This window comes from Patiria miniata, unplaced genomic scaffold, assembly GCF_015706575.1.
Source record: "Patiria miniata isolate m_02_andy unplaced genomic scaffold, ASM1570657v1 HiC_scaffold_2, whole genome shotgun sequence".
Lineage (NCBI taxonomy): Eukaryota > Metazoa > Echinodermata > Asteroidea > Valvatida > Asterinidae > Patiria > Patiria miniata.
In genome coordinates, this window is record NW_024037058.1 from 15,696,098 (window position 1) to 15,768,186 (window position 72,089).

At 41.5% G+C, this 72,089-nt stretch overlaps 3 protein-coding genes across 4 annotated transcripts; all 3 read left to right on the forward strand.

Moving 5' to 3' along the window:
* The first annotated feature begins 711 nt into the window (after positions 1–711).
* LOC119726669 lies at positions 712–44,476 on the forward strand. Of its 2 annotated transcripts, XM_038198443.1 has the most exons (28): positions 712–1,083; positions 6,304–6,534; positions 8,053–8,304; positions 9,518–9,745; positions 11,415–11,660; positions 12,784–13,005; positions 14,508–14,753; positions 16,196–16,453; positions 17,074–17,238; positions 17,900–18,054; positions 19,280–19,402; positions 20,725–21,091; positions 23,068–23,254; positions 23,992–24,065; positions 25,137–25,781; positions 26,001–26,294; positions 26,723–26,835; positions 27,857–28,133; positions 28,313–28,420; positions 28,815–28,939; positions 30,523–30,669; positions 32,928–33,297; positions 35,797–35,996; positions 36,521–36,688; positions 38,331–38,440; positions 38,928–39,190; positions 39,584–39,650; positions 40,819–44,476. In XM_038198443.1, exons 1-28 carry the CDS (start codon positions 960–962, stop codon positions 41,318–41,320), a joined length of 6,267 nt encoding a protein of 2,088 aa, XP_038054371.1. In that variant the 5' UTR covers positions 712–959; the 3' UTR covers positions 41,321–44,476. The 2 variants fall into 2 exon arrangements, with proteins under 2 accessions (XP_038054371.1, XP_038054372.1); XM_038198444.1 differs by lacking the exons at positions 8,053–8,304; positions 9,518–9,745.
* Positions 44,477–45,875: 1,399 nt separating this feature from the next.
* On the forward strand, positions 45,876–47,135 carry LOC119726407 (gastrin/cholecystokinin type B receptor-like). Its single transcript, XM_038198061.1, has one exon. The coding sequence runs from the start codon at positions 45,876–45,878 to the stop codon at positions 47,133–47,135; it is 1,260 nt and encodes a 419-aa protein (XP_038053989.1).
* Positions 47,136–68,745: 21,610 nt separating this feature from the next.
* On the forward strand, positions 68,746–69,999 carry LOC119726408 (gastrin/cholecystokinin type B receptor-like). Its single transcript, XM_038198062.1, has one exon. It carries the CDS (start codon positions 68,746–68,748, stop codon positions 69,997–69,999), a length of 1,254 nt encoding a protein of 417 aa, XP_038053990.1.
* The last annotated feature ends 2,090 nt before the right edge of the window (positions 70,000–72,089 follow it).

The following is a 72,089-nucleotide window of genomic DNA, read 5'->3' on the forward strand; positions in this document are numbered from 1 at the left end:
CACACACCCAGCTCGTGTTTACTAATGAGGACCTGCCCATTTCCTATTTCCTTCTTTTGTTTACTTTTGTTTGTACTAACTTTTTCTTGACAGCTCCCATAAGGTTTGTACACGAAATTCTCCCGAGGACCAGTGCCCAGGTTCTTGCGCCCATTGAAATCGCACACACCCCAGTGTCCCAAGTTCTAATGAATGGATAACCAACCCACCTGCACGCGTGCATATCCGCATGTTAGGCCAAAAAAAAAGTCGGTCTCTGGTCAGACCAAAATTCCGGAATTGATGCGGCGACACGGTTTTGTTCTTCTTTTGGGTTTTTTTTCTTTCCAAGCTTGGATTGTACCATGGAGGAATAAGACAAGGTGAGTACTATTTTTTGCTTTTTGTGTCTTCATATACATTGGTGTCCTCCATAATTTGCCTTGGTGCCCTCTATTATTTGCTTTGGTGCAATTTCCCGATTCCTTGGTACAAAAAATTGAGGAGGTGCGGCAATAGAGGGCGCTGTTGTAGCCAACGCGGACAATTTGAGAAAAAAAGTTGACGAGCATGATTAAAATTGACGCGCGGCTGACCAGAGACGGACTGTTTTTTTTTTGGGGGGGGGGCTTAGGCTGAAAGCAGTGGTATTTGTTGCAGGATACCATGAATCCGCGAACAGTATCCGGAACTTTTTGCCAGTGCTATCTAACAATTCAGATCCTGGAAAACAGCAACCACCAACGATGGCCATTTTGTGGCATGGGTATTTGTTTACAGGAAATCCTAGTGACCTATCTGCCACCTTGACTGGTGTAATGATGAAAATCACAGGAAGTTGCACTCCGAGGGGAGAAAAGAATTATGTGACTGATCTGCATATTTTTCTTCAAGGATGACAATGGTACTATGAAGTCTTCACTTTAGTAAAAATTTGGTTTCGACGGGGTATATTATATAGTTACCAACGCTGCAGCAAGATGCATGCTCGTGCGTTGTTCTGTATTGCTTTCATTGCTGTGATGAGGCTGGGGTACGCTGCAGTCACGGCCCCGCCGCGGCCGCCGACTCAAACTCCATCGACGACAGTCCACACTACACCAGGCAAGTATAATGTATTTTTTTCTATCCAGGTTGCGATTCAAAAATAATCTTGCGAACGGCTATACAATATTTTTTTGACAATGGTTGAAACACTTTAGGTTTTTTTTTGGGGGGGGGGGGTGGGGTACTGGTTCCGATCTCATCCATGGCGACGATGATGTTGATGGGCCTTTTTCACTAATAAATTCATAATTATGCACGCATGCGCATAAATGGGCTTGGCGGCCAAAAGCAAAGGTAGTCCATTGAAAATGTACAGGGCTACAAACAGTCGGCATATCGGGTCAATTTCTCTCAATTATTGTGTCCAAAACATGACTTGTCGCTTGTTTACAATTCTTAATCACGGGCTGGTTTATAGCCACGGTGAAGCCCGCCGCGCGCGATTCAGCACCGCGAAATGGCCCGAAACTTGGTGGACGGGTACCCCGAAGCCCACTGTTATTTTGTTTCCACTGATGCGGAAAGAAAAAGGAACCCTCCTGATTTCCGTCGCCTTATTGCCGCACGGGAAGGCAATATTTAAAGTCTTTATTCTGTGCCCCAATAAACTACACACTTAGTAATGCCTTTGGCGATTTAATGGGGTTTTAATTCTAAGTAAAAGGCGGCAATTCCTGGACAAATTGAGAGAAAATGACCAGAATATTTTGGACCCCTGTTTCGTTTTTGCCCTTCATAGACGTATTTTTTTCTTACAAAACTTAAAACTGTTGTCCCGAGTGATGGGGGGGGGGGGATCACAGACTGCTCTGGTGGGACCCTAACCCATGACCCCATGCTTATAGCGTGGCAAACGTCTTAACTCTACCACCGAGCTTGCTAGGGTGGCTGGTTCGAATCTGATACAGCAGCGGGTATACTGCATATCCGCAACCAAAATGCATGTTCAGAAGATGGAATTCCATCTGATGAATACCCTGGAATATCCGGGGAGGGGAGGGGGTTGGTCGCCAAAGGACCCTTATAGTTTGACGGTGAAGGCAGTACTTAATGTGGAATATTCTTCTAATTGTTTGTATCTGAAAACTGTTTTTCATGCGAAATGAAGTATAACCGTCACGCGTCTTCAATTATTAACCGAAAATGTTCCATCCACGTTAGTAAGTGGTTGCATGCTTACAGCATACAGCATGGGCCAACATGATCCGCTGCGGAAACCTTCCATCTATGCTGAACCGTGGATGGAAGGTTTCCGCAGCGGATGTTTGACCTACAAATTTGAACTTGCTCACGTTATATAGTGATATTGTTTATTGCTAAATGGTTTAAGTTATATAGTAGGAGCCATTTTTCTCACATTAATTAGATCATATTGTAACACATAAGATTTTGTTTCATAGGTGGTGGTTGTGTACCAGTCTTTCTAGAGTCTTGGTTACATGGAGGTATAGAATGATAATGTCTCCTATAGTAGCGCGTACACTGTAGCCGGAGCGGAAGACGGAGAAGAAACTTTCAATGAAAGGAATAAAACTCGTGACAAAGATTATAGGGTCAGGTGTGTTTATTGAGAGCACCGACTAACACCGCTTGACAGAGAGAGAGAGAGAGAGAGAGAGAGGGGGAGACAGTGAAAGGAGCTTTTGAAAGGAGAAAGTGGAAGGTTGGAAAGTGGGGACTGAGGGGGAGAGGGGCTCATTAAATACAGGAATGGAACATAATGGATTGTGTGTAACTGTAAGTGAATTAAACCAAGGACGGTAAATGCTAGGAATCTAGGATGTGGTTTTACACTCAGGTCTACGACCGAGCCCAGTGTGACCACACAACTGGAGACAGGGTGTCTCTGTGGACCACAAAGTAATTTAAAATAATCTTAAAGATATCAACGGGTTATAAGTGGGGATAATGTAATTAAACTTAATTGCGATTCTAAATCTGGACTTACAATATTAAAACCCGTATCGTGTAGGCCCGCTAAATTTGCCTTAATTACTTTTTACCGGTACGAGTACGAGTACTTTTCCACTATAGTGCGCGAGTACGAGTATGATTTCCATGGGTACACATATTCCCCTGTTCTTTTCACACATAAATGAAAAAAAAAAAAACGAGAAAGGCTTCACAAAGGTGAACCTTTATCAAACCCAAACAAAATTGGACAACCTAATTAGATTTAATTAAACCATAGAGTATAACTATAACTGGAACAATTGGGAGCCATCAGCAGGGCTTACTGTTGGAACCTATAAGTTTGAAATAAAGTAAGCACTGGGGACGAGGTTAAGGTCAGGTAACCTCCGGTAATACATTGTATTACAATTTACGTCACGTGACTAAAACGGTAAAAAGAAGTCGGGAACTAGCTTGAACTGATAAAAGCTTCCCTAATTCCCGACTCCCTATAATCGTTCGAAATGTGTGCTTACAAACGAGATCCAGTATCATTATCATAATCGTTGCATCGCGCTCGGTAACGGAATCGCACTCGGGATACGGTGATGATTGTATGTGCGCTGGGCATGCAGACCACATCGCGTCGTTCAAACATTTAATAACACGAGTCGGAAATTTAACGTGTTCACGATCGCGGGGGGGTTCACTTTTCATCCGGATCGTATTATTATTAAGTAAACTTCAGCAGTTCCAAGGTGACCGTTGTAGCCGATATACGAATTTCGGCTAAATTTGGCAGAATTGTTCGTAAAAATCAAGTTTGACAGAAAATTTGACAGAATGGATTTTCTTGGCAGATTTCTGACAGAATTCTACAAGAATGGCTATTTTCAGCAGAAATACATATCAAATTTGAAAAAAGGTACATTTGTTTAAAAAAGCTTCAGTCTTTCCAAACAAACACTTGCATAATGGACAGCTAGGTTTGCTTAGCTTCACTTAGAGCCGGCAAAAAAATTCGTCGTGGCACAATTTTACCGCGTTTTATGCAATTTCATGACATATGTGACTATGAATTGTTTATAATGTAATTTGAACCTTAATTAAGACAATACTACAACATCTGCATGTGATTTTAAGTGTTTATAGTGTATTTCGAGTGATTCTGGGGAATTTGGCAGTTTTTTTAAAGCGCATTTAGCAGTATTTGGGCATTAACTTACGGTCACCCTGAGCATGCAGTGCAGTACAACCATCTTTTTGTCTACTTGTACCGGCCTCAGGTAGCGCATCTAGTAATTTGTAGGCCATTTCGAGGGTGAAATCTGGATGTTTTGTTGGGCAATGTTAAGTTTTTGGTCAAAATTGTGTTGCTCGGCATATTACGATTAGCTTGGACCCCACTATCGCGAGACCATGTCTGAATGTAGTTAAAAAGGCGATAAGTTGGGTTCAAGTTACTCAGACTAAAGGTTTTCACCGGGTGCTGGTCAGCCCGCCTGGCGCGCCAGCTGCGCGTTAGACATCTTTGAGGAGTCCTCATATTGTGTGCAAGTTTCGGACTAAACTCATTAGATTGGGAAACCAGATGTGTGGTGTAGCTGTCAAGCGCAATTTGAGCCCCCCCCCCCACGCAAGTTTAAACTTGCGCACGCAAGTTTAAACTTGCGCGAGGCATTTTAATTTGCGTGAGCACGTTACAACTTGCGCAAAGACGATCACAATTTGAGAACCTTGCGGGCGGGATTTTCATTGATGAAGAAAAATAAATGTTCGAAACACAAGTAGGCCTACATGGAGAAATAAATTAAAAAATAATGGAATAAATTAATAATCGAAGAAATAAATAAAAAGTGGAATTCATTTAGCTTCAATGAAAAGAATACATGTAATTGAGATTTAGCAGTGCTTATCAAAGAAGTTTTTTAGGGGGCGGGGGCGGGGAAGGGACCAGGCAAGCAATCAACAAGCACGGTGATCTAGGATAAGCACGGTGAACAAAAAATGGAGACAAACTTCGAGGTTTTTTGCCTTGCATATGTAAAACTATCGTTTCGGTTTGCGGTAACACCATGTGGTAATAACTACTGCTTAGAAGATATTTGTTCTGAAAAGAACTTGTCCTGCTTATTATCAATTTTGCTAAGTAGTTTTTTTTGCTCTGATAAGAACAGTCCTGCTGTAAGTTCTAAACGAGCTTGTCTTTGGTCTCAACGTTTCGACTAGCCTGCTCTAGTCATCGTCAGGAGACTGCTCGTCTCTCGTCTCCTGACGATGACTAGAGCAGGCTAGTCGAAACGTTGAGACCAAAGACGGTTCGTTTAGAACTTACAGCAGGACTGTTCTTATCAGAACAAAAAAAAATACTTAGCAAAGTTGATATTAAGCAGGACAAGTTCTTTTCAGAACTAATATCTTCTAAGCAGTAGTTATTACCACATGGTAATAACGATACCGATACCCCACCATGCAAAGCCTCAAATCTTATATATGTAAAACTAATTAGCGTTTTATTTATATTCTTAAATGTAAATAAATAATAATTTCCTAGGGGTAACCCGTTGTTTATGTAAAAGAATATCATCCCTTCAAAAATGCATGATATGAAAAAAAATTAACGAACTCATTATTAATTTAATTAATTAATTTAATGTATTACTTAAAACAATTATTTTACTTGCAAGCTCAATTCATATTAATGTTTATGCGCTTTAACTTAAAAACGCTATGCATATAAAATGGTAATTATTTTAGAAAGTAAACACATTTATTAATGATTTAATTAATTAATTTGATTTATTAATGTTATTAATTAATTCGAATTAATGAATATATATATGTTGTTAAACAAAAATCCTAATGAGCCATAAACAATAATACACATCATGAAAGTGCATAAATAATTTGTTCACCCTTATCTTTGAACCCACACAGTCAACCTCGTTAGCATAATACCGTAAATAAAATGTTTCAAAAAAAGGCATTAAGGCATTGTCTCACGAAGCACTGTGGTGCTATTAATTGGAGAAAAATCTGCTTTTAAAAATAATGCTACATATCTGCATGTGTTTACCAGGGAAAAAAAATAGTTTGGCGGCTTTGCATGCATGGGAAAAACCTATGTAGCTGAAGCGCGCAAGTTTAAATTTGCGTGCGCAATTTGTTGCAAGGAAATTAATGCCCGCACAAGTTTAAACTTGCGCGGAGGACTCAAATTGCGCTTGACATAACCAAAGAGCAACTGAGGAGGAACAGTTCCTGTAACGTACAGCGCAGCAATACAGATGCCACAAGTGGGGCTGACGCGCCCATAGGCGATAGGCCTACAAAAGTACAAGACAATTTTGTTGATAATTATCCGTTTCACATTTGTTTATACAGAGCTGCAGACAGTGGCTTGCCCAGATGATATACTGGCGCACTCATCCACTGGGGATCCAGTGGTGCTGGACTGGCCACCGCCAAATGCACCGAGTGGTCTGGACACTGTGACCGGCACACACAACCCAGGGGATAGCTTCAGGGTAGGATCGACAATAGTTCTTTACGTCTTCAGCGATAGCTTGGGATCCCGTCAGGAAAGCTGCACCTTCAACGTGACAGTATTAATCGGTAAGTAGCAGAGATTTGACAGTCCCGAGGACAATGAAGACTATGTTTTGGGTCAGAAGTAGCCCCATAAATGTGGCCTATTTACTGGACTGCCTCCGTAAACATAGGCCACACATCCACATGTACAAAAATCGTGTCGACGGAGCCAAATTTTGATTTTCACATTTAGGCTTAGTTTGTAGGTTTTTTTTGCTTTAGAAGCATACTCACCCTCTTTACAGGCTAATCAGAAAGTGCTGCCTTTTTCAGATGTCTAATTTTTGTGAAATTTCATGTTGAAATTTTGATACGCAAACGTGTAAAAATGAATCTGGAAATTTCACGAAAAATATACATCTGAAAAAGGCAGCACTTTCTGATTAGCCTATAAAGAGGGTGAGTATGCTTCTAAAGCAAAAAAAACCTACAAACTAAGCCTAAATATGAAAATCAAAATTTGGCTCCGTCGACACGATTTTTGTACATGTGGATGTGTGGCCTATGTTTACGGAGGCAGTCCAGTAAATAGGCCACATTTATGGGGCTAGGTCAGAAGTAGATATCTTGGCAGTTATGTAGCTAGTGAATGGGACCTGAAGGAAAACTAAAAGTTTTAGGTTGTTGGACTTGCCAAACAGGTAATTAGCGACATTTAAAACCGACAAGAGTGTATGTGTGAATGCAGAAAGAATGAAGGCTATGCAAATCCCACCTCTTTTATTTGTTTGTGTACAAAGTCTATGTCGAGTTAGCTGGAGTTACCCAGCCCTGAGTTTTATCATTGGGTTGTCTATTAGGATATAGACAACCCAATGATAAAACTCAGGGCTGGGTAACTCCAGCTACCTTTAGACAAAGATGAAGATGAAAAAAAGATCATGGGATCTCTGGGAAGCACCATGAATGTACAAATTCCAGAAAACCATATTGATTGGCGCCTGATATGTCACCAACTGTAAAACTTTATGCTTACGAAAATCATAATTTCTATTCAAACATATTGTTCAAAATAACAAAATAAAATTCTGTAAAATTAACAGAAATCTGCGATTGTATAGTGTAGGTCCCTTGTTTAGTTTCGATCAGATTAAATGGGAAAGGGTGTTTTTTATTATTCAAAAATGACCTTTTCAAACCAAAGCAGATTTCTCTCAATTCTAATGCAGCCCTAAATGAAAGGGGGGGGGGGGATTGTATGTCTGAGGGGCAAGGCAGCAACCCATAAGCTGTGTCAGTTGGCATGGCAATAAAATGTACCTTCTAGCATGTCTAGTCACCTTAGCAAACAAGAGATCAATAATTACACAACGTTAAAATGTTTAAAGTTGCCGATTCAAATTCTGAAACTTACCGCATAGAAGTACAAGTACTTGATCACATCTTTCGATGCTTAATTATTACATTTTTTTAAGGACCTCCAAATCAACTTTCCCTTCAGTCAAACACAAACATTTAAATTAAAATTTTATATACAACCTGTGGTCATTTACCAAATTAAATTTGGAATTTCATGGTCATACGTATTTTTTTGTTCTTCAGGTGATGCCCCTCCAGTGATCACGTGCCCAACTAATGTAACTGCCTTAGCCGATGCTGGTACGCAACAGACACCAGTTACTTGGGACGACGTCCCTGCCTCGCAGGCTGAGGTCCGCTTGTGGAATCGAAACTATAACCCTGGTGACATGTTTCCCCTGGGAGTCACCGTGGTCATCTACCAGTGGCAAAGACATTCTGAAATTGCAGGAGAATTTTTCACTTGTTCTTTTACTGTAACAGTTGAGACACAAGGTAATAATAACAGTTTCCCAAAATATATTTTTGGTTACTTTAATTGTTTTAAATTCTAGCCTATTTTGTATTGAAGTATACTTTATTTTTCTTTCTCCTTCATGGCTTTGTAGTATCTTATTTAAAGAAAGTCCCGAGAACCATTTGCTTGATAATGACTGATGCACGTGCAACGGTTGACTTTCCTAAAAATAGCAACAACGAATAATTTATCTTTCAGATGGGCATGCAACTGCCATGAGCTGCTTTCCCCTTTGCGTTACCTCTATTCCATACATGCAGTTAGGCCAAAAAAAAATGTCTCTGGTTTCTCGTCTGCTTTTTTAATTCGCCGACGCTCATGGCTATGGCTGTTCACGTCGGCGAATTAAAAAGTGTTTTTTTTTTTCAATGTAAGATGATGTCTCTAAACCGCCAAACTCGCTGGTTTGACTGGAATCCTGCTGCTGCACACTTTTAACGTGTTTTTAGATGGGGTTGCGATCGCGTAGGCCTATAAGCTTTATGTGGCTTCTCTGGGCTCCCATATATTTTGCACTATATTTAGTTGGGCACCATTTGCAGACAATGTTGTAATTTTGTACTTGTGCATCTGGAAGCTAGACTGAGGTAGCGGTCGTGTATCTGGAACCTGTAAACGCTTTTTAATAATGCATGATGTCGATGTCGCTTTATGGTCTGACGCTGCTGTTTTCTCTGATTTTTGTCTTGACTATCCAAATTTCCCGAAGAGTGTTCATGTTGGTCGAGATTGTAAGTGGGTGCAGAATTCTCAAGCCTTATGGCCTTACTGAGGTCACCTCAAGCTCCACTTTGAAGGGTATTTTTGTGAGTTTTAAGAGGATCGAAGCGTCATCTGCAACATCAGCAGACATTTGGAGAAGAAAAAAGTAGCTTGGGGGGAAAAAAACAAACACATTTCCGCACCACTTTTGGTGCAAGTTATTCAAATATTTTTGGGTTCTTTTTGTAACGTCAGTTACCAATACAAAACTTATTGCTAAACCAACAGAACTTTATTTAGTTGGCACTTTTTGTAGTTTACACACTTAATTTCAAGCAATCTTGCTGTCATGTCTGTTAGGAAATGCCTCGACTTAATAGAATAACATCAAAAAGTTGACGGAAGACCCCTTCTACATGTATCTACATAAACATAATTTCAGTTACCGTGGAATTGTCAATAATTGTTTTTTTTTCCCGCTCTGTACAGAGCTGCAGACAGTGGCTTGCCCAGACAATATACTGGCGCACTCAGACACAGGGGATCCAGTGACGCTGTTCTGGACACCGCCAACTGCACCGAGCGATCTGGACCGTGTGATCAGCACACACAACCCAGGGGATAGCTTCGTGGTAGGACAGACAACAGTTCAGTACACCTTCAGCAAAAGGGAAAGCCGTCATGAAAGCTGCACCTTCAACGTGACAGTATTAATCGGTAAGTAGGAGAGATTCGACAGTCCCCTGGATAATGAAGAATATATTTTGGGTCAGGAATATAAATCTTGGCGATTGTGTAGTGGGCCCTGGTGAAAATCCACTTTTAGGTTGTGAGACATGTTGGACTTGATAGGTTAGCACGATGAAGACAACAACACCATGGCCATCTCCAGGACGCACCGTGAATGCACAAAACCGTATTGATTTGCAAATTAGTCAGTTGACTGCATCTAGCCGTACAGTACTATCGCAAGCTCTGTGGTACGGCCAGACAACCTATGCTCCCCTCAACGCTAAAACTCTGATGTAGCGATTTTGCTACTGATTATTATCTTCTCATCCAGGACAGAAGTTTCCAAAGTTAAGGTTCCTAGTCGTACAAGAGAAACTCATACCTTTTCAAAACAAAATGTTCTTTTCACCAAAAAATCTTCATCCATCTGGCCAAAAGACGATGATCAGTCATCAGCTCCTATATATCATCCCGAAAATGTTCCTCCATGCGATTTCAAAATGGCGGCCGCGTTGTACTTGTAATGTTACATTTATGCGGGCACGCTTGGGCAAGATTATGAATATGCATTATTTAGTTCATAACCTTGTGTTTGTATGGCCAGCCACGCTGTGTGCCCAACAAACCTCACAAACTGCAATGCATATTCATAATCTTGCCCAAGCGCACCCGCATATACATTACAACGTGGCTGCCATTTGTGAAATTGCATGGAGGAACATTTTAGGGATGATATTCGTGGGAGCTGATGACTGATCGTCGTGTTTTGGCCAGATGGATGAATATTTTTGGATAAAATAACGTTTGTTCAAAAAGGTTAGAGTTTCTCAATGACTAGGAACCTTAAGTGTGGAAATTTCTGTCCATCGATTAAAAGATAATCTCGATCAAAATTTGTAGCAAAATCGCTACATCAGAGTTTAGCGTTTAGGGAAGCATCGGTTGTCTCTTATACAATGTAGCTACATGGTTGTCATGGCCATACCACAGAGCTTGCAATAGTACTGTACGACCAGATGCAGTCGGGCTAATTTGCATGACATGGCACCAACCGTAACATACGTAAGAAAATTGTCTTTTCTACTCCAAGATACCGTTCAAAGTAACAAAAATATATAGTGTCATTAGAATTAAGAGAAGAAGTCTGTTTTGTTTCGATCATGATTTTGTTTTTATCACTTAAAAGTTATCTTGTCAACCTTTTCAGCAGACTTCTCGAAATTCTAGTGACACCCTTTTTGTAATTTTGAACAGTTTCTCGGAGTAGAAATTACAATTTTCGTACTTGGTTTATGGTTGGTGCCGTGCGATTCAGCCTGGTATATTGCTGAAATCTTTGGGAATGTAACCACATTACAACAATTCCCATTTTAGGAATGAAGTTGTTTCTCAATTGCTGATCTGGTGATATTTGTTCTAACTTGTTGATATCTTCTCTATCGGGGGGGGGGGGGGGGGGGGTGTCTATGTCTGAGGGGCAAGGCAACAACCCATTTGGGGGAAAGAAAGCTAAATGTATCAGTTGACATGGCAAATAAATTGACCTTTTTCCAGTCAACTTGAGCAAACAAAAGAACAGTAACCACTATATGGGCCTACCATTATTTATTTACTAAATTCAAATTGGAATTTCGTACTTTAATTATTTCATCAGGTGATGCCCCTCCAGTGATCACGTGCCCAAATGACGTAACTGCCTTAGCCGATGCTGGTACGCTACGGAAATCAGTCACTTGGCCTGATGTCCCTGAGCAACAGGCCGAGTTCCGCTTGTCGTATCAAAACTATCAACCTGGGGATGTGTTTGTCCTCGGAGTCACTGTGGTCGCCTACCAGTGGCAAAGACAATCTCAAGAAGAATATTTCACTTGTTCTTTTACAGTAACAGTTGACACGCGAGGTAATAATAGTTTCCCAAAATATATTTTTTCGTACTTTAAATGTTTAACATTCAATTGTACTTTTTATTAGAGTAAATTTGACTGTTCTTTTCGTATTCATCATGGCTCTGTGTGATTTTTTTTTTTTTGAAAGGGAAGTAGAGACCGAGAACCATTTGGTTGACAACTGATGCATGTGCAACGGTTGACTTTTTTTTCAACCAGGGCAAGCAACTTCCATGAGCTGATTTCCCCTTGGGGGTTCATATTTCATGCCAAAAGCGTTCTGGGTCATTCCACCGGGTTGGGGCACAGTGCATGTTATATCCAAATATGTGATCCGCTCTGCAAAAAGGAGTCTGTAGTGGCAAAACTCGCGTTTTGAGATACGTACATTAATTTTACCCCAACCCTGCGGAATCCAGCAGGATCCAACTATATCATATACCCGATGGGGCCTGTTGGATTGAGCAGTAAACCCCTGGTGTACATTCCTCAGCAATGCAAAATGTTGGATTCAGCAGGCAACTGAACCGCATACATGTAATAAAGGCGAGTTGGGCTCCGTTGGATTCAGCGGACGACTGAAAATAAGGCACAGTGGATTGAGCAGGAAGTTAAAACTCCAGTTGGACTCTGTTGGATTTTAGCAGGGTAGTCCTGAGGATAGGGGGTTAGGAAATAATGAAATGGGCATGAAAAGTACTGTTAAATATTGCCAAGTTGGGCACTTTTCTTCTGTTTTTGGCCACATTTACATGTCTATTCAACCCATCTTGGTTTTCAACACCCTGTACAGAGTTTGTCGTGATGTTGTGACGGACTCTAACTACAACTCTGCTTCATCACCTCAGTCTTCCACTATGTATCTAATGCCAGAAATAAAGATATTCTGACAAAAAAAAGTTACTTCTCACCAACTTGAACCATGTATAACTTGGAGTGTGGAAGTCAAAAGGGAAGACTTATATGTGGTCTTTGTGGTGAAATTAATGGAGAGGGACACCTCTGTCAACCCTTGCCCGTGGAAGCTCTCTCGCCTTGTGTCCCACTCCCCTCCCCCACTACCCCCCCCCCCCCCAAAAAAAAATGAGGCCCAAGCCAGTTCTGATTCTATCATTCTGTTTTCAAATTAACAAATAGTAAAGTGCCCTGAGGACGTCGTGGCGTACACAGCTCAGGAAGCCACGACTGTGACATGGACACCACCATCGGCACCAGAGTCAACCGGAGACGTCAGCACTACTAGTACGCTCAGCCCTGGGGACGTCTTTCCAATCGGCCCAACAGTGGTGCGCTATGATTTTGTTGGTCAATCATTAGGAATTCCACAAACGTGTAACTTCACAGTTGAGGTCATATTTGGTAAGTTAGAATTGATAAAATCCTTTGTGATTTGTCTACAAAAAGGAAACAATTAAATTTAATTGTGACTATTGACATTCACTAGTCACCTGAAAATCTATGATCCCAAGTAATTGAAAAACGGCCCAATAAAGATGTTTTTTAGGAACTTTATTGGGCCATTTTTTAATTACTTAGATCATAGATTTTCAGGTGACTAGTGAATTTCAATAGTCGCAAGTAATTTTTAATAGTTGGGACTAGTCGATTGAAATGAACACATATGTGGTTGGTATTTTGGACAGAAGGTTTAGTACAAATAACGTGGTTTGAATGTTACGACGCAAGTTTATGAGTGTGTAGCTGGCTTTTTTTTTTAGAGTGGCTTGCTTGGACATTATGTTAATACCATTTATAAATCCAAACAATACTTTAAAAGGATCCTTTGAGTCAAGTGCCTCATTTATCAAACATACAGTCGTAGGGTTGAATCCGTTCTTAACATGGGTTTATTGTTCCTGCAAAACCCGGATGGATAGGTGATGCATAATCCTGTTCCGAGTGCAGTGTTCGTAGGTCATGTTCCCGCCATTCGAGCGCAAGAACACGCATGTATGTCGAGAATGGATCACCTAAACTCGGCGTTAAAGTAGAGGTGTTGTCGCTAGCTTCCAGACCCTCACGTGGCCTGCCTAGGGCATTTTATACTGGGTATATTCTCTTGCTGTAATTGTTGACTGATTTTTTATCGCAATCATCACCCCAAGAAACATGCATGTTGGAAGTTTATCTTGGTATTCCTCGCGAAAGAAAAGATGAGAAATCACTTGGAGATGGGTAAAAATGAATTTTACTCACGACCTTTCACATCCTGAATTTTTTGTCCCTAGATCTCCTTGTTCAAATAAGTTTGAACACTTGCATGAGAACGAAAATGTGATGGGTTCTAATCAATGCCGTCACTTTGGATTTTTTTTGTAAACTCTAATGAGTCCTTCAACGTTATTTTAAAAAATATGTATATCCTGGAAGAGATATTAGTCTCCAATATAATATTCAGTTTTAACCCAGTGACTGCCATAAATGTTCATCTTTGTATGAGTAGGCTACACCGAGCTTCATTACTAACGGTACCAGTAAAGTACATCGTAGTAGTCCTCGTGTACTGGTATTTATTTTAGTATACTTTTTAGGTTTTCAGAAGGGAGAGGTTAATTTTTGGCACGATATGTCTCTATGTATGATATTTTTCCGTTTGAGATGCTAATAACAGTTTCACAAAGGCCTTTCTGTGAGGGTGATTTTCTTAAGTAATCAATGTGCCAAAAGCCCAAAACTGATTGCAAATTTGAGAAGTTTGCACGTTAATTTGCCTATTTCAGTTCTAGAAGTGTGCCACCACCAGGCTTGTCGTTGGTGAACTTTAAGGCTCCTAAAGCTCGAGGCGAAACTCAGAAAGAAAGATCTAAGTAATGTTCAATATTGAATTTTCATAATCTACTGGTATTTTTGCGACTCTGCAGATGATGTTCTGCCTATAGTAATCTGCCCAGATAACATCACAGGAGTGGCCCCCCAGGGCGCGGAAGGGCGGCCGACAAGTTGGGAAGAGCCTGAAGCATCGGACGACTCAGAGGGCGTCCGTCTGAGGAATCAGAGCCATCGATCCGGTCAGATTTTCCCCCTTGGAACAACCGTGGTCACCTACGAGTTTGAGGATTTGGCAGGCAACGTTGGAAGATGCTCCTTCAGAATCACAGTGGAAGAAGGTAAATTGTAACCACAATGTTTGAAGCCATGGGGGCTAGCTAGGAAGGACCAAGACATAGCCTATTGAAATTGGGGTGGGGGAGGGAAATTGGGAGGGGGTGGGGAGGGGCCCTGAGGAGAAGAGGAGGGGAGTAGCTTCAACCCCCCCCCCCTTCAAAAAAACAATTCTAAAATACATGCAGACTGGTACCACTTACCCATACACACCCCTATCAGCTCCGTTCACAAGTACCCCCTCACTGGCAAAGAAGGAACAGTTAGGGGTGACCGACCGACGCCATCTTGCCTGACTGCAATTTTGCCGCGACGCGCGGCCGTACCACTGCGTGTACATAGTACAAATCCCCTGGTGTACGTGCGTCACACACAAGGAACGGTGCGCATCAACCAGCTAAATGTCCCACCCATGGGACGTCGTTGCTAGGTAAAAGGGTGCCCTCTTTCGTTGGCACACGAAGCCCATACTGCTGTACTAGATGAGATGTCCTGAAATACGTGTACGTGGTGGTCAAGAAGTGACAATTGAAACTGAAGTAGAAGACCAAGATGTCTTTTAAGGTTTTCAAATTTGTGTGAATAAACTTAAAGACCTTAGTATTTAAGAAAAGGATAAAGGCGACTGTTCATATGATTGCACCCTTGATTTGTTCAGGCCAACACATCGGCTGCAGGTAAAATCGCTGCAACTTTATACATTCTCTTTCTCACGCCTAGGAGACAAAATGAAAACAAAAGTGCACAGTGTAAGCAGACCAAGGAACAACATTACAAACAATGCCCGATGTGAAAGGTCAGAAATGGAATTCATTTTAACCACTGTCAAGTGATTTTGTCCTCAATGTAAAATTCCCAAAGGCAGGTCATGCGAGGGCCCTAGAAGCTTTCGGTTCGACCTTTTACTTTTAGGCATAATGGATTGAGAACTGATTGGCACAAGTGTGAGCCAAAGCACGAACTACAAGGTGAGTCAAAAAAGTGAAACCCAAATGTCGGACCACTTTTTTAGTGAAGTTCTGCATGTAGCACTTAAAATCTAGGATATGAAAGCCCAATTCATAAGCTTTTTTTTTTAGTACAAGAATCATTTAAATCAATCATATACCTTTTAAGTTACGGAATTTTAAACACAACCACCGTTTTAAAGTTCTGTCCACGGATCACAACAAAGGTAAGTGTTCTTTCAGCAAAACGAAAACAATTCTCAGAACTTTAAAACAATGTTTGTGTTTAAAATTCCCTAATTTGAAAAGTTCTTAAGTGATTTGAATGATGCTTGTACTAAATGAAAGCTTATGAATTGGGCTTTTATATCCTAGATTTTGAAAGTGCTACATGCAGCACTTCACTACAATAATGGTCCCGACATTGGGGTTTCGTATTTTTTTACCCTGTAAATGTAGCAACTCTGTAACTCTTTTTTCTGTTCTCTAACTTCGTGCAGAGTATGTTGAGCCTATCACTGTGACAAACTGCCCAGTGGCGGGCTTCAATTTGAGCGTTGAATACATCCGAGGAACGCCAGGCAACCGATTGGGGATAATAAGTCCTAGAGCCGAGGGACCGAGGACATATGAAACACGGGTGCCTGGCTATGAGAGATATTTCGATGTTGGTGTCACCCCAGTTGTGTATACATTTACTGACGTGTCCAATCCAAGGAACACTGCAAAGTGCGCTTTCAATCTCACCATCATTCCACGTGAGTATGGTAGAGTGTTTCAAATGTAGCGCCCCCCCCCCCCTTCCTCCCCCATATCCACCAATATAGTGCTGTCGTGTAATGTGCCGCTGTTCAGGTACTTTAGTTTTGAGCAGGGTAAATTTGTATGACTATGAACCAATAAAGTGGCTTGCTAAAAACCTCATCTTCATCTCAATCAAGAGTGTATCATGGTCACCTGTTCTAACGACAGGGGAAAGATTTTTCAAGATTTTTCTACTGATTTCAGGTGTTTATTGGTCCGGATTTTTTTGATTTTTAGGATTTTTGAATCTCTTTTGAAATTTGGAGTTCCAGAGGTTCTACCATAAATTTTTTTTTTTTACCTATAAAAAAAGTTTATGTAGAACAAAAGGATTGAGTATTGTAAGGATTGCCTATACATGTGTAAGTCAACTACAAACATATACCATAGACCCTATGTAGCTCTTGGCGACCCGCAAACCCTCTGACGATCATTTCATGGATTTTCGTTTTTCCTATATCTTAACCTTAAATGAGCATTAACCATTTAATCCCCTAATTATTCATCAATCAATCATCATAATCATCCCCTAATGTTTTTGCCTATTAATCTCTCCCGTCCAATTAACATACAGAATGTGGCAATCCTGATCACACCCTGTGCGACGGTGGATCACAGACTACCGGCGATGTTTGCAAACCAACGTCAACGTTGTCTCTTTGCGAGTCTGAGGGGAGCGGATATTCAGAAAGTACAAGTTACGAGGAAAGTCAAGGCTTCTCCGGTGCCAACTGTGAAGGTAGGACTGGATTTAAAGCTATAGTCTTTCATTTGCAGTCATCAGAAAAGTAACTGGCGTAATTATTGTTGAAAAACCATACTTGGTTGAAAGATAGTAAGTGGACTAAACTCCCTTTGAAATGATTCTTTCTGGCAAGCTGTCATTTTGAAGTAATCAACGAAAGAAGGCCTTTCCAACGGTGCGTCTTAAGACGCACCGTAGGAAATTTAAATTAGTAGCTCGTTTTGTTATTCGGCGAAGCGCGCGCAAGCATTGGCACGACGCACACGCGCGAGCGGTTGCTATAATTCGTCTGCGCGATATCGCATATAGCTGCAATTCTAAATAATTCAAAACATGATTCAGCAACTTCTGATTTGAAATTGAGATCCTAGAATGCTGTTTTTCTCAGAATATACAGCTGAAGCTGAGGTGAAACTTCATCAGGTTAGTTGTTCAGTATCCTTCATTAGATTTTGAACACTTTTGTTGCTTCAAACGTACAAAATGCACAAATTACAAATGATGGACTATATCTTTATGGCAAAGCAAAACTTTAACAAACACAGCTTGTATATGAGTCATGCAGTTACAGCAGACAAAAGGAAAAGCTGTAGGTCTGCCATTTACAATCCTTGGCACTTGGCATGTCCTCTTCTCTTTGAATCTTCTTAAATAGATAAGATCTGTGGGGATGTGGGCCTGCTGGATTCCTGCACAGACTCCCACGAGTGGCAAGATGCCATGGCAACGGATTACCCAGAAGGCGACATCGGTTTCGTTTCTAGATTTGCGGTGCCAGCGATCAGTCAGGATTCAATTCATCTAACTGCGGTGAGTTTCTTTTTAATCTCTTTGGTCTAGACTGGTGCCTATAGAATGGCTTTCAGAACCAAAGCCCCCCCCCCCCCCCGAAAAAACCCACCGTTCATAACATTGAACATATTTCAAAATGGTTACAAAATGGTTACAAAATGAAACTCTTTGAGCAAAGTTTTTTAATGTACCTAGGTAATTCTCTTTGACCGATCTTTGCTTGTCCCTGAGAGGACAAATTGCTCCACTTCGGATTCAGGGCGGAATAGGGTTAATAGTCATTTAGAAAAAAATTGAATAGAATGTTGTGGACTCTGGGCACAGCTTTACTAGATTAACCTTGTCTTGTTGATTTTGTGATCCCCGTTTGAACTGTTACCTGAATATCCCCGTCCTCTTCAACGACTCAGCAGTTCGTTGTTGAGTAATGAGTAAAATACTATTTCAGCTGCTTGATTTGGCAGAGCTTAATTATCTCATCATCATTTAAAGGGAATATACAACATTTGCAAACATCAGAAAACAAAACTACCAAATTATTATGAAATACCTTACTGGACTGTTAGTGAATGACAATCTAGCTAAAAGCATCCTGTAAAATCCTGGCACCTGGAGTGCTGACATTTTCAAGAAAAGTGGTATTTTTGTATCAGTTTCCAACGCTGGTCCCTACCAGCGTTGGAAAAAACCTGTTTTTTTTCCATCAAATCCTGCGCCAAATTGACCATATTTAGTAAGTCGGCATTCTGTTTGCAATCGATTACACATCTATGAAGGGGTACAAGCCAGCTAGATTGGTTCCCTGACCTTACAATTCGCCGACGTCTATACATTGTTCCGTTTCAATTTAAGTGGGGTCAGGGAACCAGACTACGATAACATGGTTATTTTTCTTGGTTTTTCCAGCATCTATGAACCAAAACTTCAAACAAGTCAGTGTAACAATATTTGCTATAAAATACTAACCCCCAAATCCATCCATTTCTGAAATTTTACAGCAAAAGCAAATGTTGTATATTCTCGCTTTAAGCATGAACTAGAAATGCTAGTAGTCGGCAGCGACCCGACCATGACACAGACTGCACGGTTTACATGTTTATCGTGGCGGATGTACATCCGGTTTGACAGAAATGCTTAGTAAGACAAAAAGTAGATTTGAACAATTATTATTTTAATTACAATTATATTTTTCACAATTTTCTTTCCTCTTTTGAGTGATGACAAATTTGTTAATATCCAACAGGTACGCGTTGCGTGGGGCCAATTTGATGAGTTGTATTCACCGGAAATAACTGGCAATAGACGGGGTGTCTTCATCTTTGTGGACATATCCACACCCTTAAGGAAATCTGTAGAAAACTTTTGGGTATGTTTTGACCAATATTTTTATCAATTACATCTTTAATGTGTGTAATATCAGCCCTTAGGCCAAAAAAAAAAAGTCTCCGGTTTCTGGTATGGAGCTTGCCCCAAAAGTGGTGCGGCGACACGGCTTTTTTGTTTTTTTTACCTGTTTTTTTTTTTTTTTTTGGCTTCAAATGTCGGCAGATGACTGCAAATGGTGCCCGACTAAACTTAGTGCAAATATATGGGAGTCCAGAGAGGCCACATAAATCTTATTCTCGATCATAACCCCATCTAAAAACACGTTAAAATTGTGCAGCAGCAGAATTCCAGTCAAACCAGTGAGTTTGGCGGTTTTGAAACACCATCTTGTATTGAAAAAAAACTTTTTCATTTTGCCGACGCGCATGGCTACGGCGACGCGCGCGCATACCAGAAACCGGAGACTTTTTTTTTTTGGCCTTAGCAGAAATGTATTACCTGGATTTCAAAAGAGGAGAACCTTCATCAATGTGTGACCTTCTCTGTGCTAAGACCAAAAAAAATCACATTGATTTTATTTACAATGGCCCAGTTGATTGTGTGTATTAACAGTAGATCCATATAAATATCATAATTACACTTCACCCACAGATTCTGTATCTAAATTGGCCAAGAGTGATCTCTGTGGCAGTTGCTATTTTTAATTTTCTTGCTGTGCACTGCAATAAATAGACTATACACCTGCTCTGAAACATATGTATGTCCAGAATGCTACGTATGTAACATGGACAGAAAGTTGGTTAATATTGATAGAAAGTTATGATTACAATAAATGTATCATCAAATATTGAAAAACCAAGACAATGTACCTTATATTTCAGATGTCATATTATGTTCAGAATATTACGTACGCAACATGGACAGAAACTTGTCACAACATTTCTGTCCACGATGTGTACGTGTACATTACCTGTACCAGTAAGTGTCTTGAAGACCAACAAAATTGTGTTTACTGTGGCTGATAGTGCTCCTAAATGGGCTATGAATATGAATGAGATGACATTTGGGTCAATTCATGCACATGATAATTAGTGTCCTGTCAATTTGTAGCAAAAATTCCGTCTTTGTTACGCACGTAATTATACGATGACCCCTGCAATTTCTAAAGTACAGAGAAAGTCCTTGTTTGTGCGCATGATCATCAAGGACTCAGGAATGCACAGGAAACAACAACAAAATATCTTGCTTTGCCGTACCCTCCAGTGTCCCCCTCTCAAATCCCACATTTCCAGTCAATGGTACCCCGTTAGTGTGGAAATAAAGTTAGCATAGACAGTGCATCTTTGTAATCAATTTTGGCAGGTCTACCCTGGACTGACCACTCCAGAAACGGCAGAGGTCACCCTCCAAGTCCCGCATTCCGTCCAGCCCGGTGATATCATCGCGATAACGGTGGGTTACGTGGAGAACAGATGGTACCCGTGTTATGATCCTCGGCCCATTCAGAGCAGGTGCACAGACTGTCTGTCCATTCAGTTTAGAACCCTGGCTGCTGATTGCGAGGTGTCAGACACTTGTCTCCGAGCGTACCAGTGGTGGAAAGGAGTACAGGCACCTGACGGATCAGACATGTCGCAATTCCTTCGACCACCTCCCCTTCCTGGATATTTGTCTTGCATGATGGAAAACCACGACACAGCCATAGAAGAAATCGTTAAACCTTGCTTGTGTAAGTCGTGTTAATTTATCATTTCATGATGGTCCCGACAGTGGACAGGCTCACGGATATTGCCGCCATCTTCGGCACGGGGCGTAATTGATGTGCAGCGCAGCACTAGACTTTTGCTATGCACCGTGAATCGCGCTCGCTAGGGCTGCGCTTCACCTCAATTTTCCCTCCTGGCCAAAAAGGGGTCTTTTGTATTTTTGTATTAAAAAGTCGGTACCAAGCTAAAAATAAAACCTTCAACATTAAGTTTGATGAGGCAAACAGAAATTATTTCCTGAAAACTTTTGTGAGAGAAACTCTGAAATACTGAAGTCATACTAAAATCTCTATAAAAATGATTGATCATAATTGATATTGTTGGATTCGAGTCAGTGAAGTCCACCTGTTCCCCCCCCCCCAAAAAAAAAAACAATGTCAGAATTTGAGCATGATAAAAACGAATTCTTTAAAACAAAAGAATTACAAAACTACACAAGGAATTATCACAAAACCTAAAAAATTAAACTAGTATTACCTTCATCTTCTGGAATAATATATAACACCTCAAAAGTATCAGGCTGAATAACATATGAAACACAGACGCATGATAGATGTGATCACGAGCGCTAGTGGGATAACAACATATCTTCAAGCAAACAGTAAAGATGGATAATGTACACTGTACACAACTTTCCAGGGGTTGTCCTTGTACACTATAGAAATTGCACACGCATCTTAGAATATGTAGAATAGTGAGATACGCAGAGTGCGGTATGGGCCATGGTGTTAGGTACTATATCACACTGTTGACATGGATCAACCGAATAAGGATTCAAGTTCGTTTAAAGACAATACAAAGTGTCACAATCTTCTGAGAAATTGAGTGAATACTTTTTTTGTCCATTTTGTTTTTTTAATTAAAAAAAAGTGAGTCATTGTAGGTCATTGCTGAATCAGCTTAAGCCCTGTCCGCACTGGACTTTTTTTGGTCAAACTAACCGAGACTATGGGTACTTTTCCCATTTTAAGTCCAGTGCGGACAGCCTAGGACGTTTTCCTCTCAGTTACTTTTCCTGAGTCCAGCGGTTACTTTTACTGGCCAACTGCTGCCCAGGAAAACTTCCCACGCGCCCAGGAAAACTGACCGAGTCGCTTTTCCCGAGACGATTAGTCCAGTGCGGACAGTGCGAGTCGGTAAAAGCGGCTCAGGAAAGCGTACATCCGGCCCAAGCGCCCTGTTATGCATACAGAGACCGCACGAACCTGCACCTGCAGTGGCCGAACATTTTGTAGAAACACGCTGCGGTGTATTATCAAGTCCGAGCGGTAAAATCTCGTTAAAATATATATTTCAACGGACAAATACATATACAGAGAAGAGAGATCACATTCTGAGAATTAATTTGCGGAAATTCTCTTTCTCCACCGATGTATTGTTATTTTCTACGATCCAAATTCGTCCTGATACGCTACTGTAGTCATGCACGGAACATCATGGTCCGGTACCGTACGTAGGCCGTAGTCACTGGTTCCTGGCCCACATCATAGCTTCGATTCTGTAAGCATGCGATGGGAACCAACGAATACTGATGGCACTGCTGCCGCACGGAACATCGTACAGCGGCATGGCTTCGACGACGTGCATCACAAATGCGTCAGAATTATAGGCCCTTTCGTCAAGATTTAGCGTGTCAAGATGAAATAATATCGTGTAAACGATTATGTTATGCATGCAAACGGCGTGTGTAATATTACTGAGCGTATCGGTGGCTGAAAATGTGATCGGCAATTTGTTTTCTGCGTACGGTGAGTCATTATACTGACACTGTGACAGCTCGGTTACTTCTCCCACGCGGTCGGGGTAAAATTTCCCGTGTCGAAAGTCCAAATGCGGACAGTGGTCACATTTGACCATTTTTCATTTTACCATCGTCTCGGTAAAACCTTCAAAAAAAAAAGTCCAGTGCGGACACGGCTTTAGCTTGTTCTTTCCACAGCCCCGGCTGAATTCCAATATGTCAGTCCTGACCAGACAGCGGCCGTAGGAGAGTCAGTGTCCCTGGTCTGCGTGGGAACCGGCCTTGTTCAACCGGTAGTCGAGTGGTATGACGTTAATGATGTCGTTCAAGTCAGGGGAAATGGTTCTGCAGTACTTCGGGTTTCTGTAGAATCCACACCACAAAGGTAAAGTTACATTACTCATTGGAGCTTGTAAAATCGTTCGTGTATTTAAAAAAAACTAAAAACTTTTTATAGTCAGTCTTTTTATATTTGTACATTTCTATCATTTTTCGCTCTCCATCCGAAAACTTTCATTTGTCAGTTTTACCAAACAGCTCAAGCAAGGGATTGAAAATGTACTCTGGTAAAAAAAAACAATTTTAGCACAATCAATTTATGAGTCATCACTTGCAGCATGAGTTAACTTATTATAAAAAGCATATTTGCATTGTTTTAACAAATCCAATAAATGTGACGCGATCAAGCTAAATGAGTCGTTTGTGGAACCTGGTCAAACAATTTTTATTACAGATTTGAAAAGAGCACAATTTCAGCATTACTGCTGTAAAAACCGCATGCTGATGCCTTTTTGGGTTAAAAACAAAAAATTATGGAAGAGGGAACACCAAGAGATATGATGAAGTGATGTGATGAAGTGGCCCAATTTTGGCATGTTTCCCAACAAACGACGCATTGAGCTTTATCGCATCACAAATGGTCAAAAAATTGTATTTTTTTCCCCTCATTCCGCCATACTTATTTTCCCCAAATTCAATACATTTCCACACAATCAAAAATCATGGATGGCTGTTTGCTTGTTTGTTTGTTTGTTTTATATCTGAATATTGTTTGCACCTTCTGTAGTTTTTGCCTTCTTACTGAAAGTAAAGTCATCTTTGTACACCTTCTTTCCCCTGCAGCTTTCAATGTTTCCTGGATCGTTACACTAAGCGAGCTGTCATGCATGAGACTGTTACAACTGTTTCTCCAATAGGTAAGTTGTTCTCCTTTGATTCTGTCTGTCGTAGATGTCCAGCCTAGTTTACTCTTTGTAGGCTAACTGACTATTAAATGGCCTGACTTTACAAGGTTTAATTGCTTATTATGGAAGTGATGAAGCAATTTTTACAAAAATGACATGTGCATTAGTCGAGCTCGGCCCGCTTGTTTCATGTACACCTGACACAGAAAGAAACTAAGCAGTACTTATAATCATCATTTATAATCAAACAAAACATTTCGAAAAAATTCATTCATTTTGTCACAGAAACTTTTTGGTTCAATTTGATACCTCACTTGGGAACACTGTGTGAGAAGTAACGAGAGCGCAAGCGCTGAAGCTCCTAAGACCCCAAAACTAAAAGTTGCACTTAACAAGATTTTCAATGTGCATTGCAACACACAATCGAAGGCAGTGATGCAGGCCCTGCATTCAATTACGATGTTCCCAAATGAGGTATCAAATTAAGCCGGAAGTTTCCTTTACAAAACGTATATTTTCGGATTCTTTTGTTCACCAAGAAATGTCCAAACAAGGATTATTACTGTAAAAACTAAAGGTTGTTTTTGTGCCAGATACGTTCATGATACATGTGTAGGCCATTATTCAAGTCACCATGCGAATAGCATAAGTGGCGTTTTTGTTTCCATCACATTACTACTACAGCTTATTCTTCAAACTTTTTTTGGAGCCATTATGGCTCAATTGAAGAGCTTGTTGCGTGCTTTGCCTTAACCACCCTTACTAGGCGTGCCTTGTGTTGATAGGGGATTGGGGGTCATTTGGAGGTACATTGGAGCAACAACGGTAATACACTAGTGCTTTTAGTATGCAGGTAAAAGTTCTTGGTTGTGTCGGCGTGGATCCAATACTTTGCAAACGATTGCTAAAGTAATTGTTTACGGTTTAGTAATGTTTCATGCCTTTCTCTTGAACTTAACTAAGATCAGTCACTGACTTAAAGTAGATATTTTTCATCGGGATCCATCTTTGATTGCCAGGGCCTTATACCATCTCATTAAATTTAAACGCTAAATAAAAACAACAACATTTTTTCGTTCACAGCTGGTGAATGCGCAAGTCTATCTGCAGAGCTTCGCCAATTCTCCACAGATGAATCTGGTTGTTTTTCCCTCTCCAAAAGAATGGGCTATGGAAGATATGCCTATTTCTTAACGGATTGGATGACGGAAGTGTTCATTTTCCAGATCACAGTTTCCTCATCAGTGCTGCGTGGAGAACTTGTCAACCAATACGGGAAGGATGCTGTACCCGATGTCGTATCCGTTGTTCTGGAAATGAGTCCTGATTACTCGTTGCCTCAACGTAAACGACGAGGAGCCCGTAGACCAGTCCTTGAAATGTACAGACGGCAATACGACTCGATGTACGTTCCCAACGATCCCGCGACCATCCTGAAATTTGACCTGACGCCCCCGCTTCGGGCCAACGCTAGCTTCGGATGGGCCGTTTTTTTCTCTGTTCCCAATTTGCGACGCTATGGTGGGAGAAGAGGGGAGGAAATTGGTCAACCGCCACTAGCAGTGGCACTAAACTGCTCAAAAAGCACCAGTCCGGCCTGCACAGATGATCTCGTAGCCCCATGGTCAAACGAACTGCAGCGCTACGACCAGGCAGGCTGCGACACTGACCGCAGTAACCGGTCACTTCACGAAGCCTTCAGAATCTGCAGAAATATCTCTGTGGCTGGTAAGTCTAACAAGGGCATCTCAACAAAGTGAGCAAGGAATGATGGCTCTTGGAGTTGTAACATTGAGGTTTATAATTCTGCAGAATTGCACCTATCTACCGTAGTTTTTTTATTTAAATAAAAAAACCGTTAAAGTTTGTGCCCAAGTGCTTTCACTTGCCTTTCCAATCATTTCACTCAGGATTTTCTCTTGATTCTTCCAAACCGGTGTGTGACAGATCCCCAGATTGTAGTGTCTCCCTCATCAGCCGATGTGACGGGCATTGGGGAGGAGGAGCCTGCAACGGTTACCTTTGACTGCTACATTGAGAATGCAGTGGAGTATCGGTGGTACAAGACGGCACCAGCCCCTTCTGAGACTTTCATCCGGACCGGGAACCAGCTGGTGTTCCAGGGTTTTTTACAATCCCGAGACCAAGGCGCTTACGTCTGTGAGGGCATCCCGGGCAAATCTCTTGAGAACGAGAACGTGCCCAAAGTGCGGACGGAACCCGCAACGTTGACTCTAACAGGTCAGAATATAACAAACAGTACTGGAAGACTTTTTTAACTGGTTATCTTATCTTGTTCTGTTATTTCTTGGTTCAGATTGGCGGGAAATAAACTGTCCAGGCAGACATTTCTGATAGTTTACGAATTACTGACCACTAACAAAGGGGATGAGAGTTCTTACTTTACAGATATTGCATTGAATACCAAACCGAACAAAATGGCATAATCTTGGTGTGGCGAACTAAACAAAAGAAAAACAGTTTCTTTTAAAAAATAAAAACTCAGAACTTCTTCAAAGTCGAACATAATTTTGAGGTTTGCCAAGAATATTTTAGCTGACCTTACTTAACACTTATAGCTAATACTACAGGGGAATTCCCTTTCTACCATGTTGTTTCTAAGATGAAATGCATTTGTACATTCCAATATTAATCTATCCATGCTGCAGAAGTAACAACTTTCAAGGTGACAATGAAGCTACTCAACCCTACCTACACGGAGGACTTGGCAGTTACAGACAGCGAAGACTTTAGGAACCTCCAATCGGAACTGGAACGAAGTGTACGTTCACTCATTTTGTGGGCTGTATATTTTTCTAACGAATCACTTCGGCATTTTATAAATAAAAGAGGCATGAGAGAATAAGTTCTACAAACATGTGATGTGTTTTGTCCCAAAACAAACTCGTAAAGGCAGCTTGTCAAATACGTTTTAAATTACCCATATAATATTTTGAATACGCATTTCTTGAACTGATGAACACTTCTACAGATAAAAAAAAAAAAAACACTTTTAGAGGCAAAATCACGATCAGAGAGTGAAACGGTTACTCTGTATTTAAGATACAGGATATCAAACACATCAGCAAAAACGACAGAATTTAATTGGCCAGATCTTCGTGTTTATACTTCTTGTGGGCACGGTATCTAGATAAGGTGCAAATTGTGCTTACTAGTCATCCAGCAGGGCCTGTGGAGTTCTGCCCATGCTGCATGTTTGCAGTTTCCCTAACACCACGTGTCTTATTGTATTTTGACAGCCAATAGTCTACACAGAAAAGTACTCGATATTACCGAATATCGCTTTATTTTTGTGACGGTATACGGGGATGGACTCTCAAATTCCAAAACCGCACAAGCCTAGCTTGTGCAGATTTGCGTCTTACAGTTTAGTTTGTTGGACATACATGTGTATGTTTTTATGGAGAAGGGATGAGCAAGGAAAGTGAGAAGTAGCTTTCTTGTAATCTGTGGGCAGAACTTGAAAATGGTGGTTGTGTTTAAAATTCTGTAACTTCAAAAGTACATGAGTGCTTTAAATGATTCTTGTACTAAAAGAAAGCATAATAATTGGGCTTTCATATCCTAGATTTTGAAAGTGCTATACGCAGATAATCAGAAAATATTTTGCCCTGCCATTAGGGTGTCCTTTTTTTGTGTGACTTGCCCTGTATTTTCAGGTTTTTTTTAGTTCTCGGGAATAGCTGTTTACTAATAGTTTGTTTGTATTTCTGAACAATGCATTTTGGTGCCCCCAGTCTTTTCTTTCACCATCTTTACCCTCAATTTTTCCTTCGACACAGTTTTGGTATCCTGTTACCGGAAACCTGCAAGAAGAAATGGGCAGGGAATACGGCATCGAGTTTGAAATTCTTGCGTTCAGGAGGGGCAGTATCGTCGCCGAAGTTGTGGTTTTCTTTCGCCGATTTAGATTCAGAGGGGAATGCGAAGGGCCGTGCACTTTGACCGAGCCCACTGGAGATTTAGCACTCCAGGAGCGGTTGACAGCAGCGATCCAGGAAAGACCAGAAACATCTGAGCTCATGGTGGAATCTGAGAGCATCAATGTTGTCAATTTAGGTGGGTATAAACGTCAACAAAATTGTGAGTTTGTACGTTTGCTGTATACCTATCAAATGTAGAACCTTCACACGGAAATAGTTCGGCAGGCTGCATTCTTAAAACACTAATATTAACGACGTCTCCATCAGAGTAAATAAAGTGTATTATTTATACATCTAGTTCTATTGTTTTTGCAGTGTCTTGCCTGCAAGAGGTATACCTTGAAGGAAATCTGACGTTCCCACAAACCAGACTTGGACAGACGGCGCAATCGCTGAACCTCTGCCCCCATTTCACAACCCGAGGTAGATACTTAAACCTCCTTGATTGTCACTTGTCAGTGAAATTTACTTGAATCTTGCTTGATGGGTATTAAATCTACAATCATGTGTGAAAGACCAACTTCAAAAAAATATATGTGAACAGTAAGAATAAGTAAGCTAGCTGTTGTATTCAAATTAGTTTTATCGAAATAAAAAAAATTGATAATGTAATATTCCCAAACTGCTAATTGAAATAAGTATATGAGACGTAGCTTTGATATTGAATAAGAAAACTGTATGCACTTAAAGCGTTGGAAGGACTGTGGGAATCTTGGTTTCGATGACTCATGGCCTGTGGAACAAACACTGTACTCAGAGGAGGAATTTTCTTGTGTACAAAGCACTGTAATTGTTTTTATGTTCTGATTCCTCCTAGCGGGAATGCCCCGTGCCACTAGAGACTGCGTCGGTGACTTCACATCTCAACCGCAGTGGAAGGAGCCGGTCATTCTCAAATGCTTCGAGGGAGACGTCACTGAAAACCTTGATGAGCTTGCAAATGTAAGCAGTCCTCATATTTTGAAATCTCCCGTAACTCTTTCGCTACTGAATTTAATTTCCCGATTTTTTCACGTTTGTACATAATAAATCGCTGGAAATTCCGCGGTGTGTCGATGTGGATGCCGCCATCTTTAAATGTCTCTGTAAACAAACTGCTCACAATAACCTGCAGCGCACCCCGGCGAGACGGAGAGCCGTTGGCAGCGGCTCAAACTAGGGTCAGAGGTTATACAATATAAATTATGTAAATAAGGCATACGTCATGGGGATACCCCTGTTTATTCACAGCGACATCACCGAGCCGCTGCCAGCGGCTTGCCGTATGCAGAGATGCCACTTTTCCGGTTTTTACCGGAATTCCGGTTTTTAAAAAAATCTAACAAAATTCCAGTTTTTCCGGCCGTCAAATTAACCAGAAAAAGAGAAGAAAAACTGTGGAAATGCGTTGATTTTTATCTCGATTTAGTACATTTAGGCGCACGCATGGCACAACGTTGTTCGTTGAAGTAGTCTAAAAAACAGTCTTTGTGTATGTTGTTGCCGAGCCTGCATGCGATACAAGCGGCCAACGTACTTGCACGCAGTATACAACAGCGCCTCGCGCGTGCTTCACTGCGTGCGGGCGTGTTGCGTGCGGGCGTGTTGCGTGCTAAGCACACATAGCATTCAGCCTGGAAATCAAGTCTATCATTTCAGCTATCGGTGGTTTCCAATCGCAGTGATATATGTGAATACAAAAATGCGGGTACCAACCATGTTTCCATTGAGCGCATGGCGTAGTGCAAGGATCATGTACACCGACAGCAGTGTTGTGGAATCATGCACGTTTCGTGTCAAATATTACGTTGGAAATTCGGGTAGGCAGAATAAATGTTAAGAATATGGAAAAAGTCAAAGTGATTGAACGAACCGACAGCTTTAAAGGCCATAGAAGCAAAATTAAAAAATAAACAGAACTTGGCTTGGCTACAAGATAAAGATGACAACAGGGACTTTGTGTCGGACACGGAGTGGCTTTTTCGCACACAAAAAAGTTTCGTTTTTTCAAGCAGCCGTTCCGTTTTTTTTCAAGCAGACCCAGTTCCGTTTTTTTTTCAAGCAGACCCTGTGGCATCTCTGCGTACGACAGGTACAATTTTTGTGTGCTGCTGTCAGCGGCTCGCTATAGCGAAAGAGTTAAGGGCTGATTCTTAGTGCGCGCGGTTCAGTGGCACAGATTAGACTGCAAGGTAGGGCAATTAACACTTTTTATCTGTTTTGGATATTTTTCAAACTCTGAAAATACAATTTTACGTGACAGGAAAAACCTGATATTGATTCATTTTATGTTGCGTTTGTGCCTGTCATGCATAAAGGGAAAGGTCTGAATTAATGTCGTACCACAAAAAATTCAACATTTGTACAGTAAATTTTTCCATTCGGCAGATTTTTATTATTCGATGTCCCATTAGATTTAATTCTGGGAATGGAACTGAAGATAGCAACTTTAATAGAGAGCAACTTTAATAGCTCTTTGCTTACTTGACTAGACCTTGGATAGAAAAATCCCTAAAATTCATCAATTTGCCTATTGAATCCCACAGATGCCAGTGACTTCTGAGAATGCTGAGGAAGTAGCCCAAGAGACAGCATCCCTGACATCCAACGCCAGCGCCATCAGTCCCATGGCATTAACGTCTGTCGCTGGAATTCTGAAGAATCTAGTGGATGCCAACAACACTTCCCCAGAGGTAAGACTGATTCCATTTACACAACTAAATTATACCAGTATATGAATGTTCATTCATTTAATTTTCCTTATTGTCCAGAGAAGCATTTAGGGTCAACGTTGCAATCACAATGGCAGTGACAATTTTGCAGAAATTACTTGGCGACAGGATTATTGTTTTGCCAAAAATTTAGATTTTTGAAAAAGGCAAAATATAGCAGCCAACTTTTGGTAAACAGCCAAACGCCACAATACTGATTCGCAAGAGTCATTTCAGCAGTATTTGTACGATATTTCTTACCGCAACCTCATATTTTTTAACACTCGGGGGTGTGTCCACAGAGTGTAAATTGTACCACAACAGGCTGTGCACAGCGGCCTTGTTCAAGTTCAACACCCAGTCCGCCTCCACAGACTTTTCGGAATTGGTGTGTACGAGTAAGGGAATAAATGTGTGTTTGGGAGGTATTATAACACTCCGAGGCCCTCGGGTAATTATCACCCATCCAGACTCCCACCGGTCTTAAACAGAGTGTTTAATACCGACCGAACACATCTTTATTCCCATTCATAAATACCTTTTTGGTCAAAAAAACCCAAATTTTTTTCAGTCCAAAAATCAAAACAAGTCAAAAACTAGACATTGCCAACCATTTTGTTCAACAATTTTACTTCATGTTTTACGAAACACCCCTGGAATGCCCTCCACAACTCATTACCTTATAAGGACATTGGCGTGCGCATCGCGTGTACTGCGCGATGTCACGCAAAACACAGATTCCGCCCCCCCTAACATCTCGGCCATCGAGTGACGAAAAATTTTGAAACTCGGTACATGCATAGAGCAACTCATCATGAACATACCCAAGAAACTTCATGACTATAGGTCAAAGGATTTTGGATTTATGGCTAATTAATTAAATAAGGAATGGTAATTCTGCTGTGTGTACACAACGTATATGGTTTATATGGTCAGTTTTCGTGTTGGAAAATTTGTCGCTGCGCGGTAACCCGTGGTCCGATTTTTATGTTTTTGGTATTAAAAGATGCGCAAGGCTTGAGGCTAAAAAGTCATAACAGCTCGGGTTGCTGAAATTTTTTTTTTTAAGGCTATCGCGCCCTTTTAGGGTTAAACTTAAACAATAAAGCTCTGTTTTGTATTTGTGAAACCAATTGTTTCTCCATAAAAAAAAAAAAATTATTTCATTATTTTTAATTTCTTTAGAATATGTGTAGAAGACCTATCAAAGATTATCAAAGATTACAAATAACAATAAATCTGAAAATTGGGGGGATTGGAAAGAAGGAAAGAAAACCACACCCATTTGTTATGTTTTGGCATTTTTCTCCACTATGCCCAGTTCTATCTCATTTTGGCAAAACACCTCGCACATTTGGAATGGTTGGTGTGGCCTTACACCAAGATGGGATATTCCTCTGACATTTCCAAAGCAGAAAATCTGCTCTGTTTATTTCAAATATTTATAACGATATTTGCATCACCCTGGCGCAAGCTTCCGAACTAATGGTGCAGCTGAACACTCTTGAAAGAAATGTTGGTCGAGCGGCGAAACACGTCCACTTGTAGGAAGAAAGTTTGGGGTTCAGGTCCCACCTGGGTAAACTTGTGATGGTTTTTCCTTCTCATACCAAAAAAAGCTGCATTTTTACTGAAATTTTCAAAAGCTGAAATTTTTAATTTCATTCATGGCAATACTAAGCTCTCATTTCAAGGGAAAGGTACTTGTAGGTGGTGGTTGTAGTAGAGCAGCTAGGGTTTTTTATTATTGAGGGTGTGATGAGAGAAACATTTTGAAATTCTATTAGCTCAAAAGTATCATGACAACAAATCTCAGCGTTGATCTGACCTTCACAATAATACAAAAAAATAGTTAGTGGCCTGACGTTTCGACCCTAGCAGAGTCTTTCTCGAAGGCTGAATGACAAGACTATAAACATAAACAGGTACATGTATACATGTACCTGTTTATGTTTATAGTCTTGTCATTTAGCCTTCGAGAAAGACTCTGCTAGGGTCGAAACGTCAGGCCACTAACTATTTTTTTGCATTTATACCATAGGTCCTTTTGGTTTGGTAAGCAGTTTGCAACAGCTAATTCTATTTTTCCTTCACAATAATAGTATAATAATGGTGCTATGAATTCAGCTGCATCCTCATTTTTTGTGGAGGCTGCTTGCAGGAAAGCTGCTCAACTACTGCTACAGCCAGTCTCCTGCTTTGAACTAATAATCAAACTTCTGGGTGTCTTTGTCTGGTAGGTTGCCGTGCAAATCGTCGAGATAGTCAACAACGTCCTCCAAATTGACGACGAAGCCATCTTGGATGAGGCAAGCCGTGACAACTCTCCGTCTCTCATCGTGCTGTCCCTGGAGTCGTTCGTCACAGCGTTGCATAACAGCGGGGCCGGTAACTTCACCGAGGTACAGAGCAGCGTTGCCGTCCAGGCCCTCTCCCTTCCCCGTCGAGCCCTGTCCAATGGCCTGGGCTTTGCGTCTTCCCTCGGGGACCCGGGAACCAACGATCTAACTGACAATCAGACCTATGTGTTCACCAAAGAAGATCCACCAATGGAAACAGAAGCCTCGATTTTCCTTCCTGCTGAAATTCTCGACAAAATTCCTAAAACAGGTAAAAAACAAAAAACAAAATCATCATTGTTTTGATAAAGTTATCAATCTACCCATGCAGCAAAAACTGAGTTGCCCGCATATCTTCCACTTTGTGTAATTATTCAAATCAATATAAGTGGTGCTATAGAGTACTGAAGTGAATACATCACACCTATAAAAATGTGTGTAAAAGACAGCGCGTGATTCAGCCCGTGAACCAACACTCGCGCGTACTCCATTCGATTGCACTGCACTTTATGGTTCTAAATGACATCACACTTTGGTACTCTATGTACTTTTGTCAGATTCTGCATTTCATCCAAACAGTGACAAAATAGGAAACACACTATTTGGACACGTGAAGTGAATACAGAAGACAAAAAGAGAAGTGATTATTATTTTTATATTTTTACCTTTGCAAATAATCGGGGCCTGATGAACACCAATAGGTGAAGATTAAATTGTTAATCAAAATCATGTCAGACCACACAATATACAAATATTGACTGCTTTGAGTGGTGTAGTAAAACTAGCCTCCCGAGGTGATCCATGGACATTCTATTTTCCTGAGGCAAAGCCGAGGTAAAATAGAATGCTCCATGGATCACCGAGGGAGGCTAGTTTTACTTCACCACGAGATAAAGCATTCAATATTTGTTTTATAACACTTCACCCACAGATTCTGCTTGGTTTTAAAATTTTAAATTATTTAAATTTGAACACAGTTGAAATAAACTTAAATTTTAATGCAAAATTGGTGGAAAATGTATTTCTCTCTTCCAAACTACCCCTTCACGAAATGTTTGAACCCAACTCTGCGGCGCGCTCTCTTTGGAACAAAAACGTGCTACGCGCAACGTGCACACCAACATGCTTTTGCACACAAATACCGCGCCGTGGATATAGTACTTGGTTGCTAATGGTATAGTATACAAATATTGAATGCTTCGAGTGGCGTAGTAAAACTAGCCTCCCAAGGTGATCCATGGACATTCTATTTTCCCGAGGCGAAGCCGAGGGAAAATAGAATGGTCCATGGATCACCGAGGGAGGCTAGTTTTACTTCACCACGAGATAAAGCATTCAATATTTGTTTTATAACACTTCACCTACAGATTCTGCTTGGTTTTAATATTTTATTAAATCTGAACACAGTTGAAATAAACTTCAATTTCAATACAAAATTGATGGAAAATGTATTTCTCTCTTCGAAACTACCCCTTCACGATATGTTTGAACCCAAGTCTGCGGCGCGCTCTCTTTGGAACAATAAGCGCTACGCGCAAGGCGCACACCAGCATCCATTTGCACACAAATACCGCGCCGTGGAAATAGTACTTTGGTTGCTAATGGTATAGTACTTAAGTTGCTACAAGTATAGTACTTTTGGCCGTGCACAGAAAGATAGCAAAAATAGAAGGTATCATGTGATTTGCTCTCGGCCAATCGTGACACAGAATCTGTGAGTGAGGTGTTATAATATCAAATGCACCAACCGTGCTATGCTTCCACTGTATGTGCAGCTCCTGGATACCTACAGTCAACTAAGCCATTCCAATAGTCAAGTGACTGTTCTTAATGGTTAACCGCTCCCTGTTCACATAAAGCAGGATTGAGTGGCTGTGACTGTTTATGGAACTTGATACGGCTATGCTTTGACTGTAGGACACTGATAAGCCTGCTGAACCTGCCAGTTACTTGCTTTTGTCCATGGATTTAATTTGACTATACAGTAGGGTGAACCCCACAAAAATGCAACCCTTAAACATTTGCCTTTAAAAAAAAAAAGGGATTGGTGGATTTTTATGTTTTGGTATTAGATTATAGCTGAGAGATTTTTCTTTCAAATACTGAAAAAAATCATGAAAATAGCACTTTGGGTTGCTGAAAAAAAATGCGACTTATGTAAAAGTAGTCATGTTTCACGTGCTTTACAAGAAATGTGATCTGACTGTTGGCAACTGCACTGTGTATAAAGGCATAGCAGGGGAATAGGAATGTTGTTGTTTGACTGTTTGTGACTGTTCAGACAGCAGAAGTGTTAATGGATAAGTGAACTCAAACGCTGCGATACACAATGAGCCCTGTTTAGCCTTGCCTCAAAAGATGGAAGGTGGAAGTTAATTCAAGTACCAACCCTTGAACAGCAGACACTTATCAAATCTGAATTAAATTAAGTAAGACTACCACTGACTTTTCTAGTCTGAATTAAATTAAGTAAGATTACCACTGCATCAATTCTCAGTTGTTTTCTTTATTTTTTTCTTTCTTGGCTGCCATAATTATAAAAGAGAAGACAGCAACATTTGAAGATCTCAAACATTTAATTATGTGTAAGGAAAGCCACTTGAGCTGTACAACTTTTTTTGGAACTACTTGTGTTAATTTTACAACAAAACCTTTTCAATTTCCTTCAGTGAAACAGAATCCCAATGAATAAGTCTGTGAAGTAAACTTGGAAGTGGTCTCAATTACAACTTTATTTTTTGTTTTTGTTTTGTTTCTGTCTACAAACCAGGCGATAGTGAACAAGTTCCGATAAGTTTCTTCCTGTATCAGAACAGCAGGCTGTTTCGTTCTCCCACGTTGAACGAAGTGACGAGGCCCGAGGACAGAGTGAGGCGGGCTGTAGGGAGCCGCGTCATTGCTGCAACTGTGGAGGGCGTAAAAATTGACAACCTGCGAATGCCCGTTTCAAGTGTCTTCAGTCTGCTCAATGTAAGTTAACCTATTGAATGGAGCGAGCAAGTTGATTTACAAAATTTACAACGTTTGCAACGTCCTATTTTTTCATTTATGGTGTGTCATGACTAGGTCCATCCAGTCAAGAGCAATAAAGCACTATTTTGAAAGAAAGAAGGCGTTACAATTTTACAACATATTAAAAATATTTCGAATTGATGACTGTTATCAAATTACAAATGTTGACCTCACTTTCCGTGCAACCGAGCACGTAGATAACAATTGGGTAAATTCAAACACGGGTCTGTGATGACTAGACTTGTCAGTCTTTTGTACCAAAACGTTCACATGGACTGGCGAGACTTGCATGCTCTATACAGAATTAATTGCTTTGATAGGCCATATATTTGAGAGGCACTGCAGCAAAGCTGTTTTCAAGTTTGGATCTTACAAAGAAAATGAACAGATGCTTAAATACATGAGCCACGTTTTCTCTCCCAAAAATCAAAATCATCTTGAATTAATTTCTCTCTGAAATGACGATGTTTTATTGCTTTCAGGCGAGCGGTGAAAATGAGACGGTCGGCAGTGCGGAGTGCGTTTTCTGGGATTTCACTCTGAATAACGGGTACGGCGATTGGTCCACTGAGGGATGCAGGAACGAATCCCTGCCCAATGGCGTCATCCGGTGTCTGTGTGACCACCTAACCAGCTTTGCTGTTATTGTGGTAAGAATAGAAACAGGAGCGTTGCCAGAATAATTTGAATCAGGGAGGTTTAAGGTGACCAAAAAATTGAACAGAGAGCATTCTGGACACTAACATAGTCGACAAACTGCTTCCCTGGTTTATAAATATCGACTGCTGGATATTTCCAAATTGGATTGAGGCTGGATATCATCTGACACCTTTGGGGCGGGGGGCGCAAGTTTGTGCGGATCGACATCATTAACACTAGTTGGCGCTGTTCGTGGTGAGCTCTTGATTACTTGATTTAGCCGCACAAAGCATGATTGTTTTTTATTGGGGGGGGGGGCTACACTGCCTACACCTCTCTCCTTTCTCAAGTTCGTAAAAAGTTTGAACTTTGTGAAAAGAAATCTCAAGTTTGTAAAATATTGTCTTCTGAGTTGGAAACAAATATGGACATGCAGATATATTTATATAAAAACAACATTTTACAGTATTTATGGATTAGAGTTCTGGTAAAAGCTTTGGAAGAATACCGGTAGTTGAAATATAAGTCAGAGGAACTCGGTGTTTCTCAACTTTCCAGAAGCACCATCACAATGTTTGTGAAAGATGTCAAGGCACAAAATTATATTTTATTTTTTTCACAATATTTTTTGTTTTTGTTTAGCATCGTCAATTTTTTTAAAGAAATATATTTTTCTGTTTGTATCTCCGTAGTATTTGTCACAAAGATCAAACTGTAACCAATTCACATCTACAGTGATTGTGCACTATGTTAACAAAAATCAGACCCAATTTCTTGGCATTGTGAAACATGTTCTGAGTATGGAACCATTTGCAACTTCATGGAGACTTGTATGTAATGAATGCTTATGATTGCAGTGATAAGAGTAATTTCATGAGGTGACAGATGGAATGTTCATCTTGTGGAATCGAATATTTAATCTGTCACCGAAAGAAATTATTCTTTTTGCTGTGTGGCTGGGCTGTTGGTTTGGACAAATAATTGACCTATCTCTGTTTGCGAGTTAGCCTCGCCCCTTAGACAACCTTATGGAGTTTTAATTGTACACTAAGTTTTATTATTTTATAATATTGTCTCAGATTTTGCATGTTCCGCGTCCATTTGTATTTCATGTAATTGGACAATGTTTCACTATCTGTGATGACGCGATTCTAGCACGATTCTACCGTGATAGGTCAATTTAGTGACAAGTGATCATGACCCACCAATCACACGAAGGGGATTTATTCAGGCATTGTTTTATACTGTGTGCAGGGGGGAAAAAAATTCAGAGGCAGAATTTATATGAAATAGTAAGGCAACAATGTTATGGCACTGCCCATAAGAACAGGATTTTCTGCTAACAGAGCCTCCGTCTATTTCATGGAGACCGTAACCAGTAAGCTCAGTAAAAGGCATGCTTAACCTCGGAGGAAAACATGTTCCATAAATCAGTGACGTAACAATATGAATCTCCATGTGCACGCAACCATCAGCACATCCATGCCGTGAAAAAGTGCCTAAGGTTAGCGCAGTTTTTCTGCTATAGTAAGCACAACCTTTCTGCTAACTTTTAAGCAATGCCATGAAATGGGTGCCCCTGTTCAGTTTGATATTGGCCCAATTCAAGCTGACTTGGCTCAAGCTGAAATTGTGTTCTTTTTTTTCTCCTAGGACATTCATGGGCAACAGGACAGCGTCTTTTTGGATGTCATAAGCAAGATTGGCTGTGCCGTATCTGTGGTGGCTCTGATAATCACTCTGGTCACATATCTGTACAGCAAGTAAGTGCTCACAATCACAGGATCACTCACATCCCTGGAGCCAATGATACCACTCTGTTAACAAATAGGGCTTCATCACCTCATCTGTTTCAGTTAGCCAAATCGTGACTCCACAAACTTGAGCTTCCTATTGGTGCATGTCAGATATATTTGAAAAATGAAGTTGATTCCCATTGAAAAACCGGAATATCCAAATCTTCCAATCTGCGCTGACCCCTCATCGATGCTCGCTTTTGTGGTGAGAATTTAAAATCTCCAATGTCATACATTGGCTTAGCAATGAGACACAACAGCCGTGTCTCAAACAGGCATCCAGAGCTGTGGCTAGGTTTATTCTCAGCATGTTGAAATGCAGTTGTAATTGCTGAAGACTTAGACAGTAGTTCTCAATGAGAGATTTCAGGTACAGCCAAATAAGTACCGGCTGATGGTACCTTCCTCTCTTAGATTTGAAAGATGTTTTGTCCCTTTCTCAATCTGTCACAAGGAAAATTCGGACTAAGCGTCCCCAGCAGATCCTGATCAGCCTGTGCTTTGCCCTGCTGGGTCTCTACTTCATGTTCTTGGTGGGTATCGAGGCAACAGCTTCCCGGGGAGGCTGCACCTTTGTGGCAGTTTCGATCCACTACTTCACCTTGGCGTCCATTGCCTGGATGGCCGTGGAAGCCACCAATATGTATCTTCTCTTTGTCCGTGTGCTCAACGCCAACGTCAGTCACTTCCTGCTCAAGGCCTCCATCGCAGCCTGGGGTAAGACTTGCCATTGTTTAGATTCCTAGCTGAACAAAGAATAACTTGAGTGGGGTTCGAATCTCCGATTTACGGAATACAGTACTGAGCTATCAAACTGTATATGTTGGCGGTCTCCCAGTTTGTCAACGTCAGTGTCCCGTTGTCCCTAGTTTTTTGTTAATAATGAACTAATAAATGTGATCTTGGTGCATTGGACGATTATCAGTAAGGGATGAACTGTAGCTGCAGGTTGTAGATCCTTTACAACATGGCATCTTTCCAGCAAACACTCGTGGCAAGATTGATTGTGATTTATTTTCCTACTTTTGTTGTCCTTTAAGTGATACAAAATAGTGCAAATAACAGTTGTTTTATTTTGCCAATATTGTTTTTTACACTTGTGATTTTCAGGTCTTCCATTGGTGATTGTCGTCATTATTCTAGCTGCTGATTACACCCAGTATGAGCACCCGAATTAGTAAGTATTTGTACTTGACTTTCATATTCCTCCATTTGGATACCAAACCTAGCCACCTTCCCCCACCTACCAACTAAATCACACATTTTGGGAGGGCTGAACATTTTGGACATACAATTTTGTGGAAAATCTACAACATCATCTTATCTTTAACAACAAAAATGTATTTCCACTGTACAACAGAACTCTCCAAAGTAGTGTCCACACAAAAAAACTGTAGAAAACGACATTTGCGTGAAGTTACCGGTGTCCGGCAGTCGATATCACGAAACTTTACGAAATAGCATAAATAGCATAATTCCACTTGCGCCACAATTTATTGCGCAAGTTGCGCAAAAATTTCACACTGTGTAACATGTCAGTTATGACAATTTCACGAAAGTTTCATAGTGCGTAAAACTTGTGCAACCAATTGAAGCGTAACTTGTGCAATCATTTTAAGTGACGTAAGTTGTGGCGTAGCGACTGAAAATGACTTATTTGACCAGCAATTTGTGATCTTCGTGGAGCCTGTAATTGCACAACTTATCGTGGTTGATACAACACACTCACAGCTTTGTGTTTGAAGTAAATGTATTGCTATTTTTACTCGTAACCAAGCTTTTAGAGTTGCTGCACGATTCGAAATTATTTTCAAAATGGCGGGCTGAGGTGATTCAACGAATGTTTCATGATCGAACAAAATCATACACAAACAGCCATCGTAAATGCTGTTATTATCCTCGTTTAGTTTCTTAAAAACGTTGCTTAGCTATACTATGTTTTGTTAAATCGATTGCAACTTTATTGCAAAGCTGCGCAACAAATTTGTTGCGTAAGTCCTACGTAGTTTATTCATTAATGCCTTGCCAAAATTTGAAAACATTCACTCAGGTGTGGAAATCAAGTCGGAGACTCTGTTTGGTTAGCATCCTGTAAAATCCCAAATCTTTTGACATATTAAATGAAACCTCCCTGCCCGTCAACCACACTGCTGTGCATAATGACCAATTAGATTTTGATTTTTTGTTAGGTGGTCACGGCAGTCAGGTAAAACTTGGTCACAAGCACTTTGAGCAGTGCACACAAACCAAGTGTGGGAGGACCTTCCATTGACCCAGATTTTGTTTATATCCAAGTTTCACCAATACTTGCGTAACCTTTAACCCTTGCCTTTTAACCCTTTAAGCTGCTTCCTGAAGCCTGGTAATGCCATTTACTACGGCCAGATACTTCCAATTGGCTTGGTGCTCCTCTTCAACTTTGTCATTTTTACGCTGGTGACCCGCAAGCTGACCTGCGCCCGCAAGACCATCGGGAGTTCCTCGGACAAGAGCCACCGGCAGGAGAGGCTGCGCCGGCTCCAGAATGCCGTGGCCATCTCGGTCCTCCTGGGCCTGACCTGGGTCTTCGGGCTTCTCTCGGTCATCCAGGCTGCCAGCTTTGCCTTCCAGGTCCTCTTCGCCATCTGCAACTCTCTACAGGGGCTGATGATCTTCGTCCTGTTCTGCGCCAGACAGAAAGAGGTGCACCAGGTCTGGAGGGAAATGTTCCCATGCAAGAGGGATGCCCAACGCCGTGGAGCGGTGTCCGGGACCGGTCTTGATTCCAGTACCCGAGGCGGCATCCCGCTGTCCAGTAAGGGTACAAAGACCACCGATTTCAGCGAAGCAAGTCAGACTCAATCCTAGTCTTTTCCCCTAGTCTTTCTGTCAGAGCCCACTAATTACATCCCTGTGAATTTTCTATTTCTTGAGACCTGAAGGGAAATCTTGTAACTACAGGAAAACACAAGCCAATTCTTAGAGCCGTTGATGATATTCCCATTCACAATAGATTTTCCAGTTAGTGCTGAGCAGAAATAGTAGTTGTGCTGACTGATTTAATATTATACTTAGCTGGGAGTCAGGTTTGACTGTTTCCAGTCTAATCTTACTACTTTGTTTAAAATCAAATAAGTCAAAGTTGTTTTGAATATTTTAAAAAAAATTTAGAGGGTAGGGAGGGAGTTGAGTTTGGAAACTCTCATATATCTCTTCTTCAGAATAAAAAAGTTGTTGAGTGTTCAGGAATTGTTTGGAATGGTCAGCATAGCAGGGAAGAGCTTAGTTAGAGTTGATGCAGTCATTATAATTATGTACTGCGTTTAAACACAAGGTAAGTACCAGATTAACATATTAACCGCTAACAGTATATATTAAGTTTGGTTTTAGTCAGTTTGCATTAATGTTCCACAATATCATGTTTTGTACAGACTAACAGAACTAACAGAATTTTGTTCGACTTTCTATACTTTTTACAAATGTGTAACTTAAAGTAATCATTACTCGGGTAATTAAACTAATGAAAATAATGAAAAGTTTGCTTTGTAGTTTTAAAATATGTTTATGTATTTTACACACAATGAAATATTTAGTTGATTTGTTGGTGCGGGATTGGAACCTGCGACCTCTGGGTACTTTTGCTCGTTGCGAAAATGTAATGGGAAATGTGGCAGAATATCTTAAATGTGTCTTTCTTAGTGTCAGGGTTGGCTGATTCAAATCATAGATTTAAATCACTGATTTACATCGTGATTTGAATCAAACAGTTGTTTTTTAATCAGTGATTTTAATCACTTTTTTGAAAAAAATCTTATTTTTGGCGAAATAAATTGACTGAGAGTCATTTGAATCATTTATATCAACTGATGCCACTTACTGACAAAGTGTAAGATGATGTTAACACATTCAAACACCGCTTCTTCATCAGCATTGACTCAACTTACATGTAGCTTTTCCATAATTACCCAAGATAAAATTAATAGTGTAAATACAAATGTACATCATGTTTATTACAGGAAACTATATTGTTTGTTTTCTTCTTTATTTCATTTTGTATGTGGATTTCCCATCAAAAGCAATAAACATTGTTTCCAGAATGAAATTTCAACTGAAATATAAAATACTTTGTTATTGTTAATGGTCGAAAAACATTTTTGAATTATAACATACACTTGATGTTACTGGATACTGTAGGGCTTTTAAAAAAAAATAACATACACTTGGTGTCAACTGATACTTTAGGGCAGCGGTTGTCGCTAATGTGCAACATTTGCGACTGTGAAAAAAAGTATGTTGCTTAGAAGGTTATTGGGCCCCATTTTATCAATTTTTCACCCCCACCCCAAATGGTGGTCATTAAACTTAAAAACTAAAGGGATACAAATCTCACGGCCCACTGTCTATAAGTGTTTTTCTTGTTGGTGTTGTCGTCCCTAAACAATCTAAAGGTGTAACCCTAACTCCCTAGGGGGTGTGCAAAATCGTATTAAAATTGGAGGATTCAGGACTGTTAGGGCTCCAAATTGAGAGTCTCACTTCTAACTTTTCTGCATAAACATTTAGATTTAAATTTATGTAAATGTAATACGTTTGAAGGTGCAAGGCAGAATTGCATCAGATAACATTCTCTGCCTTGTGTGAAGGACCATCAATCAAACATTCTTTCACAAGGCTCGGTGATGTCGTTTTTAAATTCGAAGCATTTTGATGAAAAACGGTACACATGCCCAGGGAGAACTGCACTGGTACATGTTTTTTTTTTTGGCATACCATGTACCATAACTGACATATTTTTCATTCATATCCACACACAATGTATCTGGACCGTATCAATCAAGCCATGCACCTTTAAAGTGTCTTCAGTATTGGTGTGTCCTTGTACCAATGAGATTGACTAGGAAATACAAGTGAATGAAATGAAGTCATGCTTATTTGTGAATCACTGGTACAGTGCATATTTATTTTTTTTTCAAAAGCATTTATCAATGTTAATTTTTGTTCGGAAATTTCTGAATACTGAATTGAGTTTTGCGGAGCCTGGAAACTCCTTGCTGTTCAGTGCCGATGGCTGTAAGGGTACGAGTGTGTGTGACGATTTAGAAAAACTTTTAGACAATTCAGTATTTTGAAAGTAAAAAAAACCGAATTATATTAAAAAAAAAATTCAGATTTTTTTTTTCATCAAATCAGATTGTTTGGAATATTTTGTAAATATATTAAAAAAAAAATTATAATTTGCCGAGCCTGGTTAGTGTTGTATATACCTTTGTTTGTTTAGTGCAAATTAGGTATGGTAGGTGCTTTGCTATCGGGAACAATGCAGCTGTTAATCTCAATTCGATTTCCTTTTATAATTATTGTGTGAGAGTCTATTGTAATCATGGATGATGGGTGTTATAGGGACCTGAAAACTCCTTGTTGGTTGGTGTTAGGGTGTGTGGGAAAATGTAGACAATTTTCTTTGGCAAATCAATATGTTGAAAGTTAAATAAAAAATTATGTTGAAAGTTAAAAAAAAATTAAGTAAAAAAAAAATCTGATTTAAATTGTCTTATATCAGATTATTTTGAACTTTTTGTACATAAAAAAGACGAAAATCGCCAAGCCTTTAGCTTGTTAGTGTTGTATATGCCTTTGTTTTTAAGAGCAAAGTTGGGTATGGCAGGCGCTTTGCAATCGGGAAAAGTGCAGTTGTTAATCTCAAATCGCTTTACATTTATTATGTGAATGTCTATCATATCATGTTGATTGCTTCTTATAATTTTAGAAAATAACTTACTCCTCTATCGGCAAGTGTAAACTATTAACTACAATTTGGACTTTTTTTCACGTTCGTGAACGTACAACTCTATACATGTACTGATATACGCCTACCACATTTAGGGGTCTATGAAATAAAGTTGAGTATTTCGTTGCAGATACATACTTTCTATAAATAGTTGTGCATGAAACAAATGGGGTACCCTTTTGTGCCTCAAATTTGTATTTTATTTGCAATAAAATTTCTTGGCAATGAGTTACTAATTTCCCGCTTAAATATGACCTCTGAAGGTCAGTTTGTACTGTTCTCAATACTTGGTCTGCCCACTGATAACAAACCCAGAAACTACAATGGAGAATTTGTGTCAGTTAATCTTTCTGGCGCTTCCAGATCTGTCGTATTGTCTGTCTGTGAATTGGTACCGTAGATGGCACGACAGAGCCAGACTGAATCCTTGTATGGTGTTCAAATAACGACTTACTGCGTCACTTCTCTACGATAATTATACATGGGCGTCAATCGGTGGGGGGTAGGGGGGACAAGTTCCCCCCCCATTTTTTTTTTAAGTGGGAGGATATCATATCGTTTGTCCCCCCCCCTCCCACTTTGTCGTCGATCCCCGAATAAAATTGAAGTCAATATAAGCTCAGAATAGCTGATTCAATGAATCCAAACTCGAAAATAATGTTTAAATGATGATCTTTTCCAGGACCCTTAATCGAGTCCCAGACCCCACGCCGTTAGGGTTTCGCGCTCGCATTAGTGCTGATCAAGGTATGTCCCCCACACACTTTAAAGAAGCGATTGACGCCCTTGTAATATAGAACAAGACTGCACGGCACTACCGAAACATCATGGCTCCGTTTTTTTCGTCGTGGTGTCGCGCCCTGCCCTGCCCGATGCATCGTCCTTTAGGCTACATTGCACAATGGCATGTTTGCGTAGTGCCCGGCCTCGCGCGGTGCTGCCGTCACACTACCTGACCTCAAGGGCGGATCGGGGGGGGGGGGGAGCAATGGGGGCCATGCCCCACCCCCCCCCCCCGCCCCCTCAAAAAAACCAACCATCTTTTGCTCGAAAAAAGAAAATGGTTAAAGTGGTCAGAAATTGCCTCAGATTGCATCAAAATTCCACGCCGTACATTTGTGGGCCCTCTTTGCCCCCCCCCCCAATTGTTTTCTGGGTCCGCCCTCACAGTGCCTGTTCTCGCCAGCGCCAAGCCTGACCAAATGATCTTATATGCCCTATAAGATCTTTGGGCCTGACCCTTCGCAAAATGCAAACATAGTGAACCCTCGGCACTGAGGGCGCTCCTGAGAGCTACATATTGTCAACTTGTACAACCATCGAAAACACATACCCTGGACGATTTTTCTTTGTACGGCGACGTACGACGCGATACGTGAGGTCAGCGTGGAGCAACGCCCTTCGCAAAGCCCGTACTTGTTATACAACAGCAACGGGGAAGAAGTGATTATAACACAACGTAATGAGCCGACGTGCCATAGCTTGTTCAAACACGACTAAAAAAAGCACTTACAGTAAAGCCACTCGTGTCCGCTCCGTGCTTTGCGTTTTACCCTATAACATAGCACGGCTGTTCATTTATTTCCCCGGGAATCTTCACATCACATTGCCTTATAGCTTAGACCTCAAGCAAGTATGGACAACGCATCATCAAGCTTTGCCTCACCAACAGCGAGCACGGACCTGATAGATGACGGGCCGCTAACGGCCGGGCCTGATGTCGGTATGACCATCAACGCCATCCTAAAGCTCGTCTTCTACGTGACCGTCATGATTGTTGGCATATCAGGCAACAGCTTGATCCTGAAAGTCTACTGGTCCAAGCCGCAGAAGACCAGTACCCACGTGTTGATCATGGGTCTGGCTTGGGTTGATCTCATGGTGTGTGTCTGTCGCATCTACAGTTTGGGTTTCTTCATCTATGTCCTCCTTGGGCGAGAACTCCCAAGCGTGTTCACCGCAATCAGGATCTTTGACGCCGTCAATGTTCTTGCGTCCATTACTGTGACAGGTGCCATCGCTCTAGAGCGACACGACTGCGTCTGTCGATCGGGCAAGAGGCTGCTGAATCACCGCTGGGCCAAGCTTATTTTCCTCGGTTCGTACGTCGCTGCCACTGCTGTGTGTATTCCATTCACTATCAATTTGCTATCTCCTTCTGTGACAGCTCAAAAAGTCTCCTTGACCTTCCAGTTGCTTCTCTATCTTACCGTTGTGTTCACTGCCGTGATTTGCTACGGGAAAGTCTACCAAGCCATACGGAAACACGTCAAAGTCAATGTACTAAGCCGACATGGACCAGGGACTAGTTGGTCTACGGCTGTCACGGTTGAAGCCGAGAGCAGACGACACGATGCCTCCGTCGTCACGGGGGTTAGCATCTCGCAAGCTCTGCCCTCCTCGAGCAAAGAACCGTTGACAGCTGACCGGTCGGGACCCAGGTCCGTCTTTGTCGTCTCAGCCACTGAATTAGCCGGACCCTCGACAAATCCCACAGATGCCCCGGGAAATCTCGCCGATGCAATCCCGTCAACGGGGAACCCTGCCCCGGCATCACAGAACCACGAGGATGACCGCGAACCGAGGACCCCCAATCCCCAGGCCAGAGACAAACCTACCGGTACAACGATGACACTCCAGCGGAAGACCACACGCATGCTCTTTGTCACCAGTGTTGTGTTCCTTGTCACCTGGCTACCCTACTGGCTTTATGTCGCCGTCGCTCTTCACAAGTCCAATGGTGGTGACGTTCACCCCAACGTGCTGTCGGTCATGTACAACTGTACGTTGTTTGTGTACATCAACAATGTCGTCAATCCTTTCATCTACGGACTCGCCAATAGGCGCTTTAGAAAAGACTGCTTTGATGTGCTCAGAAAGATGAAGCCGTGTTGAACTATTCTGAATTCTTAACCCGAAGGGGTCTTTTCTCGTGTATACCTGTTACAACGAGTCTGCCTGTTATACTTCTTATGACGCTTAAGCACAATAAAACACCTCGGTGTCAATCGACACTATAAGTGGTTCATCGATCAACATAAGTTGCACTAATAATTGTGCAATGTGTAAATAAGATATGCACAGAACGCGCATTTTGCCCTAACTATCAAAATGTGTCCGTAAACCTTGGCACGCGTCTTGCATGATAAAGTGTATAACCGTGTATAAACCATCGTTGGTATTTAACTGTAGGCCTATAAACTGTTTAATTAAAAAGGCATATATTTAACAACATATACCTGTGTCGAAATCGCATACAAGCCCAGTTGGTTTGCACTTTGACGATGGAACCTAAGACGGGAGAGATTCGCGCTACCGTACGGTCGGTTCAAACCCGGTGCGAAGGCGAAAGCGAACGCGAGAAGTATTTGCGCTGCGAATTCGTAAAAGTTGGTGAAGTAAAATGTTTCAACTCGGGCGAATTTTGCAGCGAATGTCTCATGACATCAAATTTGATTCGCATTTGCATGAAGTATGAACCGAACTTCCCGTCAATTTGTTGAACACAGGGTGAGTGAAAAAAAAAGAAACCCAAATGGCAGGACCAATTTTTTTGAATGAAGTGCTGTGTTACAACTGATAATGTAGTAACCAACGGATAATGTATCACCAACCGATAATGTATCACAAATTGACTGATATTGTATCACTAACAGATAATGTAGCAAAAATTGACTGATAGTGTAGTAAAATTTGTATCCGATAATGTATCACGTGTCGACGGATAATGTAACTACAAAATAACTGTATCCGATAATGTATCACCTCGGAACGGATACTGTATCAACCGATAATGTATCAAAAATCAACCGATAATGTATCAGTATATTTGGAAAAGGTGGAAATATTGTACATAAATTAAAGTCTAATAAGTGCCTTTACTATGATGAGTCCCCACTCGGGAAAGTTTATCATTAAGAATTTTTTTTTTTTAATTTGGGAGGAAGTTGCTCTTGTTTGGAGAAGCTCTACTTCCAAGTGGGCCCGTAGGCTAGTGGTGTACCCAGCTTTTGATGTCGGGGGGGGGGGGGTGGTGGTGTTAACCGCACTCGCACATCCGCGCCGAAATGTGGACAAGTTCTGTTCTCCGGACACTTGGCCTCCGTATGGGCTCCGTGCTCTAACCAAGAGGGCGCGTTTTACCACTTTTGAGAGCACCATGGACGTACGGGACCATTGATCTCCGTATGGAGTTCGCTCATACCCCCCGCCCTGCAAACAGGACGCTGGAATACTCTGATGAATTCACGCTCTGATTGGTTGGATTTTGTGTGACCTGTGACCTGCGCGTCATCACGGTCATGACTCTGCAAGGTTTGAAAAGGCCGTTAAGACTGATTCATTACTCTTTTGTTACAGTTTAGAGATTTTTTTTTCATTGAAAAGCGTAATAATGTAGGAAGTTCTGTAAAACTAATCTGTGTTGTAAATTTACAATTCCCGTCACAGGCTCCGTTTCGAATCACGAACAGTCGGATGGCATAATGCGACGCTCAGAATTTTGTCCACATGGTCCGCAAGGAAACAGAAATCACATCCGGTATGGAACGAGTGCAGTTCTATGGGAAGTTTTCGGATAGCATTTGCGCACATTGGCTAACTGCGGTCTTAAACAGCTGCAGCCAGTGCTTTATACACAGGCCATAGGCCACTTCCTTCACAAGATATTGTGAAGCTCATCAGAGTATCCCAGGGTCCTGTTTGCAGGGCGGGGGGGGGGGGGGGGGGGTACGAGCGAACGTTTGGAGATCAATGGACGGAACACAGCATGTGCGTACTGTACTGTACTGGTTCGCGCGCAAAGTTCCACACCACTTCCAGAATGTGCCAAGGCTATTAGCCGCAGCGTCTTCGCATGATCGTCAGGCAACGTCGGCGCGCGCATACGTTCAACTTAACTTGCGATGTTCTCACAGACTATTCCCTCCCCCCAATAACTTTGCGTAATTCAAAATACGCAGTGGATGGACCGGGACCAGTCTAGGTCCTCCCCCAACTCTCCGTTTCTGGCCGTTGAAGGGGCACTTGTGCACGGAGCCCATAGCTCCATGTGTAAAATCAAAAACTGAGGGGGGGGGGGGGGCTGGAGACCACATGACACTGGGGGTGCTGTTCATGATACAGATGTATCAGCGCATTTCAAGCTTTTTGTACTCTTTCTCCCTTTCTCAGTACTATTTAATACATTTCGGTGGTTGGAAAGTTTGAAAAATACCTCAAAATTTGCCCTTTTTCTCTAAATACGAAATAATGGGGGGGGGGGGGGGTGATCCAATAGTCCAGACCCCCCTCCCCGGTCAAAAAGTGGGGCGGGATATACAGGACATAAAACAAACATTTGTGTATACCTTTTCCCCATACTTATACATTATCGATTGATTTTTTGATACTTTATCGGTTGATACAGTATCCGTTCCGTGGGGATACATTATCGGATACAGTTATTTTGTAGTTACATTATCCGTCGACACGTGATACATTATTGGATACAAATTTTACTACACTATCAGTAAATTTTTGCTACATTATCGGTTAGTGATACAATATCGGTCAATTTGTGATACATTATCGGTTGGTGATACGTTATCCGTTGGTTACTACATTATCAGTTGTTACATGCTGCCTGTAGCACTTTCAATCTAGGATATAAAAGTCCATTCATCAAGCTTTCTGCAAATACATGTACAAGAATAATTCAAATCACTAAGTAAACGTGCTTTTCAAGGATTTTTTTAACACAAACACCATTTAATGTTCTGTCCACGGATCACAAAAAAAGTAAGCGTTCTTTCAGCTCAAGAAAACGAAAACAATTCTCATAGGGATGTGCGCGAAATATTTTTGTTTTGCTGAAACAACGCACCTTTTTTGTGATCGTGGACAGAACTTTGAACGGTGTTTGTATTCAACCATTCCGTAACTTGAAAAGTACATGAGTAATTTGAATGATTCTTGTACTAAACGAAAGCTTAATGACTGGGCGTTCATATCCTAGATTTTGAACGTGCTACAGGCAACACTTCATTCAAAGATTGGTCCTGCCATTTGGGTTTCGTTTTTTTTCGCTTTAATTCTGTTCGATATGTGTTAGGTGTGTATGACTGTCCAGGTCAAACCATTTCAATTCCCTTGTTTAAATCCTTTGTCTCCACCACCCCTCCCCGGGCTGCCCCACCCAAGACGTGGGGATTGTCACTTTTGAAGTGACAAAATCGCCACCCCTTGTGCGAAATGTAAGTGACAATCTCCGACACACATGAGCTGGGCGCACTAAACATATTGCCTTTCCATCTCTAGTGCGCAGATGAAAAAAAAAATGTTTGTGAGTTTATACAACAATTTCCATCCTGGCACTTAAAGGGAAGATACAACATTTGCAAACATAAAAAAACCGAAATGATCAAATTATCACGAAATACCTTACTGAATTGTTAGGGAAAGCTTCCTGTAAAATTGTGGCTCCTGGTGTGCTGACATTTTCAAGAAAAACTGTATTTTTCTAACGGTAGTCGGCCGACCAGAGAAAACTTTTTTTCAAAAACTGTTCCAAAGTTTTCATATTTAGTTATTCCGCATTTTCATTGCAATCGATAACACATAATATGAAGGGGTAGCCTACAAGCCTGCCATACTGATTTTTGACTTCAATTCCCCACTCTTTACATTTTTATTCTCCGTTTCATCTTAAGTAGGGTCAGGGAACCAGACTACATGAACATGATTGGTTTTCTTGGTTTTTTTTCAGCATATACAAGCCCGAAACTTGAAACAAGTCAGTTAAACAATATTTGCTAAAACATACTAATCCTCCCAATCCATTTATTTCTGAAAACTGCAGCAAAAGCAAATGTTGCACTCTCCCTTTAAAATAAAACAAAAATAACGTGACCAAACCCCGACATACGACCCGGGCAACCCGGGGGAGAAGTGGGGGAATCAATTGATAGATGCACTAATGTACATGCGTGGTTTATTAGATGACGGTTTAAATGAAGAAAAAAAAGAGTGAGAAAATTTTACTGATGGCGGAAATTATCTAAAACTCAACAGTGGACTTTTTTTTCAGGAGCACGCTTCAAATTTCAGTGATCGTCTGGTTGACACGTCCTTTCCAAGGGTTTTTTGTATTATTTTCTTCCTCTTCAGAAAGTCATTTCAAAGTACCCTGATTCTTATTTCATTATAAGTCTCCCAGGACTGGAATTTATCGAATTACATAGGTCTGCAAACACTGAACAATGTACCCATTCGATACCTTTGTTGACATTATTGGAACGCCGTGGAGAGCTGGACGAAAATGATTCGGATCTGAAGAATCGGTAGTTGAATGGAAATGACGTTTATTTGGGTGACTTTAACAATGCTTTCAATTTGAATCTGAAGAAAAAACAGAGTAAAGCGGAAAGACATCAAAGAAGAAATGACGACGCGCCACTCACTGTTTTCCTCTACATGTACACACGCATGTTTACGTTACATACCAAGTGTGGACATTCCCTTGGTTTCGTGTAGTTAGGAAAAACCTCTGAAAATTTTTTTTTTTACTCTCACTGTAAAAACTCTTTCAATCCATTTTTTCCCCTATGATTCCCTTTAGTGTTTCTCTTCATTTTGCCACTGATAAACCTAACCCCAAAATGCCCCTAAACCTGTTTTCCAGAAAAGGGAAAACACTGTGTGGACTTGCCCACGTCCGCACAACGTCGCCTCTACCTGGATTATGTGGATCTCTGTTCGGTATTCCACACAGTGAATGTAATGCCTACCCAATTGAACGTGTACGTTGCTGGTAATACTTGTAAAAGCGCAGTGTTGTAAATGCGTAGAGTTATTATTGAAGAAACACTGGGGCCCACACGTTGAAAACGTAAGGAAAACAGTTTCTTCTAAACTGGGTATGTAAAACATAATTATATACTATGTTACACAAAGCAACCTGCACACACATTTTTGTAAGCTTACTTATGCCAACTTTAGAATGCTGTTGTATTGTATGGGGAGGAAGCTAGCCCAGGTTGGACTAGGGGAAAAGCCTGGCGACACATTCTCAATACAACGTGTGGCTCGTCCACACAACTGACAGTAACGCGAGGCCAGCGAATGATGGCTGTCAAAAGGGCTTCAGAAAATTCAAAATTTTCATGCCAAATTACAATTTACCGATCAACACAAACAAAGCTGTTTAAGGTAGTTAAAGACCTACTGCATACATCTTTCAAGGTATTTTGGTCTCAAAAAAGGCTTTCGATTCCTTTTTGACGGAATTATTTCAGGGACAAATCGACTAAAAATTACGTGATGAAATTTCCGGGTTTTTCTTTTCGACAACGACGAAAGTTTCCCAAATGTTGAGGTAATCAAAGGAAAGAATGAACCTTCATCTACAAAAAATCTCGTGAAAGTGATGCCGTTCATATTTTAAGAATTCGATGTACACCTATTGTTTCCAACAACTTCCATTTCTTCACCACGCGAAAAGATCGTCGCCATTGTAATGTAAAAGCATAGAGCTAAGAACCCAGACACGGTATGACCTTGTGACCCCTTAAACCCAGTGATTGGTCGAGCTAGCTCGAGATGGCCTGATATTCTTATTAAGTCATTCATTGCACGTTCGCGCATGCGTGCGTGCTATTTTTTTCAGGCCTACAAACGTACGTCCGTTCTTACGTACGTTTACTCTTGGTTCTTGGTTGGTTCTTCTCCTAAATACTTCGCGTGGGAGTTTATACAGGAGGCCAGAAACACCGGGGTAAACCCCTTCTCTAAGGGCCCTGTCACACTTCTGCGTATCCTAATTCCTTATGAGTTGCGCATTGACATTTGTTTCATACGCAGTCGTACGCACAATATGCACCTCATATGCATCTCTATCGTTTTGTGTAGGTTTTATGTACGCAGATATACGCATGGTACGGGCCAGTACGCATGATAGTTTTGGGCAGGTCTGTTACGCAGGTCATAAGTTATAAATACGCAGCGCATCGGTCCCGCATCGGTCGAGTGCGTTACGAGTACGCTATGTGTTCGTGACGCACCCCGTCAGCATATGAGCCGCCTGTATTGGACGTATACATAGCGTACTTGCAGCGCAGATGCAACGCACGCTGGACGGCGAGCGGCGGAAATGCGGCGGGAATACGCTCAGAAGTGCGTCAAGCATGCGGTCGGCATAAGTCGGGTGCGTCCGGAATACGCGCGGCATGCGCACTGCATACTGACCTATTCGCAGCCCGAAAAAAAATGTTGTGCACTGCATACGCAACTCATACGCATCTCATACGCAATGGATGCGCTGAATTCGTTACTTGTACGCTAGATGTGCGTCGCACATAAGTCAAAGTGATCAAAACATTTCGACGTTAATCGTTTATTGAGCGTACGGCTGCGTATTGAAAATTGTTGATAAGGAACTCATAAGGAATTAGGATACGCAAAGGTGTGACAGGGGCTTTAGCGATAATTTTACTGGGTTCTTTTACGTGCATTTATGCAACACACGGGACCTACGGCTTAACGTCCCATCCCAAGCCTTATAGCAGCCCCAACTCTGGTATCTTTGGGCCCTGTCACACTTCTGCGTATCCTAATTCCTTATGAGTTGTGCATTGACATTTTTTTCATACGCAGTCGTACGCACAATACGCACCTCATATGCATCTCTATCGTTTTGTGTAAGTTTTATGTACGCAGGCATACGCATGGTACGGCCCAGTACGCCGGATAGTTTTGGACATGCACAAAACTACGCTGCGTACGCTGTTACGCAGGTCATAAGTTAAAAATACGCAGCGCATCGGTCCCGCACATTGATCTCCATATACACAGACTGTGTATATATGGAGATCAATGGTCCCGCATCGGTCGAGCGCGGTACGAGTACGCTATGTGTTCGTGGGGGATTTAGCGGTTCATACGCGGTAATACGCTGACCTCCCGGCACGCACCCCGTCAGCATATGAGCCGCCTATATTGGACATATACATAGCGTACTTGCAGCGCAGATACAACGCACGCTGAACGAACTCATAGCGAATGCCGACGTATTGCGTCGGAAGTGCGTCAGGCATGCGGTCGGCATAGGTCGGGTGCGTCCGGAATACGCTCGGCATGCGCACTGCATACTGACCTATTCGCAGCCCGAAGAATAATGTTGTGCACTGCATACGCAGCTCATACGCATCTCATACGCAATGGATGCGCTGAATTCGTTACTTGTACGCTAGATGTGCGTCGCACATAAGTCAAAGTAATCAAAAAATTTCGACGTTTTGAGCGTACGGCTGCGTATTGAAAATTTTTGATAAGGAACTCATAAGGAATTAGGATACGCAAACGTGTGACAGGGGCTTTAGTGCCATTTTCACCCATTATGAACACTATTTGTGTTGAACGTCTCTTAAAGTAACGCCCCGTATCATGTGATTTAGCAACGAATTCTTTGGTCTGGAGAATTCAAAGTTCAAGGTGCCAAGCATTCCGAGGAAGTCAGTGTAATAATAATAATATATATTAAGACGACAAAAGCCACATGGAAGACATTCTATTCAAATTAGTCAATCTGAATGGTAAATTAAGCCAAATAAAGAACCAGGCAATGAACGTTCCATTCAAACAACATCGATTAGCTTATCAATAAAGAGAACGTATCAGTGACAATAACACCAGATGTTTTTCAAATTTAAATCCCAAAGGGTAAATATTACTCGTAAATATGGCTTATTGAAACCAGTTTTTAACCGTTTGGGCATACCCTGGATCACGAAATTGATTAAATAAACATATAAATATAGATGACAGGCCGTATGTGTTCATTCACATCAAAAGAGATATTTAAAAGGATGGGTTTGGAAAACAAAAATACCCCAAAACAGACTTACAAAACGTGAGCATCATCGTCTTTTCCTTCGCATCTCTGCAGTGGAAGTGGCATTTAGACGCTACTCAGGAGAACATGTACGTAGCTAGTAGAAATAAAAAATTCTCGAAATAGGTTTTATGGTGTAGTCAAACCTTCTAGAGGACGAGTGACAATACCGCTGGTAAAAATTTAATGAAGTTAAATAGCAAGTAAAGATGATATTAGAGACCAAAAAACATGAGCATCAATTGAACGTCTTTTCCTTCACATCTCGGCAGTTAAAGTGGCATTTAGACGCTACTCAACTTAAAATGCAAGGGAACCATTGAATTGAAGAAATACATGATGCTGAAATAAACTTGACTAGCTCTGTCGCCCCGCAAGCATAATGCGGAAAAACATATCAAGCGTTGGACTAGCCAGCGCCATTCTGGAATATATAATGAAATAACACAGCGAACATAAAAGCCCAGGTCAATTATTTCGCCTCTGTCTACGAGGTTCTGCAGAAATGGATGCAAACTGATTACTTTTTTTCGTGCTGTAAGGTCTAATGCATTTTCTTTAATGCAAGTACATGCCCCGCACTTTTGACGAGAATTATTTTCACAGTTTCTGGTCACAGTTCCCGATATTGTGTAATTCCGCCGTCAATAGGGAACCACTAGAAATGCAGCTGGTATTTTATTTTATATCTTCTGACAATAAATATAAATCTATTTAAAAAAGGAAAAAATTTCCTGGTCTAGCTAAAAGTTTTTAAAAACCAGGACAATTTTTCTTTTTTAAATAGATTTGTAAGTATTGCCAGAAGATAAAAAATAAAATACCAGCGACATTTCTAGTGGTTCCTTATTGACGGCGTGATTACATTGTATACGGCAAAGCCTACGTATGGTGCTCGGAAAAAACCTTGTTTTTGTATCATGGAACTCCATGGTTGTATCGCCATTTTGTGCGGTTATATTTATTTGACCAAACCCACATAATTATTATACATCTGAACAGTCTGATGTGAAATGCATATTGTCTATCATATACTAGATGAAAATAACCACACAAACAGGAAAGTGGCGCAAATCCGTGGCCGGGGGGGGGGGGGGAGGGGGAGGGGGAGGGAGGAGGGGGTGAGGGGTGGGGGGGGGGGAGGGGGGACGGGGGGTTTACAAAAATACAAAAATTCCCCGGTAGTGGTAATTCGAAGGTGAGAAACCACATGACACTAGGGGGCGCTGTTTAGTGTGTACAAAATAATGCAGACCTTATGCAAACTGGCGCGCTTACACTACAACTAGACGGTGCACTTGAAGCTCAATTACGGTGATGTCAATTTTTCGTCACAGTACATTCGGGGTGTTGGAAAGCTAGAAATTAACATCAAAATCGGCATTTTTTGTTTCTAACCACAAAAATGGGGGGGGGGGGGGAATGATCCAATGCCCCCGGTCAAACATAGGGTATATCCTCCCCTTCCACCTCCCCCCGGCATTTACACCCCTGAAACTGGAGATTCAACAAGCAACTGTTCCCATCCATCCTGCAAGCTCATCCCCCACGCGTACCATTTCTAATGATACCTATAACAGACATTCAGATCCTTGTAATTTGATTGGTGGAACTCACATCACGTGACATTCGTTATTACTCCAATTCAGTGAAATAAAAATGTAGTGAAATAGAAGTTCAAATATATCAAATGACAAGGATCTATATGTCAGTTATATAAAACAAATATTGAGTGGCTTTAAATTGTGAAATGGGAGGAATATTAATGCTCGGTAAAATCTGGACTTTTCCAGTTCACTTGGCTTCGCCTCGTGAAATGGAAAACTCCAGATTTTACCTTGCGATAATATTCCTTCCATGTCACTCTGAGCCACTCAATATCTCTTGTGCTTACAAGACCGATTCGTTATCGCGTTAGTGTGGTTGAATTTTCCCATCAACATAATTGCAACCACGGATCCTACACACAAGGATCAACGACTCGGCCAAACTCCTGTGTGCCCAATTTCATAGCACTGCTTAACAGTAAGCAGAAACGTTGTGCTTACTATAGCAGAAATCATGCTGCTGCTTAAGCACTATTTCATGCTAACGGTTGCGCACGCATGGGGATTTCTATTGTTACGTCACTGATTTAAGCAAAGTTTTCTTCTGGGGTTAAGCGTGCTTTTCCTGTGCATACTGCTTAACGGTCCCTATGAAATAGATGGAGGCTCGGTAAGCACACAGTCAGCTGTTAAGCAGCGCTATGAAATTGGGCCCTGCTGGTTATAACGACCCGTACTGGTGGCAAATACCATGAATACTTTTCAACAAAGACCCCTGCGCGCAGTGGCTTTCAGATTTGCAGGGCTCTGCGCCCAATATGGTGTCTCTGAAGTCAGTTAAGCCAGCTAATTATATTTTTGAATATTCATGAGTCTACGTTTTGGTCTTTATTATTGAACAATATCTTAAGCTTTAAAATGAACAATGAAATGTCGCATTTGTTTCATCGGTTCGGGATCACATCTGTCTAAAACTTCTTAATGGATGACTAATTAAAACGAAATTTGGGTAAACGGTGTTCTCCTCGAATTTTGACGATTATTTTCTGGGGTAAATACTTCATCTATGACGACAAAAACTGCACAATACCATCTGTTATATCCTGAAGTATTAATTTCCAACAATTTTGGAAGAATTATGTCCCATATAAGGAGTTGTTTGCATACAGTTTTATGAATATTTCCGTTTAAGATGTCCTGCAAAAAACCGACACAATGGCACACCTGGAAAATTCGCGATTGCAAGCCAACGGGTATTAAATGCCCGTTATCACACGTCTAACAATTAAGGCAAGTCTGCTGTACTGGAGCTCAGAACAGTCGTTTATCCTTCTGTGTAGGATCCGTGCTGCAACCGAGCAGCCCTCAAAAGCCTTCCACGCAGACTTGAATAATTTATTAATAATAATTTATTAATTTATAGTGCGCAAATTCCATTTAAAATATGTTCAAATGCGCATTACAGTCATAAAGATAAAAAAAAAAAAAAAATAAAAATAAAAAAAATAAACAGACTTATACGCAAAATTGATAAAAACAAACAAAGCAAAATACAACAAAACAATGAATACTGATACAGGGTACAAAAAAAAATGCAACAGCCTTATACACGCAAACCTCCGGTGCTAATTTATCTCAGGTGGAAACTTCGAATGCTGGATTTATTTATATGCGAAGGTTGACAAGCAACTAGACATCCGAGGGACACAAGGTTGATGGCCAGTAAATATAGGCGTGTCCCGAATTGCCTAACATTCGGGGGGGGGGGGAGTGTGTTGTTTACACAAAATCGTTTTAACGTAAATCTCGCCGCGACGAATTGACTCTGCTTTTAGACTCCGCATTCAAAATCAAAGGCTAACGTAAAGCACAGGTAGGCACCAGACTATTCCTCATCTGCATACGTGTCCAAAAAATGTTGGAAATGTAAATGATCCAATACCAGGGTGAGAGTGCGGCGGTGGTGGGCACGTACTGCGCGACACCCTGGGGACGAAGTTGATACCGCTAGTTAAAATTAAATTAAGTTCAAATTAAAGCAACTTGTAAACGAAAGGTTAAGGCATGCTTATAGGAGTTTTCGAAATCTTTTTTTATTGCCCTGAAATGAACAGGTTTCTTTTTGTTTTATTGAGCTAAAACACAAAAATATTTGCTTGTACACAATGAAAATGTATAAACTGTACACGCACGTGTAATTCAGAAATATTTTCCATTTTAATTTTACAAAGCTTGGGAAGACTCATGGGAGATGAAAGAAAAAAATAGAAGTAGAAGAGGAAAAACATAAAAGGAGTTTGAGTAACCTCGTACTCCGGCAATAGAAAGATGTGAGATATTCAATTCACGGAGGGTCAGACAGAAAGGCAAACAGTCTGGACTTCACATTAAGCTAAATTACAGCATATATTCTCCGTGTTCCACCCTGTTGCCGTACTGCCCTTGATTGTAATCGTTGTGTCCAACATTTCTGATATCGCAAGCATCGTGACTCTCGAGCATGACAATTTCTTGCCAAATGGACATTTGGTTTGGTTCACGGAGTCTGATTTTTGTGACCGAAGTTAAACAAAAAAAAGGCTTTTTATAAAATAGGGAGAAGGTTTTTGCGATTCTGCCAAGATAAATAATTGATTGCCAATTAAGATAAGCGCTATAAAAACGCATCAGAGCGTTCAAGTGTCTTTGAATCTCTTCCTTGATCACCGTTGAGGGGGTACATGTGCACTTAGTTTAAAGGCTATAATTGTTAATAAATATTTGCTTGGCCGATCCGTTTAAGACCGACGTGGGGAATTGACGCTGATAATGGCCCGATAGCGAAAGGCGAGGAACCTTATCGGCGACCAGGTCCCACGACGGTATTTAACGGACTTGTTTAATACCGGCCAAGCACGTTATTTATTCCTATTCATAAATACCTTTTCGGTCAAAAGGTCAAAACAACTCAAACTTTACTAACCTCCAACAATTTTGTTCAACAGTTTGACGTCATGTTTTTCGAAACACCCCTCTCGCAAGTAGTCGTTAACAACTCCTCATGTGGAGATTGGCGCGGTATGTGGCGCAGAACGCGGCGGTGCCGGTGTAGTGTGAATTTAGGAATCTCAAAATACGGACTATTATTGGTTGTTCTGCACATGCCTACGTGAAAATTGTGAACGCCCAACCAATAAAGGGGTAACAGGGACCAATCGTAATAGGACTCCAGATGACGCCGGAAAAGTGTTTATATCAACCGTTTAAAACCGGCCACGTGACGGGCTCTCGACCAATAGGAATGGGTATACTGCCTTAGGTTTTATGAATGCAAATTAAATATCACTTGTAGTTATTCTGACTGACAGGCTGACGGGATTTTGAAGGAGGGGAGAGGGGGAACCATCTGTATATAATATTTAATTGAATTTGCCGCTCCGCGATATAAACCAACATTCAATTTTATGCAAGTGAGGAATTCGCTGTAGGCCTACCCCATTGCTACAAAGACAGATCTATGAATTAGTAACGGGTCTACGTGCTGGATGTGTTGGGGGTTTAACCCATTCCTTCCATTTAAGGCCCCCCCCCCAAAAAAAAAAACATGCCCCAGAACTCCAAAACAATCATTGCACAACGTTTCTCACGAAGGCACGCTCCTGTTCCTCAAGCAGACGCATTGGTGTCCATCTACAACCAACCTCGTTCCCATTGTCTACTTTCAACCTCAAGACAATAGTAGACACTATTGTTTACCAATTGGATGTTGTGATCAGGTGATGCCAACTTTCAGCAAACTGTTCTCTCTATAAGCTTCTGCACTGCAGGACTCTCTTGTAATGTGATTAGTGTTAAATTGGTTAATTGTTATTCGTGTTTCCGCTCAGAAGCTGAGGCCCCTGTCACACATCCAAGACCAAAGACAAAGACCACGCCAAGACCACGAGATTAAAACAATTCTTGAAAATCGTACCAAATAAGTAGGAAATGTGGCGCCAAATTCAAATTTCTGCGATGTCGTCCCTAATACTACGACTCCGAAACGACCTCGAATCGGAAATTACGACCTCGCTATGACTTCGCTACGACTTGGATCCGTTCAATTGAATTTTGTTCACGACTGAATCCCGATCTCGTTACGACATAACCGACAGAGTACCGACAGAGTACCGACAGAGTACCGACACAACCGACAGAGTACCGACAGAGTACCGACACAACCGATTGAGTACCGACACAAAAGACCGAGAACCGTTGCCGAAACGACTCTGAAACGACAGAGTAACGTGATCTTCGGAATTTCACGTCGAAATGGTCGTATACACGTCGGCTAAAAGTATTTGGCCGACCATGTACGACCACTGCTGATCTCGTACCGACTATTGCGATTTCGTTACGACTTCGTTAGGATACAACCGTTTGAGTACAGACAGAGAACACACTTTGATCGGTTTTGGATTTTTTTGCCGACCATGCATCACGATTATGTTTCAACTGTTCAGCTAATCGTGGCTCCACTGCCGACCATGCACGACCTGTAGGATGCCGAAACGGCGCACAAGAAGTCGCTCCGATAAAGTTCGGCTGTCATTCGGAGTTTCACGATGTCTTCGAGTCTTGCGTCTCGATGTCTTATCGTGATCGGGAGGCTACATCGTGACAGTGTGACAGGCGCGAACAAGTGTGCACACGTACAGTCAATAAATTCATTATTTAATTTGGCATGATTATGATGCAAACATGTTGCTTTCGAACCACGCCTCAATTCAAAGCGCCATCCAAATCCACTCAGATTTAATTCTTGGAATTGTCCTATCAAATTATGTGAAGACCTACAGTTGTTGCCTTGAGCAAGTTCAAATTATATATTTTTATGTTTAAAGCAGATATTTAACAAGGTACATTTTGTACCAATACGTTTTTAGTTGAAGCATCGGAGGCGGTCGCCACAATCCTACATGACTGCACCAAACCGATCCACTTTGAGGACTGCCGAATGTCAACATGAAATCCTTGGTTGGCTATTAAGCGACAGAGATATTAAGCGATAAAAAAAACCATTTATATGGACCTATATGACGTGGAGTATTGAAGCAGGCAATTCCACAGGAGAATCGGGTAAAGACTAAAAAAGGCTTATAGGCCTATACACTAATTTCCGAAGCCCTCAGAACCCAGCAACTGAAGTTGAAATTCTTACTACATACCAAGCCACTTTCTTTTCTGTCAAACCTTTCGATATAGATTGATATGCTCCCGGTACAGGGGACAGGTGTGTGGTGTCACAATTTTAAGAACATCTTTCCCATAATTTCTTTTCCATAATTCCATCCCTAAGTTTCATGGTTTTTGTTGTGTTGCAAATAACAGTGATTATTTGGAGGACATGGGTGTGCGAAAGGACACAAAACGCACAAACTAATTATATAAAGCGAAATGTGAATTGAGAGTGGTTTTGCCTTTACTTGTGTATCTATCGATTTTTTCCTTTGATTTCTTCTGTCTGTGTGGATTATAATAATTCCCTGATCCAGCTTTTTCATTTACCCGTAACGCAGTTTATTTAACACATAAATCATTAGAGACCTTATTAAAAGTGTGGTCGCATGGGGTTTTTTTTATCCGTAGTGTGTTTGCTTGACCCATCACATTGATGACTCGCTCGCTCTTTAATATACTGTACACGAAAGTCAATAGTTTTTTTGCAATAAGGTATGAAGAGGTACATGTAATGGATGTTTGTCTCGAGCGTTCACACGCACTTTCCTGACGCTCTCACAAGGATAAGATGCAGCGTTAACGACTTCCTCAGGACTTGGATGAGGTACATTAAACACACTAGGCCCAGTCAAGTGGGAATTCACACTCGCACAGCTTACCTTCAGTACACAAAAAGCATGAAACAAAATAAAGTGTAAAAGAGCAAGTAATGTGTCTGTCGCTCTCTTCCGTGCGAAAAAAAAAGTAATTACGTTGTTCACATCGCTGAAATAAGTTCATTACAGGTGGATGGTTGTGGAGTGTATATCTAAAGTAGGTGGCGCTGTTCATGATATCTGTACACAAGGCACAATTATATTGATTTGTTCCCAGACCTAAATTCGCTCGTACCCCCCGTCCTGCAAACAGGACGATGGGATACTCTGATGAGCTTCACAGAATCTTGTGAAGGAAGTGGCCTATGAGCTATGTATAAAGTATCTGGCTGCAGCTGTTCAAGACCGCAGTTAGACAATATGCGCAAATACTATCCGAAAATTCTCATAGAATTGCGCGCATTCCATACCGGATATGATTTCTGTTTCATTGCGGACCATGTGGACAAAATTGTGAGCGTCGCATAATGCATCCGACCTACCGTTCGTGATTCAAAACGGAGCCTGAGCGAGTGATGGGAAATGTAAATTTACAACACAGATAAGTTTTACAAAATTTCCTACATTATTACGCTTGTCAACGAGAAAAAAACCATCTCTAAACTGGAATAAAAGAGTAATGAATCAGTCTTAACGGCCGTTTCAAACCTTGCAGAGTCATGACCTTGATGACGCGCAGGTCACTGCTCACGCAAAATCCAACCAATCAGAGCGTAAATTCATCAGAGTATCCCAGCGTCCTGTTTGCAGGGCGGGGGGTACGAGCGAAAGACCTAAAAGGCCACAATATCACGTGACCATAACAACCAGGACTCCTCCTGTTTCCGAATATACGCCCTTTTCCGAAGTTTTCGAAGCACGAAGTTTTCATTTAACACTCGCCCATGTTGGCCATAGCGCGGGTGTTTCCAGCAATAAAATTAACTGTGGTTTTACCAACAAAATACGATCCGACGCAACGAGGAATGTCTTCAATCTGTACGTTAGGGACCGACCGACTCACAGGAAGACCTAAAGCGCCCTCATGAGACAATCTCGGTTTGAGGAAACGCCGTGCAAGTTTAACCTCGTTCCCATGGTGTCGAGCAATGTGTTCCCTTCCCAGGGACGGATTGATTATTTTTTTAATTTCTGAACGGAAGTCCTCACCGGGGGTGGGTGGGTGGGGGGGGGGGGGGGGGTGTTGCCTCGAACCCGGGCCTGCTGCACCAATTGTGTAGCGCTGGTAAGTCCACAACACTTTACTACTGTCAGTAAAGGTAAGCGGTGGAGACTCGCATTTCATGTTGAAGCTGTTAAAGCAAGCCAGGCCAAACTTGCAGCTCTAAAAGCACGTTGGCACCGTGTGCTTCAGAACGACAAACTAAACTTTACAGTAAATTAAACATGTGCACGCACCTCAACGGCGTCAGTTGGATGTTAAAATTGACAAATCAGAGACAAATGCAAACACTTTAAAACAAAAAATATTGTGTGTGCGTTTGGCACACCGTGGTATTTCCGTAGACCCCCCATTTTTTTCCGTAGGCCTCCTAATTTCTCGTAGGCCCCAGGCACAGTGCCTACTGTGCCTATTGGATAATCCGGGCCTGTCCCTACCTGCTCTCCCAACCTAGCATTAGATCATTTGCATGTTCAAAAATATTGCACGCGTATGCAAATTAGGTACAGCCTGGTGCCTGGCTTTGCGTAGTCTACGGGTAGTCTGGTTCCCAGACCAAAAGATTCTGACTATTCCTGATGAATCTTAGGTCCGGTAGCCTCCGGTAATACATTGTATTACAATTTACGTCACGTGACTAAAACGGGAGGAATTCCTCCTTTTTCCGAAAATTTCCGAAGTTTGCCGAAGTCGTTTCGTCCACAATCGGAGAGCACCCGAGTATTTCCAAGTATATAATATAGGTTTAATTAACTGCTAATTGCTTATTAATTTTATTTTAAATGAGTTGATAATTAATATTCATTGCTTTCAATTAGAAAACTTGAAATTCAACGACGATTTTGTGCATCAATATGTACTCGGATCGTATGGGCGAACTTTATGCTGCGTCATGTACAATTTTGAATTTGACGACCGTTACCGAGATTTTCCAAAACTCGGTCTTCATTCGGCTTCGCCTACTAACAGTGCTATTTGGGTGCCTAATTTTGAAGATTCCAGATTAACATTAGTCAATGTTATCTTACAGAAACATCAAACTGTATTATCATAACTGTATGATATTACGAAGCAAGTGATTTATTTAAAAATTTGGTCAGAACATGAAAAGCTACAAGCGATAAAGCGAAATCGGAAACGAAGCGGAGCTTTGAAAAAGGGCCATCAATGTCGTCATGTTTATTTTTAGCCACGGAGGCTGCCTAACCTAAGATTCATCAGGAATAGTCAGAATCTTTTGGTCTGGGAACCAGGCTAAGTCTACGGGCTAGACGGTGACATGGTTTGACACGTGATAACCCGCCGCCGCGAGAGGGCGCTATCACGACCAACCAACATCACCCACGAACCCGTTACGCGGAATACGCACTGATCTCTATTATACTGACTGGATAGTGCATGGGGGATGAAGTCACTGGACGCCATTTTGAAGCTCCCTTTAGCCACGTAAACGTATATGCAAAGTCATATTTTTTTTTAATATTAATTTTGAACAAATGTTAACATGAGTAAATAACACTGTGGGCAAAATGAATAAATCAAAACGTGTTTGATGATCAAAAATCGCTTCCTAAACTATTGTTATTATTCCGCTCGTACCCCCAGCCCCCGCCCTGCAAGCAGGGCGCTGGAAGGGCAGATGAGTTCACAGAATCTTGTGAAGGAAGTGGGGATGGCGTTCTGGGTAATGTATCATTACCTATGTATAAAGCATCTGGCTGCAGCTGTAGACCGCGGTTAGCCAATGCGCGCAAATACTATCCGAAAAAAAATTGCCATAGAAAATGCATACACACCATACCGGATGTGATTTCTTTTTCATTGCGAACCATGTGGACAAATTGTGAGCGTCGAATGACATACGATATATGCATATCGACACTTCGTGAATTCAAAACGGAGCCTGAGCACCTGACGGGAGTTGAAAATTTACAAAACAGATAAGACTTACAGAATATTATTCTTTTCAACCAAAAAAGGGCGCCGCATTTATGAATGGGATTAGAATAGTGATGAATGACTCAGTCTTAACGGCCGTTTCAAACCTTGCAGGGTCGTGGTCGTGATGCATGCAGGTCACAGGTCACGCAAAAGCTATCCATTCAGAGCGTTAATTTGTCAGCCTTTCCCAGCGTCCTGTTTGCAGGGCGGGGGGTACGAGTGAATGTTATTATGTGCTTTATATATACGGATCCGTGCATCGTGGGGCTTTTTAGGGAGCTTCAAAATGGCCGCCGCGTGTGTGCAAGGGCGGCACGGTACGTCTTGTGCACACGCATAGGTCGAAGCGCTATCCAGTCGGTATAATAGAGATCAGTGGGTATACGTCTGAACACTTAACGTCTGGCCAACTCCTAATATCTCCCCCAACCCATAAATAGGGGAAACTAGAGCGCATGCGCGACTCCTGCAGGCAATTTCTGTTCATTTTCAGTCCTACACATAAAGAGCTGACCAGTGAAGTTGCACAAACGTTGCTGTATCTTTCACATTACTGGAAGAAATTTGAGAGTTTGTACTACATGTACATGTACTATGATTTGTGTAGAAAGCGCGCTGCATATATTAAGCCAAACAGGTGCGCGCGCATCATACATCCAGTACGAATTGGCCTAGACGTTGCAACCTCGTGCCCCGTGGGCATGATCTTGCAGCGCCATGTTGTTTCCCATCATGCCTTGCGCGATCGTAACCCCTGGAACTGTGTAATTTAAATGTGCCAAAATACGGCACATTATAATTAGGGCTGCAGTTTATCCGTTTTACGTGCCGACGCCATCTTTAAAATGTTAAAAGTTGTGATTTTGAAGAATCGATCCTTTCAAACACAACGTTTGGACGTTGTGTTTATTAGCAAAGATTTGTATTAAAATGTACGTACCCCTTTCGTGCCTATACAACCACAGATACAGAGTCTTTTTTTAGCGAAAAACGCGGCTGACAAAATCCATATCGTACAGGCATCGCGACTTTTGAATCATAATTTGTTTTTTCGTACGTGACGTTACGTGCAAAGCACGCGAGCGCATTATGGGCGCGCCCGGCGTGCAATCTTCGAAATGCGCGCGCAGTACGCTGTGAATAGCCATTCAGCGTCATCACAGCCAGGGGGTTTTACTCCAGGGGCGCGTGCTCGTTCCTTACACTAATAGTGTAAGGAACGAGCACGCGCCCCTGGAGTCGAGGCTGTAGACGTTGTTTTGACGGGTTCGTGGGTTATATTCATAGACATAAAGAACCTTTATGTCTATGGTTATACTGGTTGGTCGTGATAGCGCCCTCTCGCGGCGGCGGGTTACCGCTGAGGCGGGTTATCGCGTATCAAACCATAACAACGTCTAGCACTTAGAGACTAGGCTTTGCTTGAAATCAGTGTTTGTTTTTGTATGCGATGCCTTGGGTAAAACATAACCAATTCGTCCCGCCGTGATTTGTTTTAAAAGTAATAATGTTACAATCTTATCCAGCCAATATAATATGCAGTATCACATAAAATATTATTATGAGCGCAATGGAAAAGGGGGATATAAGGTTGAGTGGACGTAATAATTCATAGTGAACGTTAAAGTACGGAATGCACATTCCAAATAAAAACACCAAGTGCACGATATAAATCCATTACTTGCTATTGCGGTATCGAATCCGGATACGGGAAGCACGTTTCCCACGCAACAAAGGGGGCTGTTTAGGAAATCGGCCAAGTTTCGGATTTTAAGTGAACACGTTTTCTAGAAATGCTCCTTAATTCGTGACATACATTCGTTTTTTGTTTCACCACATTTATCGGTGGTCAAAAAGAACAATAAAGTTCAACTTATTTAGATGTGGATATTTTTTTGTCATTCGAGGCAGAAGCCCATTGTGACAGGATTTTTCAATTTTAACTTTTTGGTAAGATTCTCTGATTTGTTTCATTTCAATGACGAGGGGCCAAGAGCTAGAGATGAACAAGTTTAACTTATGTACATGTACATCCTGCCTGCTGCACTAATGGCGGACACGTTTTGATTTGGGGTTAATTTGTGTGTTCTATAAAACCATTAACAAATACCAAAATAAGGCCTTTCTAATTGAGACCATCATATTATTTTTAAAAAAAAAGCTAATTATGGCATCCAGGGCTACGGTTACGTCTATTGTCAGCATATTCCAACGTAGTTGTAATAGTCCAACATAGACAATAAATACAAGACAGGAGATTGGGACGCGGTCTAAGGGTGCACGCCTGTAAATAGGCCAAAAATCCGTCCGCCTTGCTCATGAATAAAAGTTATAACCTCAAAATATTCTATAGTAGAGAGTTCTGAGAGCCATGGAATTGGGAAATCGAAGACATGTGGCACTGAACCTATGGCCTGGACTTGGAGCTTCCAATTCTGAGCATTTTGGATGCAATCCGGCCCGAAAGTGGCGCTATTTAGCCATGTTGTGGAGGGATTCTTTTTTTCAAAATGGCTACTTTTCCAGTTTGGGAAACATCATTCGTTATAGGGGTGTTCTTCTTTGGGTGAGAATATCTCAAAAAGTCAATGGTCAACCCACCAAAAATTGAAAAGAAAATGAAAGGTGACATGTTGATCATCATTTTTCTGTGCAGCTTGACTACCTGTGAGAGTTCTGAGTATTTTTAAACGAATTTTGAAGTATGGGCATTTTGCACTAGTGTCTATGGGAATTTTATTGCAGGCGTGCACCCATAGTGAACCCTCGGCAGTGAGGGCGCTCCTGAGAGCTACATTATCAAATTGTACTTTTACAACCATCGAAACACATACCCTGGACGATTTTTCTTTGTACGGCGACGTACGACGCGATACGTGAGGTCAGCGTGGTGCAATGCACTTCGCAAAGCCCGGACTTGTTTTACAACAGCAACGGGGAAGAAGTGATTATAACACAACGTAAGGAGCCGACGTGCCATAGCTTGTTCAAACACGACTAAAAACACCTACAGTAAAGTCACTCGTGTCCGCTCCGTGTTCTGCGCTTTACCCTATAACATAGCACGGCTGTTCATTTATATCCACGGGAATCTTCACATCACATTGCCTTATAGCTTAGACCTCAAGCAAGTATGGACAACGCATCATCAAGCTTTGTCTCACCAACAGCGAGCACGGACCTGATAGATGACAAGCCGCTAACGGCCGGGCCTGATGTCGGTATGACCATCAACGCCATATTAAAACTCGTCTTCTACGTGACCGTCATGATTGTTGGCATATCAGGCAACAGCTTGATCCTGAAAGTCTACTGGTCCAAGCCCCAGAAGACCAGTACCCACGTGTTGATCATGGGTCTGGCTTGGATTGATCTCATGGTGTGTGTCTGTCGCATCTACAGTTTGGGTTTCTTCATCTATGTCCTCCTTGGGCGAGAACTCCCAAGCGTGTTCACCGCAATCAGGATCTTTGACGTCGTCAATATCTATGCGTCCATTACTGTGACAGGTGCCATCGCTCTAGAGCGACACGACTGCGTCTGTCGATCGGGCAAGAGGCTGCTGAATCACCACTGGGCCAAGCTTATTTACCTCGGCTCGTACGTCGCTGCCACTGCTGTGTGTATTCCATTCACTATCAATATGCTATCTCCTTCTGTGACAGCTCAAAAAGTCTCCTTGACCTTCCAGTTGCTTCTCTATCTTGTCATTGTGTTCATTGCCGTGATTTGCTACGGGAAAGTCTACCAAGCCATACGGAAACACGTCAAAGTCAATGTACTGAGCCGACATGGACCAGGGACCAGTTGGTGCACGGCTGTTGAGGCTGAGGGCAGACGACACGATGCCTCTGTCGTCACGGGGGCCAGGACCTCGCCAGCTCTGCCCTCCTCGGACAAAGAACCGTTGACAGCTGACCGGTCGGGACCCAGGTCCGTCTTTGTCGTCTCAGCCACTGAATTAGCCGGACCCTCGACAAATCCCACAGATGCCCGGGAACATCTCGCCGACGTATTCCCATCAACGGGGAACCCTGCACCGGCATCGCAGAACCACGAGGATGACCGCGAACTGAGGTCTCCCAATCCCCAGGCCAGAGACAACCCGATCGGTACGACGATGACACTCCAGCGGAAGACCACACGAATGCTCTTTGTCACCAGTGTCGTGTTCCTTGTTACCTGGCTACCCTACTGGCTTTATGTCGCCGTCGCTCTTCACAAGTCCAATGGCGGTGACGTTCACCCCAACGTGCTGTCGGTCATGTACAACTGTACGTTGTTTGTGTACATCAACAATGTCGTCAATCCTTTCATCTACGGACTCGCCAATAGGCGCTTTAGAAAAGACTGCTTTGATGTGCTCAGAAAGATGAAGCCGTGTTGAACTATTCTGAATTCTTAACCCGAAGGGGTCTTTTCTCGTGTATACCTGTTACAACGAGTCTGCCTGTTATACTTCTTATGACGCTTAAGCACAATAAAACACCTCGGTGTCAATCGACACTATAAAGTGGTTCATCGATCAACATATTAAGTTTCACTTGTTCAGTTGTGCAATGTGTAAATAAGATATGCACAGAACGCGCATTTTGCCCAAACTATCAAAATGTGTCCGTACACCTTGACATGCGTCTTGCATGATAACGTTTATAACCGTGTATAAACCATCGTTGGTATTTAACTGTATAAACTGTTTAATTAAAAGGGCATATATTTAACAATATAATACCTGTGTCGAAATCGTATACAAGCCCAGTTGTTTTGCACTTTGACGATGGAAACTAAGACGGGAGGGATTCGCGCTACCGTACCGTCGGTTCAAACCCGGTGCAAAGGCGGAAAGCGAACGCGACAAGTATTTGCGCTGCGAATTCATAAAAGTTGACCATATTTCAACTCGTGCGAATTTTGCAGCGAATGTCTCATGATATCAATTTGATTCACATTCGCATGAAGTATGAACTTCCCGTCAATTTGTTGAACACAGGGTGAGTGACTGAAAAAAAACTCGAAACCCAAATGGCAGGACCAATTTTTTTGAATGAAGTTCTTCCTGTAGCACTTTCAATCTAGGATATAAAAGTCCATTCATTAAGCCTTCTGCTAGTACATGTACGCGAATCATTCAAATCACTAACGTACTTTTCAAGTTAAGGAATTTTTGAACACAAACACCATTTTAATGTTCTGTCCACGGATCACAGAAAAGTAAGCGTTCTTTCAGCTCAGCAAAACGAAAACAATTCTCATAGGGATGTACGTGAAATGTTTTCGTTTTGCTGGAACAACACACCTTTTTTTGTGATCCGTGGTGTTTGTGTTCAACCGTTCCTTACTTGAAAAGTACATGAGTGATTTGAATGATTCTTGTACTAAAAGAAAGCTTAATGACTTGGCGTTCATATCCTAGATTTTGAAAGTGCTACAGGCAAAACTTCATTCAAAGATTAGTCCTGCCATTTTTTATTTTTTTTTTTCGCTTTAATTCTGTTCGATATGTGTTCGGGGTGTATGACCGTCCAGGTCAAACCATTTCAATTCCATTGTTTAAATCAATTGTTTCCACACCCCTCCCCGGGCTGCCCCACCCAAGACGTGGGGATTGTCACTTTTGAACTGACAAAATCGCCACCCCTTGGGCGAAATGTAAGTGACAATCTCCGACACACATGAGCTGGGCGCACTAAACTGATTGCCTTTCCATCTCTAGTGCGCAGATGATAAAAAAAAAAAAAATGTTTTTGAGTTTATACAACAATTCCAAGCCTTGCACTTAAAAAAAAACAAAAAAAAAACAACCTTACCAAACCCCGACATATGACTCGGGCAGGCCGGGGGAGAAGTGGGGGGGGGGGATCAGTTGATAGATGCATTAATGTACATGCATGGTTTATTAGATAACAATTTAAAAAAAAAAGAAGTGAGAAAATTATGACTGCTAGTGGAAATTACCTTTAAAAAAAACACCCCAAAAATTGGACTTTTTTTAGGAGCACGCGTCAAATTTCAGTGATCGTGTGATTGACACGTCCTTTCCGAGTTTTTGTGTATTATTTTCTTTCTCTTCAGAATGTCATTTCAAAGTACCCCGATTCTTATTTCATTATAAGTCTCCCAGGATTGGAATTCATCGAGTTACACAGGTCTGCAGACGCTGAATAATGTACCAATTCGATACCTTTGTTGACATTTTCGGAACGCCGTGGAGAACTGCACGAAAATGATTCGGATCTGAAGAATCGATATTTGAATGGAAATGACGTTTAATTGGGTTATATTAACAATGCTTTTGATTTGGATCTGAAGAAAAACTGAATTAAGCCGACGGACATCAAAAAAGAAATGGCTGACCCTCGGTTCAGACAGGCGTGCTAGAGTCGCGCCGATCCAAATTAAAGGCAAGATGCAACTCAATGCAAATGTATTTAAATGTTTGTAAATAACTGGTGACCTTCAAAAATAAGGACTGCAGGC

Bases quoted from the DNA above. Each gene is read 5' to 3' on its own strand.
- LOC119726669 (XM_038198443.1), top strand. From the start codon at position 960: ATGCATGCTCGTGCGTTGTTCTGTATTGCTTTCATTGCTGTGATGAGG. The intron at 17,239-17,899 runs GTAGGACTGGAT...CTTCTTAAATAG, and splicing joins CTCCGGTGCCAACTGTGAAG to ATAAGATCTGTGGGGATGTG. The intron at 26,836-27,856 runs GTACGTTCACTC...CCTTCGACACAG, and splicing joins AATCGGAACTGGAACGAAGT to TTTTGGTATCCTGTTACCGG.
- LOC119726407 (XM_038198061.1), top strand. From the start codon at position 45,876: ATGGACAACGCATCATCAAGCTTTGCCTCACCAACAGCGAGCACGGAC.
- LOC119726408 (XM_038198062.1), top strand. From the start codon at position 68,746: ATGGACAACGCATCATCAAGCTTTGTCTCACCAACAGCGAGCACGGAC.